The sequence below is a fragment of the Ceratotherium simum genome, chromosome 11, assembly GCF_057802395.1.
Source record: "Ceratotherium simum simum isolate JZ-2026a chromosome 11, ASM5780239v1, whole genome shotgun sequence".
Lineage (NCBI taxonomy): Eukaryota > Metazoa > Chordata > Mammalia > Perissodactyla > Rhinocerotidae > Ceratotherium > Ceratotherium simum.
This window is the reverse complement of record NC_141910.1, coordinates 68,063,125-68,133,632: the sequence shown is the minus strand read 5'-3', so window position 1 is coordinate 68,133,632 and position 70,508 is coordinate 68,063,125. Positions and strand designations below refer to the sequence as shown.

The 70,508-nt window shown below is 49.6% G+C and overlaps 2 protein-coding genes across 3 annotated transcripts; one reads left to right on the top strand and one right to left on the bottom strand.

The window, feature by feature from the left end:
• Positions 1 to 4,452: 4,452 nt before the first annotated feature.
• On the top strand, positions 4,453 to 16,180 carry KLF11 (KLF transcription factor 11). Of its 2 annotated transcripts, none has more exons than XM_087437167.1 (4): positions 4,453 to 4,622; positions 6,740 to 7,009; positions 8,256 to 9,232; positions 13,267 to 13,325. In XM_087437167.1, the coding sequence occupies exons 1-3, from the start codon at positions 4,581 to 4,583 to the stop codon at positions 9,225 to 9,227; spliced, it is 1,284 nt and encodes a 427-aa protein (XP_087293293.1). In that variant the 5' UTR covers positions 4,453 to 4,580; the 3' UTR covers positions 9,228 to 9,232; positions 13,267 to 13,325. The 2 variants fall into 2 exon arrangements, with proteins under 2 accessions (XP_087293293.1, XP_087293292.1); XM_087437166.1 differs by having other exon boundaries at positions 4,455 to 4,622; positions 8,256 to 9,216; positions 13,267 to 16,180.
• Positions 16,181 to 21,607: 5,427 nt separating this feature from the next.
• CYS1 (cystin 1) lies at positions 21,608 to 50,715 on the bottom strand. The gene is made up of 3 exons (XM_087437165.1): positions 50,198 to 50,715; positions 30,904 to 30,956; positions 21,608 to 25,403 (listed from the first exon to the last, which is right to left on the bottom strand). Exons 1-3 carry the CDS (start codon positions 50,510 to 50,512, stop codon positions 25,298 to 25,300), a joined length of 474 nt encoding a protein of 157 aa, XP_087293291.1. The 5' UTR covers positions 50,513 to 50,715; the 3' UTR covers positions 21,608 to 25,297.
• Positions 50,716 to 70,508: the final 19,793 nt, after the last annotated feature.

Below are 70,508 nucleotides of genomic sequence, written 5' to 3'. Positions count from 1 at the left end.
CCTCTCAGAACCTTCCCGGAACTCTGCCGTCTTATTTTCCTTCCTCCATTCTCCGATGAAGCAGGTCCTTCCTCCGGCCAGGGTTGGCTCCCCTGCTGCATGCACCCCATCCTTCCCCAACACACACTTCCCCAACCTCATTCCACCATCAGCCCCTCCTCCTCTCTCTTGTATCCTTCATTTTTCTCCACTGACCTCTTCCCTTCGGCATATAGACATGCTCAAGTTTCTGTACTGTCATTTAAAATTCCTTTCGAAGTTCACAAAGAAATCAAGATGGCTTTTAAATATACAAAAAACTCTCAAGTAAACTCCATCAAAGAAATACAAAATAGTACTATGAGTTCTCATTTTTTCCACTTAGCTTGGTAAAGGTCAGAAAATTCAAGAAGGCCCAGCATTAGTGAAGAAAGAGGGAACTGGCTTTGCAGTCCATTGTTGGCAGAGTACATGGGCACAAAAGCATATTTGGAGGGCAATTTGACAATCTTTCTAAATTACAAATGCACATACTCATGCATCAGAACTTTCATAGAAGCTTTATTCCTAACAGCCCCAGATTGGAAACAATCCTGATGTTCATCAACAGAAGAATGGGCCAATACATTGTTGAGTATTCTACAGCAATGGGAATAAATGAACTCCAACTACATGCAAGTACATGCCAGACCCACAAGAGAACATACTGGGTGATTCTCTTTGTGTATTCTACAGCAATGCGAATAAATGAACTCCAACTACATGCAATTACATGCCAGACCCAAAGGAGAACATACTGGGTGCTTCTCTTTGTACAAGTTTCAATACTTGCAAAAGTATCCCAAGGTGTTAGAAGTCCTGATAAGGATTATCCTGGGTGGGGGTCAGGGAGGAGGCTTCTGGGATTACGCTAATATGCTGTTTCTTGATTTGGGTGCTGGTGACACAAGTGTGCTTGCCTTGTGAAAATTCACTGAGTTGTATACATAAGTTTTTTCATTTTCCTTTATCTCAGAAGTGATCTGTAGCTATCCTTGTATGTGGACAAACGGTGCATGGACATGATGTCCTGCAAACTGGAAACAACTTAACACCCCTGGTGACTTAAGAAGGAGTGGTGAGAGAAATTATGACACTAGATCTATGTAATGGAATATTCTTTAACCATTACAAAACATGAGATTGATTTTGTGTACTGATATGTAATAGCCACCAAGACATGTGAAGTCAGCAAGCGAGGTTCAGAAGGATAGAACACTATCCTGTGTGTCACAGTACGTTTGCATAAGCACAGACTCTCTGGACAGGCACGGGAGAAAGTGGTAGCAGTCTGGCCAGTGGCATCATGCTCTACTTTATATGGGAGTTATCTGTGTCCACATCCAGTCTGCCTGCAAGTCCCAGCTCTGCACGAATGTCTGTGGGGCCTGGTTGCCAATGAGGGCGTTAGTGATGTCTCTGAGTGAATGACTTGTAACCGTCTTTAGTTTACAAACATGTCAATATTCCTCTGACTAGAGGCAGTGGGGTGTGTGTGTGTGTGTGTGTGTGTGTGTCTGTGTGTGTGTGTGTCTGTGTGTGTCTGAAGAAAGGCTTCATGGAGAAGCTGGTATCTGGGTAAGGGAGGGGAGAAGGGAGGAAGGACCAGCATGAGCCAAGACCTGTCTGTCTGTCTGGAACACGGCCTAGACGTGGGAAGAATAAAGCCTTCTGTCTGAAGAGCCCTGGGCCTGCCTGCTGCCCAAGTTTCCAGGCCTTCCTCCTGCGTAGGGAACAGAAACAGAGCCTGAGGTGACAGACACTCGCACTCTAGACTCCTGGAAAGCTGCTGCCATCTCCTATTCTACAGGAATGAGACATGGCCGGCCACATGACTTGGCCACACTGGCAGAGTTGGGATTTAGATCCAGGTCTGGTTCCAAAGCCCTGCACTTCACATTCTGCTGAGACATCCTGCTGTTCTAGAGTCGGGAAGGGCTCCACTGAGGAGTCACACTGCAGTCCTACAGAGTAAAAGTGGAGAAGGGGTGGGGTGTTCCACGTAGAAGGAACACCATGTGCAAAGGGTTCTGTATGAGGGCAGTGGGGGCAGGACAGCAGGAGGGAAAAGGATTTGGGGAACTAGTTGCAAATGATGCAGGAAGAGTGGCTGGGGCCTCGTTATGCAGAATCATGGATTCCACGCAAGCAGCAAGGTTCAGTCGCGTAGCTGTTCAGATTCCAATTGAGGGTTCGACTATGGATTTGGTACCATCTCTACTTCCGCAAGATTATTCTGGCAGTGAGATGAGGGGCAGATTGTAGGTAGTGAGGCTGGAGGTAGAGAGTCCCACTGGGAGGCTGCAGCAATAACTCAGGTGAGAGAGGATGGAGGCCTGGACCAGGGCAGGAGTGGGTGATGGAGAGAAGTTAGTAGTCTGAGAGATATTTAGGAAGAAGGGCATGAAGTAATTGGCAGAAGGAAGTAAGTGCAGGAAACGGAAGGGTCAAAGATGACTCAGATTTCTGGGTGAAGGAATAGGTTATCTGGTGGTGCCCTTCACCAAGGTGAGAAATCCAAATGTGGACAGAATATGAATTCAGTTTCAAGGACACTGAATTAGAGGTTTCTGCAGCATTTTCTACAACAGTCCCCCCACAAAAGCTGTGCTGCTAAAAATGGTCTGACGTTTGTTCTTCCAAACATTTACAATGTCCATTATTTATAAATGTGTATTTGGGGAGTTAAGAACAAACTAGCTGGGGCCGGCCTGTGGCTTAGCGGTTAAGTGCGTGCACTCCGCTGTTGGCGGCCCGGGTTCAGATCCCAGGCGCACGCTGACGTACAGCTTCTCCGGCCACGCTGAGGCCGCGTCCCACATACAGCAACTAGAAGGATGTGCAGCTATGACATACAACTATCTACTGGGGCTTTGGGGGAAAAAATAAATAAATAAAATTAAAGAAAAAAGAACAAACTTTTACCAAAAGTGGAAATAAATGCAATTATTACAAAAATTAACAACAACAAGAAAAAACACTGCACTGTCCAAGTGAGGGGTGGGCAGTAAGTGCTTGCCTTCATTCACTCATTCAACTAACAGTTACCGTGTGCCTGCGGTGAACGAGGCACTGGAGGTTCGCACTTAATTTGAAAGCTCCCTGACCCTGAGAAGGTTCCTTCTTGTGGGGAGATATTAACAAATAACTAAAGAAACAGAAAAGTTACAGGTCATGAAAGGCGCTGTGGAGGACCTGAAGAAGAAATGGAGAGAAGCTGGAAGTCGGTCAGGGTACTCAACCCTTCTGCCCAACCAGAGCAGCCCTGTGAGGAACAAGCGGTGTCCAGAGCCCTGGGCCTCAGCTGTTTCTTTCTCAGTATGAGGAGGAGGTCCTGCGTGCTTTTGTGGCCTGTTCCTTGGGCCCAGGGCTTCCCTTGCTCAGAGCGCAGTCCCCACGGTGCAGGGATCCACTACTTTCACCTGCCGTGAGCTTTCAGGGCCAGCATTCCTCACTGCAATCTCTGCACCTTGCACTGAGTCATCCAACATCAGAATGTGAGCCCTGTGGGTGGATGAAGGGTTGTCCCATGCCGCGATGCAGGCTGTGGGGGTACAAATAAACACATCCTGGTCCCTGATCTTCAAGAACTTAGAGCTGCAGAAGTGGATAAACCACACTCAGAGAAGCAGGAAAGTACAGAGGAAAAAAAAAAAGGTGCCATGGGCATCTCTCTCATTCAGGCCTGAGGATTTCTCAGAGGTGGTGACGCTTACACTGGGTCTGGGAAGAATGCGCGGGATTCACCAGGCACCTTTCAGGTGATCACCCCTCGTGGCTCCCCTGCCTGAGGAGGGATGTCAGAGGCAGACGCAGGCCTAGAAGCTCGGGCTCTGGGTAGCTGCAGGAAGGAGCGGATGCAGGAACGACCCCTGGAGCCGGCCAGCTTTTAAAACTCTTCCTGGTCAGGGATGCACTCCCAAGAGCCGATGGTAGATTAATGAAAACTAAGAACAAGCAAGAAAAACCCGGGTTGAGGCTTCCAGGTAGATCCGCTCTGCTGGCCCGCGCTCCGGCAAGCTGTGTCAGGCGGCCCCTTTAAGTGCGGTCTCCCTCTCTAGCCATCCCCGGACTTCCCTGGACACCGCTGCGACTCTCCCGCCGCCGCCGCCCCCACCGCCCCCACCGCGCCGCCGGGACCTTTCCCCTACTTTCCAGGCCGCAGGCCCCGCCCCTTCGTCCCGACCAAAACACGTGCCGCATCCCGCCCTGCCCGATCACGCCGCGGCCAGGCTCCGATCACGCGGCTCCCCGCGGCGCCCATTGGCCGGCCGCGCACGGGCCGGCCGCCGATTGGCTAGCGGGCGTCCGGCCCCGCCCCGGCGGGGCGCGGTGTATTTTGGTTTGCCTCCGCGCCCCGCCCGCGCGGCCGCACCCTCCGCGGCCGCCCCGCCCCTCCCGCGCCGCGAGGGCCGCGCCGGGGCAGAGCCGCGCGGGCGGGCGGAGGCGCGCGCCGGCCGGAGGAGCTCCGGGTCACCGCCGCCCGCCGCGCACGTGCGGCCGCTGCCGTGCGCCGGGGTCACGCCCTGCGGGTGCTTTGTTGCCTCCAGGCCGCCGGCACCATGCACACGCCGGGCTCCGCGGGCCTGGGCGACGCGCGCGCGGTGAGTGGCCGTCCATCTTAGCGTGCGGCGAGGCGGGGGCGCGCCGCCTGTGCGGGGCTGGGGCGCGGAGGAGGGTGGGGGCGCGCAGGGCTTCGCCGCGGCCGCACCGTTAGGGGCCCGGGGGGCTCCGGAGCCGGGAGGGGCGGCGGCCGCGCCGAGCGGGGCGGGGAGGGGGCGTGTGCCCCGCGCCGCCTTAGGCGCAGCTTTGTCTTGCGCTCCCGCAGCGGCCCCGCCCCGCCGGCTGAAGGCGTGGGGCTATTTCCAGCCATGACGTCACCAGGCCCTGAGAGGCGGCGGCCGTTGGGCGGGGCGCGGCTGGCGGGAACGGGGCACGCTGGCGGCGGAGGCGGGGCAAGGGCTGTGGGAACGCGGCACTGGGGGCTGTGGAAGGGGCGGGGGGCGGGGCTGTGGAAGGGCGGGGGCGGGGCAAGAACTGGCGGGAAGGCGGTGCGTCGGGGGCGGGCCAAAAGCTGGCGGGAAGGTGGCACGTGGGGATGGGCCAAAAGCTGGGGGGAAGGCGGCGCGTGGGGTGGGCCAAAAGCTGGCGGGAAGGCGGCACGTGGGGGGTGGGCCAAAAGCTGGCGGGAAGGAGGTGCGTGGGGGGCGGGCCAAAGGCTGGCGGGAAGGCGGCACGTGGGGGGTGGGCCAAAAGCTGGTGGGAAGCGGGGGGCCGAGGGCCGGCAAAAGCTGGCGGGAAGGCGGCAGGCAGGGTGGCCCTGCAAAAGCTGGTGAGAAGGTGGCGCGTGGGGGCTGTGCAAGGCGCGCTTGGCCTCAGGCCCGGGAGGCCTCCACTGGGGGCTTGAGGACCACGGGGAGTTCACTAGACTTGGGACTTAGTCGTCGTCAAAAGACAGGTCTGGGAGCGCTGCACTGCTCTGGTCTCTCCCTACCTGTAGGGGCCAGGCAGGTGGCAGCCCACACTTCTGTGACTTAACAGTTCACTCCGAGGACCAGGCTGCCGACGGAAGCGGGGCCCAAAGTGGCATATGTAAAGGCAGCCTCATCACCTGTGTGCTCTGGGGGGAACCTGGGCGGGACAGAAGGGTTTGATGCTTAGGCAAACTGAGTGGAAATGTATATCGTCATAGATTTGAAGTTCCTTTGGGAAGAGATCAGTTAATTCCAGGCGCTTCCTCCCCCCCTTAAAAAGAGGTGTGATACACTGGAAGGACATCCCTCTCCTGGGTTGTGGTAGATCTTAAAAATTCTTTCTCTAGGGGCCAGCCCGATGGTGTAGTGGTTAAGTTCTCGCTCTCTGCTTTGGCGGCCCAGGGTTTGCCAGTTTGGATCCCAGCTGTGGATGTGTGCACTACTTATCAAGCCATGGTGTGGCAGGCATTCCACATGTAAAATGGAGGAAGATGGGTACAGATGTTAGCTCAGGGCCAATCTTCCTCAGGAAAAAGAGGAGGATTAGTAATGGATGTTAGCTCACGGCTAATCTTCCTCACCAAAAAAAAAAATTCTTTCTCTTACCCTCTACTGGTGTGTGGCATTAAGGAGTGCCTTAGCGGTTCTGAGTCAGAGGAACAAGGCTAACCCAGGGTGGGCTCTGCCTTCATGGTGCCCATGGAGTTCAGCCACCAGAAAGTTCTGCTTGTGGTCATGTGCCGACTTGAGAGGACTTTGGAGAATGCTCCCGAGAGGTGCCAGAAATGCACCTGTAGGGATGCTCTTCTGGTGGCTTTGCCAACTCAGAAGAGCCGTGCTCTCATCTCAACCAACTGGGAGACTTAGACAGTTCCTCCTCCCTGTGTGACGTTGCACACTAGTGGATTTGGCTTACATCTCTGGAATTCGAGTCTTATTAATCATTTACGGAAGAAAAACATGAACTTAATAACCTTTTTTAAGAATCAGGGTTTTCTGTGGAAACTGCTTGCCAGCCAAGTCCAGTCATCTTTCTTTCCTCTTCAGAATGTTGGCTTAAAAGCAAAATTGTCGTGAATGTCCTGTTGACATCTTTTCCTAGACACCAGAGCTTATTGTGTGTGGAGTATCGTGTGTGTTTGTTACAGGCATCAGGCAAACTTCTGGTGTGCATATGCATGTGCCCATTGGGGTTACTCTCTGTGTTTTCCCTGGACTGAGAGGCCATTATGTTGTGTCACCTTTAGGTTGACATCATGGACATATGTGAGTCAATCCTGGAGAGGAAGCGGCATGACAGCGAGAGGTCTACATGCAGCATCTTGGAGCAGAACGACATTGAAGCTGTCGAGGCTCTGGTTTGCATGAGCTCCTGGGGTCAAAGATCCCAGAAAGGTGACCTATTAAAGATAAGGCCCCTCACACCTGTCTCTGACTCTGGGGATGTCACCACCACTGTGCATGTGGACGCAGCTGCATCTGAGCTACCAAAGGACTTCCATTCTTTATCAACCCTGGTAAGAGGTGGGGGAGAGGAGTGTTTTTGTGCAGCGACCCGAGTACCTTAAATAACTGTGCTTCAGAACTCGTGGGTAGATTCACTGGGATGCTGGCAAGTGAGTTCATATGCTGCCCTTGTGTGGGTCCTGAGGGTGAAAACTTCTTTTATCTCTTGAAAATATGTTCTTTCCTTTGCTATGTCATAGCTTGCAGCCACAGGGTTAAAATGTCCATAGGCTGAAACCTACAGATTGATGTGAGAAAGTAAAATGTACTCATTTCCCTGGGGAATTGCAGGGTGGGGGCTTAGGTTCCCCCAGATGACCCAGTCCAGGATCAGAATATGTGGGTGGCAGCTAGAGAAAGCCTGCGCTTTGGCACCGGACAGCCTTAGTTAGCTGGGTTGAAACACTGGCCTCTCTGCCTCTGTGTGGCAGCCAGCTGCTTCTGTGAGTTGGGTGCAGTCAAACACTGTTTTTTGTTTTTGTTTTCTTAACTTGCTACGGCTTTGAAATTGCTGGGAGAAATTCAGAGTGTTGCTAACAGAAGTGAAAATTATAATCTAATTGTCCTGGGCCGGAAGCTTGTGCTGGAAGGAGAGTGTGGAAAGCCCACTTGGAGAGGAATGAAGAGGGACTTGTTGGCAGTAGAGAGGATTGTACAAGTAGTGGGCCTGGCTGCCAGGAGCACCTCTCAGAGTTACTTGGCATTGGGCTCTTCCACAGGGCGGCTGAAAATAAGTGGGAATTGTTAGGGAGCGGTACAAAGAGAGGCTGGTTTAGGTGGCACCACTCGTTAGAACTTGGCCTTTTAGGGGTCGTTCCAATAGGTTTCACCTTGCATCCAGTAGGCACTGGATAAGTGTGTGTTAAATGATTACCACTGGGATTTTTTAAAAAATTTTGAGAATCTAAAATTATTAGGAAAAGCTCTCATTTTGAGTATAAATTTGTTTTCTTGTTTGTAGTCCTAATGCTTAAATTGCTCATTTCAGTAGCTGTGCAAGCCCAAGAGTGGCACTGACATTCTTACAACCAAGCAAATGGATGGGGTTGGGAGAGGTCAGGAAAGGAGAAGACTAGAAAGTAAAGTACCTTGTGCAGACTTGAAGTCTCCCGGGTGCTGTTGTGAGCAGGCTTACACCAGTCTTTTCTACATACTTCTTTTTAAAGGCATTGGGGGCAACATGATCAAAGTAAGTTCCTTTTAAAATTTAACCAAAACAACCTTTTCACACTGTACTTTCTTTTTTTTTTCCTCAAGTGCATGACTCCTCCTCAGAGCCCTGATCTTGTGGAGCAATCGATGGGGACACTTGTTCCTTCCCAAGTAATTGATTCCAAAGCACGCATGGTCATGGCCATCCCCCCAGCCTCTGCTGGGGCAGCCAAAGTGCTGAGCAGGAAGGCAGAGAGGGGCCTACCTGGTTTGAAGCCAGAGCTGCTGGAGCCAGCCCCCAGCCCCCCTTGCAGGGCCATGGTGATGAGTGTCATCCGCCACACTGGGGGGAGTCGTCCTGCCCGCATTCCTGCCACCCAGACTCAAGAATGCCAACTTTCAGACAACAGACAGGGAGAAGCACAATTTCTGGGACATACTGAAGCTTTGCAGGACACACACCTCAAAGACAGTTTACTCAACATTAACTCAGAGTCCTGTCAGCCTTGCTCGCATGAGTCTAGTGGCCTGATCCCCACTGACAAAGGCCAGCAGGCAGGGTGGCCCATTGCAGTTCAAACTTGCTCACCAAAGAATTATGAAAATGACTTGCCAAGGAAAGCCACCCCTCTGATTTCTGTCCCCATCCCCAGTCCCCCTGTCCTTTACCACATGATCCCTCTGACTGGACAAAGTGGCATGTTATCAGCTTTTTTGAAGCCACCTTCCCAAGCATCTGCAGAAACTGTCAAACCCATCCTACCCCATGCTGCTCCAGTGCCCCAGCCTGTGTTCATGGGACCGTCTGTGCCTCAGGGAACTGTGATGCTGGTTCTGCCCCAGGGGGCTCTTCCTCAACCTGCCACCTGTTCATCGAGTGTAATGACTGTTGGGAATACCAAGTTATTGCCCCTTGCCCCTGCTCCGCTGTTCATTGCCTCCAGTCAAAACTGTGCCCCTCAGGTAGATTTTTCCCGAAGGAGGAACTATGTTTGCAACTTCCCAGGCTGCCGGAAAACCTACTTCAAAAGTTCCCACCTCAAGGCTCATCTTCGTACTCACACAGGTGAGTACTGAGGCAGGTAGGCATGGGGAATGGCAAATCCTCTGGTTAGGAAATGCACTTGAGCTTTCGTTGAGTGGGAGGGAAGTGTGAGAACCACTGGAGAAGGTGGAAATGTGGCCATTTTTCTTTGGTTCTGAAAAGCCTTCATACTCTAGTAGGGATTAGGGTTAATGTTAGTACAACCATCAGTGGTTTTTGTAGAACATGACATCTGCTCACCCCAGTAAATAAAGTGTGGTATAGTTCTATTATTGTGATCCTTTTTTTTTTTTTTTTAATAATTTTATTTATTTATTTATTTTTCCCCCAAAGCCCCAGTACATAGTTGTATGTCATAGCTGCACATCCTTCTGGTTGCTGTATGTGGGACGTGGCCTCAGCATGGCCGGAGAAGTGGTGCGTCGGTGCATGCCCGGGATCCGAACCCCAGGCTGCCAGCAGCGGAGCGCACGCACTTAACCGCTAAGCCACGGGGCCGGCCCCCTTTTTTTTTTTTTTAAAGATTTTGTTTATTTATTTATTTTCCCCCCAAAGCCCCAGTAGATAGTTGTATGTCATAGCTGTACATCCTTCTAGTTGCTGTATGTGGGACGCGGCCTCAGCATGGCCGGAGAAGCAGTGTGTCGGTGCGCGCCCAGGATCTGAACCCGGGCCGCCAGCAGCGGAGCGCACGCACTCAACCGCCAAGCCACGGGGCCAGCCCTATTGTGATCCTTTGATAGGCTTTTAGGATGATGCCCATGTTGCCCCTTTCTCTTCACATTGCAGTAGACATTCTTTGTGTTTTAGAAAGTGCATTCACGTTCAATAAACATAAAGGTGACTTACTTAGATTTACTAGGGGGAAAGTATGGAAAAGTTTGAATTCTAGAATATTGGGACTTTAAAGGAATATAGTTTTCTTACTTTTGAGAGTATGTAGTTTTTGGGTTTTTTTTTTGCAGGGGAAGAGTCCCCCTAAGTTAACATCTGTGCCAATCTTCCTCCTTTTTTCTTCCTTTCACCCCCACAAAGCTCCAGTACATAGTTGTGTATAGTTGTAAGTCCTTCTGTGTGAGCCACCACCACAGCATGGCTACTGACAGGCGAGTGGTGTAGTTCCACGCCCGGTAACCAGACCTGGGCTGCAGAAGCAGAGCATGCCGAACTTTAACCCCTAGGCCATCAGGGCTACCTCAAGAATATATAGTTTTCAATTCAGAAGAAGTCACAGAACAAACTAACTATAATAACTTAGCGATCTCTTTACTGTCTCATCAGCTCTGTCTAATAGAATTTTCTGCAGTGATGGAAGTGTTCTCTGTTCATTAGAGTAGCCACTAGCCACATGCACTTGAAATGTGAACAGTGTGACTGAGGAACTAAATTTTACGTTTCCATTAAGTTTACGTTTACGTAGCCACATGGTGCTGGTGGCCACCATATTGTGTGCCAGAGGTCTGAGGGTTGCCTGGTAGAGCTGCTGCTTTATAGTTGATTAGGGCAGACTGTCTCAGGTGTGCTGTGGCACTCTTGTGCTTTGAGTTAGTGTTCTGTTTTATTTTGTTTTTAAGGGTCCTATGGTTAAATAGTCTGTTAAACTTGCCTTTCAGAGGTTCACACACATACATATATATAACCACGGTAACAGGTCACAGGTTCTGTAGTAAAGATGTGTTTCATAAACTCTCCTGATCATGGAACCCCTTCCACCAGAATGTCTGCTACTGGCCTGTGGGACAGCAGTGGATCGTGGAATACAGTGTAGGAAAAGCTAAATGCAAGGAGTTACTATTGTACTTTATTCCACAACGCATTTGAGGTGGAGTGGCTTCTAATTAGCACATTGAAGCTCTAATGGTGGCAAATCCTACTTGCCCGATGAAGCAGAGTCTGGAATTCAGGCATTAAAGGAGCTCTACTGTCCTCCACGCTACAGAGTGGGCTTTTTGCTGCGGGGATAAGGCCCCAAACATGGCCCGTGAAGAGCTTGTCTCTCTCTGCTTACCTTCTCTCTCCAGTTCCACGTTTCTACCCTTCACCCTCCGTCCTCTGCCTATCTCTACTTACTGAAAACCCTTTCAGGGGCTTCCCAAAGTCAGTTTTTAGAAGTGCTCCCTGATCTCTCCTTCCTTCTTTGACCCTAGTGGTTTATTGTGTTTCTCAGCACATTCTCTCTTTGATTTTTAGTTATTTATACACTTGTCTGATCTTACTGGATATAAACTCTTGGTGTCTGACACCAGAGCCTGACACCAGTAAGTGATGGCTGGTCTTCAGTGCTGCAGGGTGGCCATCATGGCCATATGAGAGCGAACAGGCGCCACCGAGAGGCTTGTTGACTTGGTGAGCTCTTCTCTTCACTGAGACTACTGAGGTGAACTTCAGATCGTATCTAAACACAGATTCCAGATTTGAGGAGGCAATGGAATGAAGTTTTACTGTTTATTCAGTTAGCTTCCCTTGGTAGCAATGCAGTCATTTGTCGCTTAATGACGGTGATACGTTCTGAGAAATGTGTCATTAGATGATTTTGTCATTGTGTGAACATCATTGAGTATCCTTACACAAACCTAGATGGTATAGCCTACAACACACCTAGGCCATATGGTACTAATCTGAAGGGGCCACCGTCGCATATGCGGTCCATCATTGACCGAAATGTTGTTTATGCAGTACATCACTGTACTGACAGGATGGCATGAAATACGGTGATCAAAACAAGCTCTTTTCAGGTTTCCCAAAGTACTTCAATTTAAATTACCATAAAGGTTCTGAAGAATCAACTTTTTATGCCATTTTGTAAACACTAAATTGGAGTTTTCATAAGAAATAGAAACTTTGGGTAAGTTTACTTTAGATAAGATAGTTTTTCATGTATTTCTACCAACCTGAAAATTTTTTTAATTAGAACAAGGTGGAATCAGCAAAGGCTACATTTTTGATATGTTGAAAACAAGTAGGGCAGTTTATAAACCCCATGCCAAAGGATTGTTCATCTCTGTGCAGCACTTGGCCGTCCTGATAGGGTGCCAACAATGGTGGTGGTTTCCTGGGAGCAAGTAGGGCAACCTTATGCTTACAATATGGGAACTTTGAAATCCAGGAAGTTCAGGCCCTTTTTCTTAGAAGAGTTCATAAGACACATTGTGTTGCTTAATTTTCCTGTTAATTCAACTTTGAAAAACATCAAATATTTTGTTGATGTCTCTTCAACACTCATACATTCAAAACCATTTATTTGCCACCTGCCATGTGAAGTGCTGGGCTGGGAGCTAAGCTGTACAAAGATGGATGAGCTAGGCAAGTCAGAAACCCTTGGGAACGTAGGTCACATGACAGTGCATAACACTGTTGAACCATTCGGTTCACGAGGTTGCACAAGCATTGTGTGATTGTCACAACCTGGTCAAGATAAGGGCTTCGGGATGCAAGAAAGGGAGCACTCTTGCTGACTGAAAGGCCTAAGATGGCTCTGTGGAGAAGGGCTACACCGTTCCCTGCGAACAAGGGCTCCCTGGCTCACCTCTGTAACTCCAGGAAGACGCAGTAAGGGGCACCTGCCCAATGCTCTGAAACTTTGAATCAATGACAAAGACACTTGAAGCTTGTAACAAGAAGGTGGCTCTTAGAATTCTGACCCATTTGTAGCTAACGTCTTTGTCAGTGTAATAACAAATACAAAGATGGAATTAATGATTCTGAGAAGTTTTGTAGGTCCCAGGAGGGATGTTTTTAGATGTGCAGCTTCCTGAGAGGGAAGGAATTATTCCTTTCACGAATCTTCTCCCTACCCCAACCTAACAGTCAAAGATTTATTTTTATTTAAAAATGTCTTTCGAAAGATTAGATTGGTTTGACATCTTTGGGCCTTGAAATACTGCATCTTAGGTGTGGCAGGAAGAAATGCATTTTGGAGGATTTCTTCACTTCTGAAACTCGATACCAGAATAATAGGATATTACTTTCTTCTTAGATTTTGATGAACATTTAAAAACGACATTAATTAACCTGTCCAGTAAGGTACTGAGCATTTGCATTTTCTTTAATCTGTGTTTTTTCACCTCTTAGGAGAGAAGCCTTTCAACTGTAGCTGGGATGGCTGTGATAAGAAGTTTGCTCGTTCAGATGAACTCTCTCGCCACCGCAGAACTCACACCGGGGAGAAGAAGTTTGTGTGCCCAGTGTGTGATCGGCGTTTCATGCGCAGCGACCACCTGACGAAGCATGCCCGGCGCCACATGACCACCAAGAAGATCCCTGGCTGGCAGGCAGAGGTCGGCAAACTGAACAGAATTGCCTCAGCAGAGAAAGCTGGGAGCCCACTGGTGAGCATGCCAGCCTCTGCCTGAAAGGTTGGCCAGGGAATTGCCGATAGGAATTTTAAAAAGCCTTTTATTACGAATGGAACTGATGGTTTTTTCTCAAAAAAAAAATGTCTTGGGGGCTAGGGGAAAGTGGGGAGCTGGTTCTGGTGAAAGTATGTTAACTTTTCTCCTTTGGTTGGGACCCTGTTCAATATCTTTTGTAGTTGCAGAAGTTTTTTTAAGGAAGTGGAAGAAAATTTGGTAATCTAAATCACCAGCATTCAAACAAACATTTTGGCAATAAATTTTGAAAAATCTGGATTTTTACAACCTTTCTATTCATGTTTTGTAGAAATGAGACAGGGTACTAATTTTTATACCGTTTTTTATAAAAATGTGTTTATTGTTGGCTCAAATCACCAATTTGTAGATAGATGATTTTCCAATCTTCTTTTCAATGTTTAACCATGTTTTTTAATAACTCTACTTTTAGTAAACTTGGCACATTATTCAGCCAAAAAAATTGCAAGTTTATAATCAGGCCTTTTAGATCTAAGAATTTTTTAGAATCAGAACTGGTTGAATAGAGGCCTCTTAAGAAATGGGGAAAAAAACTTTGCAGTCAGCTTCTTCATAACATTTTCAGGGGAAATTCCAGGCAACCATTCCTTTAAGGCTGTAGCCCAAGGAATTAAAATTTCAGTTAAGTAGAACTAGTCACCTGTGTCTGTGGTGTGACTTGTAAAAGATGTACCCCAGAGGATAACTTAAAATACTCGATAGATACCTGGTGAGCAGGGAGCTGCTGTAGGATCTGAGTGTCTGTGCTCTGCTGAGAGCAAACCATTCAGTTTCCTGTTTGTACCTCAAACACCAAAAAAAGATAATGTAAGCATTCAAATCCAGCTGCTTTGTCAATTGTCAGTTGACTTCCTTTGCTGTGGCCTTATCCATAGTATTTTGTGGGTCAAGTAACTTCTCAGAGAAAAAGGAAATGTCCTTATTGGTTGGAGGAACTTTCTACCAAAGTATAGCTTAGCTGACGTGAAGTGTACATGCAGATGGTCCAGCTCCTATGTTCTGATTCCTTATTTATTAAGTATTAAGAACTACAGGAAATGCAAGTTATGCTGAATGGCAGTAATACCACCCAGCTGCCCTTTCATTCATTTTGTTTGAAGGAAATTGTTTTGATCACACAGAAAATTACTTGCAATGGGCTGTTTTGCCATCTGCCTAGAAAATAGACGGTGGGCACCACTTTGAAGCCATGTGAGCACAGGTCCTAGCTCTCCAGAGACTGTGCCCCCCGGCATCCAGGGACTGCTGAGACAGGTTTTGTTAGGCAGCTTGGGGAATCCAGGCAACAGAACGCATGTGAGGAACATACAGATGTTGCACTGCTTTGTGAGTCTGGGAATGGTTTTTATTGTGCTGTGTGTATTTGGGTTTTGTCTTTGCCTCTTGGTTATTGGCATTTACCTTTATTAAAATGATGGTAAGGTGAAATATTGAATAAATATAATTAGGTTTTGTGTTCAGGTCTTTTTAGTCTGATAACCCTTACTTGCTCATTCATTGTATGTTACTTGATACCCATTAAGTTGCCTTTTAGTATCAACTGCTAATTGACATACAGGTCTGTAAGTGCTGGCTGTGTGTTTAGGAGGCCTTCATATTTTTGGACACTTCCACAGTTGAGTATTCCTCCTGGTCATGAGACGTAACATGAGTTACAAGAAAACCATAATTAAATGTATATAACTCGTGTTTCCCCATCACCCAATCCTCTCTCTCTCCCACTCATATCTTAGATCAGCATAAACATTTCTGACTATGTGTATGCCGTAAATGGCATTAAATTTGGATTTCTTTTTTTGTGTGAGGAAGATTAGCCCTGAGCTAACATCTGCCAATCCTCCTCTTTTTACTGAGGAAGACTGGCCCTGGGCTAACATCCGTGACCGTCTTCCTCCACTTGATGTGGGACGCCCGCCGCCACAGCACGGCTTGACAAGCGGTGCGTCGGTGCGCTCCCGGGATCCGAACCTGCGAACCCTGGGTCACGAAAGCGGCGGAACGCGCAAACTTAACTGCTACGCCACTGGGCCAGCCCCCCTGGATTTTTTTTTTAATTATACATAATAATGTTAGTCCTACTAACGTACTGGTGGATAATACAAGGTCTTTGACTATTCAGTTGCTTGTCACATTGAATGTTATTTTCTGAGCCGTGTTGTTTCTAAAGAATAGATGTGTTAAAAATGGTTTGACCTACACTTCCATTTCCTGATTAGATTTAGAAATACCTTTTGTAAACAACTTTTTTTTGCCCTGTTTGCCGATTGAAAGATTGTAAGTTGGGAAACAGTTTCGTCTGAAAAATACTGGTCCTGAGAACCAGAACCCTTGTGGTGTGTTGTTTCAGCGTGGAGTCCCTCCGCTGGCGGCTCTGGGTGTAAGAGGCAGAGCGTGTCCGCCAGGTCCCCCGTGCACTTTATTGCCTGAGCAATTTTGCTTGATTTGTTTTTGACTTTGAGCCTTTTAAGTAGTTTCAATTATAGTTTAAAATGTTTCATAAATACGTTTTATGTAAGATTTTGACTTATTTAAATGAGTATGTGTGATGTAACTTTTTTCTTTGAATCATATAAAACTTTTTTGATTTGCAAACTGGACTTGTGTCCTGTGTCATTTAACTGCACTGTGATATACCCAGTGACTTTTTTTTTCAGAAAAGAATCTACAAAATTCATTGTTTTTGCCCGGCCTAACCCTCTTCTTTGTTTTCTGGGGTTCTGTTCTGCTTTTAGGGCACCTTTTAGACTCCTTGGAGGGTTCTTTCTGAAAGAAGTGTGTGAAGGGGCTGCTTCTGTGCTGGCCACTCTGACGTTGGGTCTGGTCCTGGCAGAATAGGACCGTGGGTGCTGGGTACCCCGTGTCCCTCATCCTTGTGATCTTCTTGTGCCATGAGGTGGAATGGGGAGAAGCCTCTTCCCTCCCTCCCTCCACTCCCAGCCCAGGCTTCAAAAGTATGTCATGGAGCCACAGTCTTCACTCCTGCTCTTGGAGTCCTGAGTCTCTTGAACCCACTCTGGCTGGGGCTTCATGTCCACACCCCACTAAAGGACCTGCTGTGGATATTCCCAGAGCCTCTCGTGGGTTCAGTTCTCAGTCTTCACCGTATTTTGTCTGTCAGCAGCATTGGACAGAGTCGGTCACTCCCCTGCAGGCCGCACTCTCCTGCTTTCCTCCTCCTATTCTGTCGGCTCCTTTGCTCACCCCCCTCCTCTCCCTGACCCCTTTCCTATGCCCCTTCATGATCCTGGTAATCTTTTCCAGCCTTGTGACTTAGATAAAAATAACATCTCTACCATAAAGATCCCTGAATGTATCTCTCTCCTTTGCACCTCTTGTCTGAGCTTCAAATTCCTGTATCCAGCTGTCTACTTGACATCTGTCCAGTCAGCATCTCAAACCTAAAATGACCAAGCTCCTCATCTTCTCTCTCACACTTGCTTTTCTCACAGTTGATCCCATTGTCTTTAAAAAGAGCAGTGAGTCCATTCTTCTAGCTCTTCAGATGCAAAACCTTGGAGTCAGCCTGATCTCCTTTCTCACTCCACATCCCATGTGTCACAATCCTGTTGACTCACTGCCTTCCAAAGCCTCCTATCCTGGGATATGATGGTGGCAAAGATAGGCAGATGTGATTCCACAGGCCACACTGGTCCTGGTCATGTGTGTGCGTTTACATGCAGGCGTGTTGGGCGGAGGGGTGATAAATTATCATAATGGGCTTTGCATTTAGCAGTCCACCTAGACAAGTCTCTCCAACTCTAAACGCCTTTGCTTCTGAGTGATGGCCAGAAACCTGTTATCCTCAGCTTTGTGACTTTGTACCTGCTGTCCCCTCTCTGTGGTCACCAGGGTTCTACTTCCTGGCTATAACATCCACTGTTCCTTTGCTCTCAACCTGCCTCTTTGTTTAGGGACTTTAAAAATGAGGAACTTGAGACATTTTCCTAAGAGGTAGGCCCCATCCTGGGAGGAAACCCAGGCACCAAGGACTCCCTACCCCAAAGGGGTGAGACACACTCAGTCCCCTCTGAGTTAGGGAGGCTCGCTCCCAAAGGCCTCTCACCCTAAGAAGCCTCGTGGGCCCCAGGATTGCCCTGAGCTGGCTCTGCAAACAAGCTTCCTCTCCCCAGCATGGTCTTGCTGAGCTCAGCGGACAAACTGGCCAAAAGGCAAAGATGATCAGGAAGAAACAAGATGCCACAAACCAAGTGCTGGGGGAGGAGATGCACATGCATAATGAGATGACAATACAGAGTAATGGCTGCTGAGTGTTAAAAGCTTCTTCCTGAGCTCTCACTACCCGGCTCTGGTGGTAGCCTCTGGGGAGCCTTCTCAGGGCACCCTTCTCTGGACTCCTTCAGGACTAGAGGTTCTGACCACTAGTAAGAACTTGCCAGATTTTACTGAATAAGTCTAATCTACCTGCTAAAATGTAAGCTCCCCCATGACAGGGATCATATCACATCCACCTATCCATCCTTCCACCCACCCACCCATCCATCCACCTGGTATCCACTCATCCATCTACCCATCCAGCAGCATTTAATGAACTCCTGTTGTGTTGGGGCAGAAACCTAGAGATGAATCATTCTAGTTCCGGCACCCCCCCCCCCCCATAGAGCTTATAGTCCTATAGGTAAGATGGATGTGAAAACACACAAGGAATATTCATAGCAATAAGCAGGATAAAAGAAACAGGATAGAGGGCCAGGGAGCATCATGCAGTGAGTGGCCGCCTGTGCTACTGGAAAAGTCTCCTGGGGAACATCTGAACTGAAAGTCAAGGGAAGAGTTTTCCACGTTTGGGACCAGAACAGCAGCATGTGCAGAACTAAGATGTCGACATACAAACCAGGCTGTGGGGGGGCCAGAGAGTGGAGTGCAAGGGCACTGGTAGGAGTGGAGGAGGTGATGCCGGCGAGGCAGCCTTGAGTCCTCCCAAAGGGCCAGGCGAGCAGAGCTGAGGGTTACCGGCACAGGAATGGGGAAGCAACCCGCACCCACTGTGGACTCGTTGGATTCTGGTGGGGACACTGGGGGGATGTGGGCCTTTGCCCCTCCTCCCTCTATCCTGAATTCCCCTTCTTTCACACCAACATCCCACCAACTGTCCCGGCTGAACTGCCCAGACTTCTTCCATAGCACCTGTCACTGTAATCATGCCTCAGTGTTTACCTGTCCGTCTCCCTCCATAGCCTGGGTTCCCAGAGGACAGGAATGGCAGCCCTTCCTTGTGGCTTGTTAAGGCCTAGCACCCTGTGAGGCTCAGGAGGTGACTCCCTCAGTATTTGTTAAATGGGGGGAAACTCATGCTCTGGTCAGGCTGCTCTGGCTGGAGGAGCTGGAGGGGTGAGGCTGGGGCTGGAGGTCAGTTAGGAGACAATAGACCAGGAGAGAGAGAGAAGGAAGAATGGTAGGAAATGGATGGGCTTTGAGAGGCAAAGGCTATGAGGTCTTGATGAGAAGTGACAGAAAGCAAGGAGGTGGGCAGCCCTGTCTCTCCCAGTGTCCAGCCCAAGGGTGTGCATGTTGAGGAATGGATGGCCAAGTGCAGAGGCAGCACAGAAGAGAGCAGCCTTCTATTCTATCAAGAGGTCTTCTGATACACCCCAACACAATAGGAGTTCGTGAAATACCGTTGGATGGATGGATGGATGGATGGATGGATGGATGGATGGATAGGTGGATGTGCTATGATCTCTGTCATGGGGAAGCTTACATTTTAGCAGGTAGATTAGACTTGCAATAAAGTTCAATAAAATATGTCAAGTTCCTACTAGTGGTCAGAACCTCTAGTCTTGAAGGAGTCCTGGGAAGGGGGGCTCTGGGAAGGTCTGCTGGACTCCTGGCAGGCCTCTTTGGTAGATAGCATTGATTTGACCTGAGACAGGCCTGGATGCAGATCCGACTCCATCTAGCCATGTGTTGCTGAGAAAAGGTACCCTACCTTTCTAAGCTTTACTTTCCTTATTTATAAAATGAGGACTACGTAGAGACAACAGGTAACATGCCTTCTCGGTGGTGTCTGGCACTTTTATTTTTTATGTAGAAGAAAACCTTCATTGTTGTCCACCAAAAGAAGCCAGGGCTCCTTGAATAGTAGCTGTCTTGGGGCACAGAAATATCGGAACGGGCTTATAGTCATGCGTCACTTAACAACAGGGATATGTTCTGAGAAATGCATCGTTACGTTATTTTGTTGTTGTGCAAACATCATAGAGTGTCCTTACACAAACCCAAATGGTATAGCCTAGTACACACCTAGGCTATATGGCCCTAATATGCGGTCCTGCATTGACCGAAACGTCATTATGCAGCGCATGCCTGTATGCTTGTGTTGCCAGCTGCCTTCAAGAGTGTCTGGGACTGTGCTAAACAGCAAAGACATCATTCCAAGGGACTCCCATTGGCCAAGCTGCGGCAGTTTGAACATTAAAATAATAATAATATGACTTCCGCTTCTTCCCAAGATGGAATAACAGGAACCAAACACATCCTCACACCTGAAATAATGAGGAAAACTCACCCAGACAAAATGTATGAAACAAGCTTTCAAGGAACTGGACCTTAGGTCATGAAAGACCACAACCCCTGAGAGACAGGAAATAAGTGGGGGTAAACCCTGCGATTGCCCCAATTTACTGCCTTGAAAAAGTCTCCAGGTTTTGGTGCAGGGAGGAGAACTCAGATGGGACCCAGAGGAGTCCCCAAGGTGAGGAGATGGTGCTGAGGGTCCACGCCAAGGTGGCAAGGGGTCACAGGACAGAGGGCTGAAGAGAAGCTTTTAATGGCTTCTCAAAGGGTGACCCTACATCGTTAGATCTGGGCTCTTGAGGATAAGCCTTCTCAGAGAAAGCACAGAGGGTGCACACAGTGGGAAAGGACCTTGGCTGGGCCTGGGGCTCAGTGTGTGCAGGTCCCCAACCCCATGCCCACCTGGCTCAGTATTCGAAGCAGGGGAGATGGCTTGGTGTGTGGGAATTAAAAGCTGTGACATGAGGTGCCCAGGTGGTTTTGCTGAGGGACATTCCTACTAAAGTATCACAAAGTGAGTGTATATGTCCACACACACACCCCCGACCCCAAAAGACCCTGGGATCTTGCTTTGGCAGCTGCAGGGGCCCTTGAAGCCATTGAGTTCACTCAGAGGGCCTGGAGGCCTGAAGTTGGCCTCAAGGGGGCGCAGTTGAGCACCGGCTCCTCTGCAGGTGACACAGAATCCATAGAAACACCTCTGGGGGAACCTCAGAAACATTTATGTAGGGACGACAGAAAAATGCAGAATTCTTGCTGGCAAATGCGGTAGGGCTGGAAGCCATGGGTCTTCATTTGTAATCTCAGGGGGGTCCCTGAGGAGAGTTGTGCCTCTTGGTAGACCAAACCCCAAACCCCAGAACTAGCTGGCCTCCTGTGGAGCAGCCACAGGCACAGACCAGCTCCCCCACCTACACTGAGGGGCCCGAGAGGGTCCCCCTTCCACATGACCAGGCCCTCACCTCTTACTTATATGGACTTTGCAGTGACAGAGCACCCAGCTGGCCATTTGTCATTCAGGCCTCCCAGTAATTGTGGGCAGTCGGAAGCACAGGCCATCTGCTTACTGCAAGGATGAGGAAGCCAAGATCCCGAGATCACATGCTGGACAGTGAGGCCAAGACTGGGGTCCGGGCCACCTTCCGCCACCTGGGGCTATCCTGGCAGCTCACCCCTCCAGCTCTTGTTACAGACAGAAGCTGAATGGCCTCCTCAGGGAGCTGGCTACTTCTAACCCCATGTTTTCCAAGGACGGGTGAGCAGCGTGGCCCGCAGGAATCCAGACAATGTAGGCAGAATTATCTGCCTGGCGCCTCTGCTTCTGCCGCATTTTGCTCACTCCTATCGCATCTTAATTTTATACCTTCAGGGCCTGCCTAGCACAGAGCATGGCATGGAGCGAGCCCTCTTCAAGTAGCTATTGTATAAATTTTAAAAAAAAAAAGAATGTTTCTTTCTGTAATCTGTGCTTCACTAAAGTAAGGTGCTACTAAGGTCACAATTTTTTTTTATTTTTCACTCAATTCCTCTCCTGCCAGATTAGTAGGAAAGTTGGCCCCAATCTCTGCAGTTTCTCCCCTTCCCTACAAATTGTCCTAAACCTCACGGGGCTTAGTTAGCCCCACTTGAGGTCTTTCCAACAGCCACTCCTCAGGGATAGAGCCATGAAGCCCAAGCCTACACCGCTGCTGTGATTCTTGCTGCCACATGGTGTCACCGTTGACAACTGGTCACAGGCTCCTGACCTGGGCAGAGGCCTGATCTTGGAAGGACAGCCCTGTGCCCTCAGTGCCACATGAAGCCACGATGTCCATCAGGTGTAGTCCACCTCTTGAGGACTTAAAATGAGTATCACCTTTCCTTCCCAGGGTCCACACCCCACAGAAAAGGCAGCTTTTCTTTCCAACTCTGGAAACTAAAGAGTTTCATCACGTCAGAAAAGAGAGCCCGCCGTACTGTTAAGGTCTGATTTGTTCCAGGGGGTCCCGATGTCACCACACCAAAGGTCTGATTTTACGTTGCCTCCCTCTCAGAGGAAGGCACTGAGCTGCAGAGCCTCAAATGTGATTTATCCTCTCAATGGCAACCAGGAAGGCTTTCCTCCTAATTATTGCCAGAACAGAAAAAGAACCCAGACCCCACTCCCACGTAGGTTAGACCTTCAGTGGGCCTTTGGCTACGCTTCTTTGACAGCCTGTACCTTCTGCGAGTGAAGAGATGTTTACGGGTGTGCTTCTGCCACTAGAAACAGCACGTCCTCACTGGCGGAGACCAGATCTTGCTATGCTGAACCCCAGCATCTATCAGAGGGCCAGGCTCACAGCAGCAGGGGCCCAGGAGGTGTGTATGAACGAGTGCGGCATTGACAGACTCTTCAGGGCATCCGCCAGTGCTGGCTCAGTACAGCCTGGGGCAGGCAGCCCAGCGAGAAGTGGCTCCAAGACTCCGGAACATCAAAGGGGAACGTCTTAGAAAAGCTCATCTCACGGTGAAGAGCAGGGAGACTGAACCAGGCCAGGACCCCTTGGGCAGGAGAGGAGAGGCTCCAGAGGGCATGTGCCAGGAGGAGGGCAACGGCGCGGCTCTGCTCCTTCCCCAAGAACACGGACACGTTTCTTAGAGCTGGGAATGGAGCACATTTTCTAAAGTCCTGGTGTTCTGTAGCATCTCAAAGGAACTCGCACAGCACAGAAACCAGGAGACACAATTACGGTACTTAGACTTCACCAGACATTCACGGGTGTCATCATCACAGTCAACTGTGAGACACTTTCCTTCCTGTGAGACGTTTTAGCCACGTTCCTCCCTGTCCCTGAGCGGATCCCACACTCAGCTCCAGAGCAGAAGGCTCAGCTCAGAAACAACACTGAGCAACCAGGAGGAGGCCTGAAGCCGCGCTGCGCACACAGTAGGCACTCTGCACACGCTTAGTGCAAGAAGCACTCCGCAGGCCCACCCAGCTGCCCTCCACCTCATGGTCAGAGAACGGCATGCTTCACGGCTGGTGCACTGCTTTATTCGCCCACTGCTGTACAGAAGACACTTTCCTGAATTCAGGGAATTAAAAAAAAAAAGACCTGAGAACAAGAGCTGTGACCTCTTAGCCTTGATTAAGTGCATTCGTCTTGACATCGCCATAGACTGCAACTACACGAGGCATTTTCTTTCTTAACACTTTTATCTCATTAAGGGTTTTATGAGGTTTCCACTGGAAAATGCAGAGATATCATCTTTATCTTGGAAACCGGCTGAGTATCTTCCATTTTAACAAAATGATGTAAAATTATAAACATTTTACATCATTAAATTCAAGGCCTGATCCATCTGGTGGTGAGAAATAAACTTTTAACTTCTTTTAAAAGAAATGTTTGTATTATTAAAATAGTAATGGCTTTAATCTTTGTATCAAAAGACATGATTTGGGCTTGGATGAGAAATAGCTCTTGCTTTGGGGAGGTTCTGAGCCAACCCTCCAGGGGCATTTGTTGGAAGGCTCCATCGCTCCATCCTCTGGTTTCCCAGTAAAAATCTCCCAGCTATGGAACATCTGATCAAAGGCACTCGTCAAGTAATCAAAGTTCACGGAAACGCCCATTTGCCCGTGACAGCAACAGGCCTGTGGGTCTGGGGGAAGGGCCAAGTGGCCATTTGTCAGTTTCCAAGATGTTCTTGCATCTTTCAGGCGACGCCAGGGAGGCTGCTGTGTTGGTGGTAAATGTGGGACCAGCTGAGACCTCTTCTAGCTTGGGTAAAAGCTGCTGTCACCTCACGTGCCCCTTTGTACCAATGCCCTTGCCAGCTGCTCTGGAGGGGCCTGCCTCCTGGCCTCCCGACTGCTCGCGACCCTGAACTTGCAGAGAGCAGCCATCAGGGCCGACGGCAGAAGTCCCACCTTCCCGTCAGGCTGCGGCTCTCTCCTGGCCCTGCCTTGGATTCACAGGGTGTCCTTGGCAAGTTGGCCTTTTGTCAGCAAGGAACATTCTAGGGTTCTTCCGACTTCATTGCTGTGATTCTCTACCTTCCACCAGGTGGGAAGAGAGTGAAAAGGTCCCATCAGGCATTTTTCAGGTGAGAGCAGGTGGCCCTGAAGACCCTTTCCGGGTGGGTGGGGCCAGGCACGCACCCTAAGCAGGGGAAGCAGTTCCATGCCCCACAGGGGTGGGGAAGCAGTGGAGATCAAGGAAGCCTGGAATTGTGTCATTTCAGATTGTCAGAGCAGGGGAGCGCCTCAAAGAGCCTCCAGGACTCACTTTCTAGAGAGGAAAACTGAGGTCCAGGGGGGAAAGTGACTGCAAGTTAGTGCAAGAGGCAAGACCAGAACAGGGGTCTCCGGCCCCCATCCAGTGCTCTCCCGTGCCACCAGACCCACCGCGGAGGAACAGGCCTCTCTTCAGGGAGGCAGGCGGGCTGTGGCCCTGAGCAGCCTCCAGCACCGGGGGAGGAAGAGTCAGATGAGGGCTAACGCTTAGACTCAATCCTTGCTATTCCAAGCGTGGCTGGGATCCAGGAGCTTGGGTCTCACCACAGAACTGGCTAGAAATGCAGACTCTCAGGCCCTGCCCAAGCCACGAAATCAGAATCTGCATTTCAACTCTCCAGGCTATTCATTTGCAGAATTGAGGGTGACTCCTTCGGGCTCAGAAGGGCACACCTTGGTGCACCCTCCATGGAGGAACCTTCCTGAAGGCCGTGGGATGTGTGTTAGAGACCCCAAGGCATCTGGTCCACCATATTCAGCTAATGTGGGGAGCCCAGGTGGGGAGCGGGCCATCAGAAAGGGGAAGCATTTTGGGCTCCAGGAGAGCCTTGCAGACCGGCCCTCCCCAGAGACTGAGAGGCGGGGCAGGCATCTGGGAGATCACCTGCCTACACACCTGTGGGGCAGCACCTGTGCCCTCCTTCTGGCCTCTCTGCACGCTGACCACCTCTTGCCAGCAAGCGTGATGGCCAGCAGCCGGCCACGCTCAGGCCTGTCCGAAATGGATTTGAAAAGGCCGGTTTTGAAAGATCCGGGAGTAACTGCACGTTGGAGGTGGCTCAGCTCCAGCCAGAGCCCTGGGCAGGGCAGGGGGATGCACACCCCCAGCCCAGGTTCCCAAGAGGCCTGGTCAGGTGCAGCCGGTCTCGGAGGAGCAGAGTGCTGGCTGGCGGGCGACTGCGGGGCTGCTGCCCTGCCGGCCTCAGCGGCAGTACTCCTGCTCGATGCTCGCCATCAGCTCCTCTTCTGAGTAGTCGTAGGAGACGGCCGACTGCCTCTCAGGCCTCTTGTGGCTGCTGCCTGGAGCTCTGCAAGCCAGAAACACAGACAGGGGTATCAGGAGGCAAGACGTTGTCTTGAAACTCACCATCTCTACTGGACAATCACAATGGCCCCTTTATGGAATTCTGATCCATCCTAAAACCAAAACCGAAAACCTCTGCTCTGGGGACAACTTCTCAATCTCTTATACGAGCAGGCCTCTGCCTGTTTCTCCGGCTTCACTCCCAAGGTTCCATCTGCTGAGACCTTACCCTGCGAGGAAGCCAGTGCCTGCAGTGTTGAAGGCTGAGGGCCCTGGGGATGGAAAGACCCAGTTGGCATCCCAGCTCTGCCACTTACTAGCTCAGGGACAATTTTTTTCTCTAAAATGGAGCTGTACTCAGAAGTTCATTCTGAGGCATAAGTAAGATAACGCATGAACACCATGTGACTCTCGGCAAACGGAAGTGGTGTCGCCATGTCCACCTTCCTGACTTACTCCCTGCATCTGCACCTTTGGCAGGTCTCATAGGAGCTGCTACCATACGACAGGATGAGGCATCGGGATCCCGGCCACTCCCCCAACCCGCTGGGCAGGGTACTGAGAAGTGACCAGAGCCAGGCTTCTGTTCCTGCCGCCTGGGCTCCAGAAAGTGGCTCCCACCAGCCTGGACCCGGCTGCCCACTCCCCCTCAGACTTTCTGGGCTTTGTTGGGACTTCAGGGTGGTGCCCACTGTGCCCCCAGGACTTCCCTGTCCTTCAGGCTGCCCCATGGTGTCGACCTGTGCCTGGCCTTGCCCCCCTCAAGGTACCTTTGATGGGGGACCCCCGGGACTTCCCTGTCCTTCAGGCTGCCCCATGGTGTCGACCTGTGCCTGGCCTTGCCCCCCTCAAGGCACCTTTGATGGGGGAGGGTATGAAGCCTGAGCCAGGCTGGGTGCTGCCCGCTGGAGGGGCTGCCTTTGAGGGGGCACGAGGTTTGCAGCTCCTGAGAGGCTCGGCAGAGTTAGGCCAGAGCTACCCACTGCCAGGCGTAGGACGGTGACCTCCCACCCACCAGCCAGAGACTTGCTACTGTGCTAGGGAAGGGGCCAGCGCTGCTCTGCCAGGCAGGTCAGGTGAGACCTCCCTTCCTGGCCTCTGTTTCCCCACGTGTGAGCTTGGGGGTGCTGGACTGGACGATCTCTGAGACCCATCTGATGACTGCCGACATGCTCCTGACTGATGTTCAGAGAGCAGCCTCCAGACCCTGTCCACTCTTCCAGAATGCAAGGCCCCAGGAGTACCACTTGACTGTCACCTAGGGGTGTGTGCAGCCTAACAGGCCCCCAGCACTCAACAGGAAGGATGAGGGCCTAACAGTGGGACCCCACTGCCCCACGCCCGGAGACGACACGCACCTCCTGCACAGCTGGCTCTGGGCACCGAGCAGCCCAGCGCTCAGGAAACAGCATTGCTGTGGTTGTTATCACTTCCTGGCCCACTGCCTGTCCCTGAAGGTGCTCAGTGCCTGTTCCTTCTTCCCCTTGAGACACAGTGGAAAAAGCAAAGCTTCGGAGGTGGTCGGGTTTGAGCTGGCTCAGGAGCCATGTGCCCGTGGACGAGTCGTTTACCTGCCTTACTCTCCCTGTCTGTAACAGGTGGAGCCTTTCAACAAGCCCACCTGAGGGCTAGACGAGACTGAACGGCATGTGTCCAGCACGGAGCTTGGCACCGGGAAGCACTGGACAGAAGCAGCTCCTACGCAGTCAGCATGGTTCTAAGATCCCAGGAGGGGCCTGGCCAGTGTCACTTCCTGCTCCTCCCACCCTCCAGGGCTCAGGAAGATCACCAGGGAGAAGGAATGAGGATGAGGCTCCTCAAGCACCCTCAAGGGCAACAGGGTCTCTTGGCCAAGCCAGGGGATCGAGCAGGAAGCCAGCTGCCCTTTAGGAATCCCAGGGCATCACTTCTGGGCCTGGGGACCTCCCAGCAGGAAAAAAGCCCCTCTGGGGTCACCCAGGCCAGCCCCCTTTGTAGATGTGGAAGCTGAAGCCACGGGGGGAGAAATGACCTCCCTGTGGTCACACGGTGACCTGGCAGCAGATTCTCCTCACCCCGTCCCATGGGCTCCACAAGGCCCTTCTCCCCAGGCACCAGACACTCCCTGTAGTTGGGACACCAGGCAGAAAGGGGTAGAGGAGGCGGGGCTGGCAGGGGCGGCTGACAGCAGTGGCTCCCTGGCTGGTGTGGTGGTCACAGCGGGCAGCGCCTGGGTCTGCGAGGGCCTGGGGCTCCGCTCAGCCTCACACCCACCTCTGCCTGTCTGACTGGCAACACTCCACCAACGGCCTGGGAGCCTGGAGAACCAGACGGGGCATCTCCATTAAAAGGGAGAGACAGATCTTAAAGGGACTTTTGGGAAGTTAGCACACTCCTGAAACAAATCTTTGTTTAAATTATAATTCACTGTGTCAGTTTTTCTTCAGCAAGGATTCCTAAAGTCATGCATTAAAAAAAAATTGATTATAATTGGGCTACAGAACCCACATGCTAAATGAGACAAGAGGCCTGAGGCATTTGTATTGTTCTATTGGGTCTAGAATTTACTAGCCCACTGACCATGGGCAAATCACGTCTTGTATCTTACTTATTAGGAAAATGGGGCACTGACTACAGGAGGTACCCCAATAGCATTTGCAGAATAAATAACAAGTGAATTTCAGCAGCAGCTGTAGAGAGGAGCTTCCAGAATCCCTATCTCCCCTCCATGGGCCCTAGGCTTCTGTTACCCAATCCTCACAGACTTCAGGTCAGGCAGCCCAGCCCTGTCCTCAGAGCCAGCCCCAGTGGCCCAGCTCTGCTGTCTCCATACCCCCCGCCCCCCAGGAGAAGGATGTGGACGTCACTGAGGATGGTCAGGACACGGGGGTCAAGGCCCACATAACCAGGTTCACATCAAACATTCCCTACAACAAGCATCTATGAAGCACCTACTATGTGCCTAGTGCTGTGAGGGACCAGAGGTGAGTCGGATACCTGTCCTGGCTTCATGAGGCTGAGAAGAGTGAGGAGATAAGACAGACTGTCACATGTACCTGGTACCTTACAGGTCCCATGTGGCAGAGGCTGGGTGCCGTTGAAGGAGGGAGAGATGCCAGGTTGACGAGGAGGGAGGGAAGAGGGGAGGGTTCTTGAGGAAGAGATATCTGAACCGGGCTTTGGAGGATTTTTCTTTTCAACATTTTTTACGAAGACTTTCAAGCATACAAAAAAGTTGAAATTGTAGATTCAAAGATTAATATATATTTTTTGCAATATTTTGCTGTATTTACTTTATCACGTATCCCTCAATTTCATCTGATTTCTAGATGAATTTCCAAGTTAACTGCAGACATTAGGACATCTCTCCTTGAAACATTGCTTTGAGGGATTCTGACAGCAGAGCTGGGGGTGGGGAAGTTGTCGGGGGAAGGAACGGTGGGGCTGCAGCAACCAGAACGGAAGAGGGCCAGTGTCTGAGATCTGTGTGCCGGGAGGGAGGCGGAGCTGGGTGTGGAGGTCCTGGCTGGCAGAGGATCCCGGGTGCTGTGAGAACCCACAGCGGATGGGGGGCAGGAGGCCCGCTGCTCCCTCCCCAAAGGGGCTCTCTCTAAAGGCCAAGGAGCCCAAGTTTGGGGAACAGAGGCTGCGGCTGCTGCCAGCCCTGACCCTGGGGAAGGCCCGGGGGGCCTTGGAGCTTGCTCCCAGTCTCCCAGTGCTGATCCTGCCTGCGTGACTCTCCTCCTTCCCACCACTGCTCCAGGGCGGGCTGACAGAGCCCACCTAGCCCTGAGCCCCACTACCTCGTGTGGTACTCAGGACGCTCCCATTAAAGTGTACTGAGTGAGTAGTGAATGAGTAAATGAATGAAGGAATGAAGTGCTCCTGGCAAGGGTGGTAATAGAAGCATGAGGGATGTCCTGGAGTGTGCATGTGAGGTGAAGGGACCTATTCATTTAAAAATAAGAAGAAACAGCTAATTTGTCCAAGGTAGAATTTAATTCTCCTAAATTCCTTGGGTTGATGAAAACTAGAGAAAGTCACTGCTAATTATCTTTAAAATCAGTAGAAACATCAGCCAGGACTGAGCTGGGTTGGCACTGCGCTGGGCCCACAGGCAGGACTAGGCCAGGGCCTCAGCAGAGAGCCATGTGCACAGCGTCTGGGTCAGCTGAGCAGAGCCGGCCCTGCCCCCGGGGCAGGTCACTGCAGCTGGCACAGAGCCCCAGCCCAGCACGGGAGAGCACGGCCGGCACAAGCCCACCCTGAGGAGGAGGGGGCGTGAGGCAGGACCAGGATTCTCCACTGCACTGAACAGGTTCCTGGCCCTGGCTGCTGGGGTGAGGGCAGAGCCCACGTAACTCTGTCCCTGCTTCACCCTCAGCTCCACGGTGGTGTCCCAAAGCCCAGAGCCCGTGCCAGCCCTCTCCTACTTGACAGCAATGGCCAGGGTTTCAGCCTGGCGTTCAAGGCCCTCCTTACATTTCAAGACTTCTCTCTCTCCTTTTCCTCCCACTGACCCTGTGCTAAACGCCGCCAGCCTGCGTGCAGTGTCCCGAATGAATGATGCTGTTCAGACCTCTATGTCTGGCGTATGCGGGTCCCACCACCTGGAATGCCCCTTTCCGCTTCTCTCCTCGGTGAACTCCGATGGGTCCCTCAAACCACTTTAAACACCAGCTCCTCCACGAGCCCTCGGCTGCTCCTGTCCCTTCTCTGACCTCCCCTGAGCCCACCGCCTGCAGTTCCGAAGAGACCTCGCTCTTCAGGGAAGGACCCCCGCAAATGTTTGTTAAATAAGGGAAACCAGCAAGGTTCTGCCCAGAAACCATTTGGAATGGGTGATAAAAATAGGTGTTAAGCCAGAATTTTCACAACCATGGTCTTGAGCACCACAATCACCCGCATCCCCGAGACGAGGGGCAGATCACTGTCACCCCTTTAGAGACAAGGAAGCCAAGGGGGATGGGCCAGGAGTACAAGGTCATCCCAGCCAAGCCTCCTGGCGCCCTGGAACCCTCACGCGGCCCAGGGCCGGGCGGGATGGCCTGGAGCAGACAGAGGAGGCCTGGTCTCTGGGCCTGGGGCCCTCAGCTGATCTTTTCCAGGGATTTTAAATGTGTTTTCCTGATAACACTGTCAGCCCTCTAGGCTGTAAACTCCTGAAGGCCAAGGTCAGTGTCTCACTCACAGACGCGCCACTGTGCAGCTTCTGAGTGGATGAGTGAGGGTGGGGACAGGAACGGGGAGGTCGGGACGCCCTGTATGATCTGAGCCTTGGCCTGTTGAGGAGGGAGGTCAAAGCTGCTGTGAGACTGGAAGGCTTCCACACTTTCCCGTGGCTGGGACCCTCCCCCAGGGATAGAGCGGGACCCTCCCCCAGGGATAGAGCTCTGCACTGAAAGAGGGAGCTGCGTCTGGAAAATGAGCGGGACCCGGAGAAAATGGGGGCCAGGAGGGCTCTGGGGCACCCAGAGAAGAACCTGCAACTCCCGGCAGAGGAGATGCACCTGCCCCGTACTTACTCGGAGACACTGCTGCTCTCTGGGTGGTCTTCAGCGCTCTGTTTTGGGGACACCTTGAGAAGAACAAAAGGAAGAGGCATCAAAAGGTTGTCAAAGGTGCAGGCTGCCTAACGCTCTGGCTTTCTGCTGACAGACAATGGCCACTACGGTCAACCCAGGACTGAACAAACCAGAGCTGGGAAGGCGCCCTCCGAGGGTCTAGTTCCATCCGCCTATGTGACAGGCGGGAAGCTGAGGCTGGGGGAGGGGAGGGACTTTATGCAGTTCATACCAAGAGACTCCCTGTCTCCCAGACAGCTACCCAGCCGGCAACTCCCACCTCTCACCTCCAGGAGCTACTTCCGACCTCCATCTAAGCTCTGCCCGGCCACCTCCCCGCGGCTCTGCAGTGTCTCTGTCCTGAGTCAAGGCACACAGACGGGGCGCACGTCTGTCTGCAAGCTCTGCCAGTGGTCTACACCTGCGCCAATGCCACCCTGTCTCAATGACCACAGCTCTGGAACAAGCCTTGATGTCTGCTAAAGCAAGGCCTCCCACTTTTTTTTTTTTTTTTTAAGAGTCTCGACTATTCCTGGTTCTTTGCACGTCCATCTATGTGTATTGGAATCAGCTTGTCCCCCCTTGAGGATTTTGTTGGGGTTGTATGAATATACAGATCATTTTAGGGGGAACTGATATCTTTACCACAACAAGTCTTCTGATTTATAAACAGGGACTCTCTCTCTATTCATTCAGGGCTTCTTTAATGCCTTTTAAGAAGTCTTATCATTTTCCCTGTGAGGTCATGGATATCTCTTTTAAGAACAATTCCTAGATACTTGATATTTATAATGCTATTATCAATGTTACCTTTTTTAAATAAAATTTTATTTTCTACCTGCTTTGCTGCAGATATATGACTGAAATATATACATTTGTGTTCAGCAGTATTATTAGGACTAAACTCTCTTATTAGTCCTCATAATTTATTTGTAGATTCTTGTTGGATTTTCTTTGTTCCCATTCACATTATCTGAGATAATGACCATTTGGTTTTTCCCTTTCTGGTCCTTATACATTTTCCCCAGCCTTTCTGCACTGGCTAGGAGCTCCAGTACTACAGTGAAAAGAAATGATAACAGGCATCTTTGTCCTGTTCCTTTATTGAAAGGGAAAGTTCTCACGACTTAATATTAAGTTTGCTGTGGTTTTTCTCAAGCTATCCTTTATCAGATCCTTGTCTCCCTGTGCTATGCTCTGGGTCATTTCTTCAGCTCTATCTTCCAGCGCACCAATCTTCTCTTCATCTCTCTCTAATCTCCTGTTACCCCACACCGTCAGAATCTTTAATTTCATTTATTGTATTTTCCATTTCTACCAGTTCTCTTTGGTTCTTTTTCAAACATGCTAGCTCACTTTCTATGGGTCCTTGTTCTTTCCAGCTATTTTCCTTAAACATAATAAACATAGTTGATTATAATCTGGTAATCCAAATAACTGAAGTCTTCATTGGTCTATTTTTGTCTATTGTTTCTTTTTTTTTTTTTTAATAATTTTATTTACTTATTTTTCCCCCAAAGCCCCAGTGGATAGTTGTATGTCATAGCTGCACATCCTTCTAGTTGCTGCATGTGGGACGCGGCCTCAGCATGGCCGGAGTAGCAGTGTGTCCGTGCGCGCCCGGGATCCAAATCCGGGCTGCCAGTAGCAGAGCGCGCGCACTTAACCGCTAAGCCATGGGGCCACCCCTGTTGTCTACTGTTTCTTCTAGTTTTCACTTGGTTCCTTGGATAGTTGGTTATTTTTTATTGTTTGCTGCTCATTATCCTTCAAAATGTCTTTGGGGGTATTCTCTGAGGCCTAAGAGGAAAACGACTTCCTCCAGAGAGGACATGCATTTGCTTTTGCTAAGCACCTAGGGGGCATTCCCAGTCTGGGATCACTTGACTTTAAATCTATGCATTCAGGTCCTTTGCACCACCCAGGTGATGGGAATTTGGGCTGCAGACCTAAGAGGCAGCTAGATTGTGGTTTTAAGTTCTCAGGGCTTTTTCACCCTCCTGCACTATTCTGTGCTATGACACTTTTCCTTGCAGTCCCCTGAGGGTCCTAGATTTATGACGGAAGGGTCTACTACTAGACTCCTTACTGTCACTGGGCCCTGAATTCTGTCCTGCTGGGCACCACTGGACCCAAAGCTCAAGTTCACCTGAGGTACAAGCAGCTTCACAGCCTCATTTACTTCTCTGGATTCTGCCTTTCCTTAGATTTGGGCTGGTCGTTCCTCACTATCTTGTCACCTATTTAATGCTTCAATGACACTGTTAAAACATTAATTATATCCAGTACTTTAAGTTGTTTTCAGCAGGAGGGTTGTCTGAATAACCTTCCCCACCATATTCTCCCAACATGGCTGCCAAGAGGAGTAACAACAGTGACACTTTAGCAGATTTTTGAAAGATTAGGGGTTTACCAGGTGAAAAGGAGGGGAGGGCACTTCAGATACAGAACAACATAAGCAAATGCAGAGTCATCAAAGGGTATTTATTTATAAGTATTTATTTATCAACTCCTATGCGCCCTATTGTGTGCCATGTTCTATTACCTGTACAGGATACGATCTCTTCCCTGAGCAGCTCACATCCGGGGAGAAAAAGACTAGTGTGATGACGTAACTAGAGAAAAATCCAACGCCCAACTCCGTGGTATGGACTACACCTGCTGCAGGTCATCAGAAGGCGTGATTAAGATGGTAAACCAGACACACCGGTCTGCTTCTCCTTTCTACCCCAAATCCTTAGAAACGACAGAAAAGGTCAGAAGCAAAAAAAGAAAAATGTCTAACAAAACTGGAAGCCAAGTATACCTCTGGTGAACCAGAAAGTAGGAGGAGTTGACAGAAGACTGACTGGATTAGATTGATGCAGGAAACCACGGCCCACAACGCACACAGAGAAGACCGCTGGAAAAAAGTGGGTGCAGCTTTAGAGTACTCCAAGTTCAGAGGTGACAGACACCAAGAGAAGGAGAGGGCCTTGGGGCAAGGGTCACCGAGGAGGGGCCTCCGACCCCCTACCCCTGCTTGTGCAAATGGCAGAGCACAGAGGCGAGTCCCCCAGGTAGGGCAGGAAAGAGAGGGTAGGATGGGTGACTGCTGACACCAGGAAGCACAGGAAACTCTGTTCTCAGACCACTAATGACTGCCACATTCACCAGGAGCTCATCCTGACAACTGGAGGCAGGAACCAACTCATCAACTGAAAGAATTAAACCTGAGGAAAGAGTTAATAGAGAAGACTGAAAGGGATTTTAGAAAGAGAATGAGTCATAATCTCAACCAAACAAGAATAAACTGTTATGAAAAATAACCAGCTAGAGATTCTGGAACTCAAACATATGATGGTAGAAAGTAAAATCTCAATAGACGGTCTGAATAGTAAAATAGACACAGCTGAAAAGAAAATTAATTACCTAGACGATCAAAAAATGAGAAATTCTCTCTGAAAGGAACACAAAAAGATAGAATTGGGAGAGAGAGAGAATATTAATCCTAAATAAACTATTAACCAAGTATTAGGACAAACTAAAGATATTTTCAGACATACAAAGACTGCACCCTCAAGTCCTGTATTTCTGTTCTTGGATAGCCACAGACATCCAGCAGTACGAAAGGGATCCAAGGGCTGTAAGGGATGATGCTCACAGCTCCTTTCACACCCACCTCTCCCACTCACCTTTCAAGTCTTGGTTTACATGCCAACTCCTAGGAACTTCCTCTGATTTTCCTCCCTCTCCCAGCAGGGTCAGGTGTCCCTCTGATGCATTTCGCTTGACCCTGACTTCTACCATTGTGCTCATCGTGCTTGAGGCAGGAAGGACGCCCCCTTCATCCTTGTGCCCAAGCACCGAGTGCAGACATGTAGTTGACTGCTACTGTCTTCTCAAAGGGCAGCTGGACCCATATGGGGCAGGGGTGTATAGGACCTTGCTTATTCTGCAGACACTGGGAGTTTTAATTAATTAATTAATTTATTTATTTTTCCCCCAAAGCCCCAGTAGATAGTTGTATGTCATAGCTGCACGTCCTTCTGTCCTTCTAGTTGCTGTATGTGGAACGCGGCCTCAGCATGGCCGGAGAGGCGGTGCGTCGGGTGCACGCCTGGGATCCGAACCCAGGCCGCCAGCAGCGGAGTGCATGCACTTAACCTCTAAGCCATGGGGCCAGCCCCAGACACTGGGAGTTTTAAAGGTGTTGTCTTTTCCTTTCAGTAGTAGAGCAGGATAAGCTCCCCCATTGTGCTCCCTCAGCACATAATCCTATGTTGCCAAAAGACAGAATTGGGCTTTTGCCCTCGCAGGAAGCAGCTTACATTCTCTCCAGATTCTCTTTTAAAGCCCTCCTCCATCCTGCAATTCTCAGGATTAATCACACAGATTAATCATTCATCAGGAATTTACTCAGCACCCCTGTGTGCCCAGGGCTACATCAGCTGCCGTGGAGACACGACTCTATACTCTGAGGGGCTGGCAGTGTCACTAGAGAAATGAGTTTAAATGCTTTAAACAATTAGCAAAATGTATAAGACAGAGTGGGAGGCTATAAAATGTTTGTGCAGTCGGAGAGGGTGGGGCAGTATGGTAGTCAAGAGCATGAATTTTAAAAAAGAGACAGACCCGACTCTACCCTTCCAGCTGTGTGATTCTGGGCAGTTTTCTTAACCTTGCTAAGCAGCACTTTTCTCATCTGCAAAACAAGTTTATTGTGAGATTTTAAAGTGATCATCAAAGTGCTCGCACTTAATAAATATGAGCTATTATCATTTCTGATATCATCAGACTGATGCTCTGTACTGTGCTGTTCTCTAATTATTAACCTGTTAACATCAGTTAATCCTCCCCAACAACAGTACTGCTTCTCCTGAGTTTACAGATCTCCAAACCGGGCACACAACCACCACTAAATATTTCCTGAATTAGGTTGGATGTCCAGTTGCTGGTTAGTTAGCAGTTGACAAAGTAGAGTGAAAACAGCATCATACAGAAAAGGGTTCAAATCCCAGTCTTGCCATCTAATAACGATGTGCCCTTGGGTGAACTGTGGGGCTCTGACCCTCAGTTTACTCATCTGCATACTGGGGACTTAATGCTTCCAGGCTGTGGTGAGATGAGAGACCATCTACCTACCTATCATCTACCTCATCCTTGTATAACGCCTGTCACATAGCTGACCAGTGAACACCATTATGAATATCTGAACCAACGTCTAGTCTAGAGTCACCTCTGACACAGCCCTGCTAGAAGCTCAGCGGATGCAGGATGTGGCTAGCACAGGGAACATCTTGGTGCTCAAGGCATGGGGAGAGGCTCCAGGACAACATATCCCTCCTGAGCAATTAGTTTTGATGTGTTTCTGGAGAAACGTTAGTTAGTGGTGGTAAATAGGAGCAAGCTGACACTGGGTGTGTCCTGCCCACGTGGGGACGGGCAGTGGAAGGCCAGTCACCACTTCAGGCACTTCAATGCATGGGCTGGAAAAGGTGTTCCTGCCTGCCCAGCACTACATCCAAGTGGAGGCTGGCAGCACAGCAAAGGTGCACAGCCCCGTTCCAGGGGTACCCCAAGGAGCCAACAGGGGCTGCCGGTGGCTGGTGACCTTGCCACAGAGGAGTCAGTGTTCACTGCACATTTCTCTGAACACTCATTGCGCCTGTGGGGGAGTACAAAGACGAAGAGGACTCCAAAGTCAGCAAGGAATTCACAACAGGAGATAGGACAGAGAGTGGGCATGAGGCAATGAAGGAGAGAGAGAGGAGGGGAAGACACACACACACACACACTCACCTCCACTGCCTCTTGAAGCAGCCCATTCCATCTTGGGGCAACTCAGACTATCCGAAAGTTCTTTTTAATTTATTTATTTTTTATCTTATTTTATTTTTTGGTGAGGAAGATTAGCCCTGAGCTAACATCTGTTGCCAATCCTCCTCCTTTTGCTGAGGAAGATTGGCCCTGGGCTAACATCTGTGCCCATCTTCCTCTACTTTATATGTGGGACACCACCACAGCATGGCTTGATAAGTTCCAAACTCCCAAACCCCAGGCCACCAAAGCAGAGCGCACAAACTCAACCACTAAGCCACTGGGCCGGCCCCTATTTTTTTCATTTTTAATTGTGGTAATACACATAACCTAAAATTTACCAGCTTAAACATTTGTGTGTGTGTGTGTGTGTGTGTGAGAGGAAGATCGGCCCTGAGCTAACATCTGCCAATGCTCCTCTTTTTGCTGAGGAAGACTGGCCCTGGGCTAACATCCATGCCCATCTTCCTCTACTTTATATGGGATGCCGCCACAGCATGGCTTGACAAGCAGTGCATCAGTGCGCACCCCGGACCTGAACCAGCAAACCCCGGGCAGCCACAGCAGTGCACGCGCACTTAACCACTTGCACCACCAGGCCGGCCCCAACAACTTAAACATTTTTTAAGTGTACAGTTCAGTATTGCTAAGTACATTTGCGTTGTTGTGCAGCAAATCTCAAGAACTCTTTACATCTTGCAAAACTGAAACTCTGTCCCCATTAAACAATTCTGCATCCCTGCAAGCCCCTGGCAATTGCCCGTCTGCTTTCTGTCTGTATGAATCTGACTACTCAAGACACCTCATCTAAATGCAATCATACAGTATTTGTCCTTTTCTGACTGGCTTATTTCACTTAGTATAATGTCCTCAAGGTTCATTCATGTTGTAGCCTGTGTCAGAATTTCCTCCTCTTTAAGTCTGAATAATATTCCATTGTATGGACAGACCACATTTTGTTTACCCAATCATCTGTTGACGGACACTTGGGTTGTTTCCACCTTTTGGCGACTGTGAATAACGCTCCCGTGAACATGGATGTACAGATATCTCTCCGAGATCCTGTGTTCAATTCTCCTGGGGATATGTGAAAGTTCTTTCATATGTTGACACCAATCTGCATCCCCACAGCTTTCAGTCACTGGGCCTGGTTATATTGTTGGGGCAACACAGAAGAAAAGTAATACTTTACCCGACCATCCTTCTGCCACTGTTTATGAAGTCATCCTGTATGACCCTATTCCCTCTTATCAGTTTCTGCTGGAACCAACTTTTTCTGTCACCTGGCTGGCTTTTCCTTTCATCACCAGATTTTGTAAAGGTTATTACAGATATAGTTTCTCCCATCAGGAGGGCAACTGAGTGAAAGAGGATGAGACTGGAATCAAATATTGGTATAACCAGCCCGGTCTCCACTTCTCTGCTGCTCTACTTACTACCAAAGGGGACAAACTCGCAGGGTAGTGATGACGTGGCCCCATCATGGACGTGAACCATCCATCCTAGAGCTGCGTTCAAAAGGTCATATTCTCTCTTTCGTAATTTCCCTGACGGCTCAGCCTTGTTCCATCTGTTCAATTTTCACCTGTGTGTCTCTCTGCGCCTGTGGCTGGAATATGTGGTCCTTTCTCTAGTCACTTGTGCAAGCCTTTAACTGGACATCCTCAGATGGGAAACGCGTTAGACGCCCTCCCAGAAACACAGGTTGCTCAAGCATCAAGGGGAGCTTGGAGGAAAAGCAAAGACGCAGCAGCCCCTGGTGGCAGCTCCAGGCCTAGTGCAGACATGAGTTGCTGCCACCAGCCAGCTGGCAGCCTGCCACCTCACAGTCAGACAGACATCTGGACCCTGAGGAGGCCCTGGCGCCTGGGCTGAGGCCGTGGGAATGGGGCTGAGCTCAGGGAGGGTGTGAGTGTGTGGGCGGCGTGCCAACATGTCATCACCAGAGAGCCCAGGGAGGCTTTGAAAAACCACATCACAGCTGAACAAGAAGCAGAAAACTTCTGAGGAGGAACTAAGACGACCTCTTAGCATCTTCTCTGACTTTTACAACTAGGGCTTTTCAACATTTAATCTTTATAAAATCTACCACATATCTTATTTGCCAAAATGTATTATATCCTGCTTCTTCTGTTTAAAGAGTTCTCCCCTTAACTCAATTTTTAACAGCTTTACATGTATATATATGTGTACACATATCAATGATATGTATAATTGACACAGAACAAGCTGCAGATGTTAAGAGAACACAATCTGATAGGTTTGGACATACATATACACCTGTTAAGCCACCACAATCCAGACACTAAACACATTCATCCCCACTCTGTTGTGCCTCCCTCCTGCCCTCCCCTCTCCGGCAACCACTGATCTGCTTTCTGTCACTGCAGATTCGTGTGCACTCTCTCTAAGTCTAGATACGTGGAATGGTACAGCACGCACTCTTTTTTGTCTGGCTTCTTTCACTCAGCATAACGATTCTGAGATCCCTCTACATTGTTGCGTGCATCAACAGTTCACTCCCCTTTACTGCTGAGTAATAGTCCACCACATGGGTAGATATCCCCCTTCCTCTTTATCTAAGAATTGTCCCTCTGTGAGCCCAGGTTTGTTTGGTTGGTTGGTTGGGTTTTTATGTCTCATTATGGAAATTTTAACACATACAGTAGAGAGAATAGTGTAATGGATCTCCTGGTACCTCATCTCTCAGCCTCAGCGATTTTCAGTATTTTGCCAACATGTTCAGCCCTCTCACCACCAGAGGGCGCTGTTGCGCCCACACAGTTCCACTTAATGGCTTCCCAGGCAGCAGAAGCTGTGGGAGCAGGTGGTCTGCTGTGAGAGCTGTTTTGCACTGCTAAAATGACAAAGGACTTTTTCAAAAGGAGGCTCTGGCTCTGAGACCACCAGTCCTAGGGCCCCCACCTCCCTTCACGAGGCCTTGTCTTCAGGAAGGTGTTTCCAAAGCCACAAAAGAAGCCAGGGAGACCTGGAGAAGCTAAAGGGGTGGGATTGGAGGAAAATAACAACAAATTACACTTATATAGAGTCTTATCATCTCATAAACCACATTCACATACATTTCCAGGTAATTCTTCCAAACCTCCAGTCAATAAACATTTACTGAGGGCTGAACTAGACCCGCAGACAGGCTGCGGTCGGCCAATTTTCCGCCTGGGCTGTCGTCCCGACCCAGCCGGTGTGTGTGAGGTGATGGACCGCAGATCCTTGCCCCCAGAGGCAGATGACCTGGGACTTGGGCAATCGCCTTGCGGGCCCCGAACGTACATGAGAAGATAGGCCTAGGTTGTCCTCAGGTCCCTTCAGCTCTAGCAATCTATGCCTCTAAAACTGTAAAGACACTAAAGAGGTCCTGGACATCGGCCACCAGAAGGCAGCGTCCAGTGGGAATCTGAATTGGTGGCCTTGGGCTGCGGGCTGCTTCCTTGCTGGTGACGGGCTTCTGGAACGTAGGTGCGTAACAACTTCTGTTCTGCCTAAACCACTGCTGACGCTCCTCACCAGAGTCCAGTTAGGGCTCGTCCAGTTGTCCCAGCCCCTGTGGGCACTCAAAGCTCCTGTACCAAGAAAGTCCTTGTTGGCATCTCTCAAGGTAGTGCACGCTGCAGCGACTACACCTTCCCATGCCCAGCACTCAGTGAAAACTGCTGAGGCCCGGCATCAGGCAAGGCGCTGGGCAACTCTGCTTCCTGCCCTTACACAGCCAGGCTTCTGACCGTAGACAGAAGCCAACATCCTGGAACCACGGAGGGAGGGAGCCCTCTGAGGTCCTACCCCCGTCTCCAGGCACTGTGCGTCGAACAGTTTTAAATCGCACTATTTTTGTAGATCTCCTGAGAGGAAGACTCGTCCTTCAGTTTTTGATGTTCTCCAAGGTTCCAGGCTCAGCACTCTTCCACCCATCCGCATGCTCTCCCTCGTCAGCCCCCAGCTAATGCAGATGTTCACAAAGTTACAGAGCCAGCCCCAACCACTTTCTACAGCGACGTGAGTTTCTGAGAGCCCACGGAACTTGTCTGCCTCATACCCCGAACCCAACTTGTACAGCACTGAGCACCATTATCGACTCAACTACACAAGCAAGAAACCTTGCGGCCTTTCTAGAAACGCCTTCCCTTGCTGTCACCTCGCCTTCTCCCATCATCTCTTACCTGGATTACTGCAGTCCTCTCCCACCTGGGCGCCCCGCTGCCTGCAGTCTCCTCTCAGACCCCTCCCTCCTGCCACCACTTACCTTTCTAAAACACAGGCTGGGGAGGAGACACAGAAATTGATAAGGTGGGTGTCTCTGGGGAAGGGAACTGGGGAGAAGGTGGCGATAGGGTGGAAGGGAAACTTTCCCTTCAGTGTATTTTTAAAAGTTTTCTCAGGTGCATGTATATCACCTATTCTGATTTTTAAAATAAACACTTAAAAATAATGAACACATCAAACTTCCACTAGCTCCCCACTGAAGCCCTCAGTCTAGAAGGTTGTAAAATCACAACGCAAACCCATCTCATTGCCTCTTGCGCTCCATCCGTCATCACCTTGCTGTCCAGCCACACCGGACTACACGCTGTTCTCCAGCACTTTCATCCCTCTGGGTTTTCTACATGCTGATCCCTCTTTCTGGAATGCTCCATCCTTTTTCAACTGCTGGAAAACTCTATTGATCCTTTAGAACCAACTCAGACGTTAGGTCCACTGGGAAGACTTCTGCCTCGGACGGGATTACTCCACTCCTCCTGTGTATAATCATTCCAACACACTTCTACCACAGGGCTCCCATGATGGACGACAAATGCTCCTTTACACCACCCTCCCCAACACAGTTATGAGCTTTTTGGGGTCAGCACTATGTTTTACTCTTCTATGTATCCTAGATTGATCAAATACCACTTACTGCCACTTAAGTTTGTGTTCCTTGCTATAGATCTGAATGCAGATAGATGGTAACCGTCTTCAAAATAGTGGCTTTTTTGCCAAAAGTCCATTATATTATCCATCACTTTTAAGTCCATCTGGTGGATCTGCTTTCCAGTCATGCAATAATTTTGATCACTTGTTTCACCTTCACATCCCACAGCACTGTGAGCCAGGATTACTGTCAAGTCCTGGCTGATGGTAACAGATAAGCAAGAATTATCCTGGTCCTCCTTTATTAGAACAAAATGGACCCTTTGCAAAAATGGTGGGTGATGGATTCATTCAGCTTAAGGAGAAGACATTATTGCCCTAGACCTTCTTGCAAAGAATGTGCTATATTTGCAACAGAAGAATTCCCAGAAACAGAACTTCCCTAGATCTTGAGTGACCCAGATTTATTAGGCAGAGGGGGAAAAGAGTCTGAATTACTACTTGGTAGTAAAAGTACTGAATTTATGTTTATTGAATTGAATCAAAATTTCCTCTTTAAGGGAGCCCCTGAATTTCACCAGCACATTTAATCTCAAAAACTTTTAACCTATTCCGGGACTGAGATTTTATGGTTAATTCAGTATCCTAACAGAGCCACCCTTACGGCTATCCACTACCACTGCACTGTAAAAAGAACCATCCTGAAAGCATTGACTACACTCCAGTTTCCTGTCTCCCATTCCCCATGAACTCCAGCCCATCAGGCGCCCCCACTTCACCGACGCAGCTATCATCAAGGGCACCAGGAACCTCCAAGTTGCTAAATTCAACGGTCAGTTCTCAGGCATCATCTTACTTGTCCCATCAGACAGCACTTACAGCTGGTCACCTCCTCCTTCTTGGAACACTTTCCTCCCTTGGCTTCCAGACACGGCATACTCTTGGTTTTATAGCTTGTTCCCTTTAGGATGTCCCCTCATCTTCTCCACCTCTGAACACAGCACTCACTCTTCGGCCTCTTCTCATACTAGTTCATACACACAAACACCAAGAACAGCGCCTGGCACACAGTCAGTGGCACACAGTCAGGTGTCAGCTGGCATCATTATTACTGGTGATCCAATCTAATCTCAACCCTCCTGTGTTCTAATGGCTCCCAAATTTATAATTCCAAACCCAATCCCCCCCAAATGCCAAACTCTTACAAAGATCTCTTCACTGACATCTCTACTTGGATGTCTAATAGGCATCTCAAACGTAACATTCAAAACCAAATTCCTGATTGACAACACCCAAAACCTACCCCTTCCACATTTCCCATGTCAGCTGGCGGCAACTACATCCTTCTAGCTGCTCAAGCCAACAACTCTGGCATCATCTTTGACTCTTTCCTTTCTTATACATCCCACAGCCAATCCATTAGTAAACTGGTTGTCTCGATCTTTAATCCCTGTCCATAGGCCAACCACTCCTCACCACCTCCCTCACTACCGCCCTGGTCCCAACACCCTCTCCTCTCACTTGAATTACTGCAAAAGCCTCCCAACTCCACTGCCAACTCTGGCCCCGCCACCGCATCCCAGTGTGTCTTCAACATGGTGGCCAGGGTGAGCCTTAAAACAAATCAGATCATATCATCCCTGTTCAAAACCCTCCAGCATTTTCCACCTCATTCAAAGTAAAAGCCACAGCCTGAGGCCTGTCATGCTCTGCCCAGACTCCAGGCCACCACCCTGTCTCCCACTAGGCTGACCTTGCTCCCTCCACTCCAGCCACACTGCCCAATTCACTGCTCTTTGAACACACCCTCCAGGCTCTACCCCAGGGCCTTGGACCTGCTGACCCCTGCCCCAGAACACTGGTTCCCACAGAGCACGGCTGGCCCTCGCCTCTCTCACGTCTTTGCCCAGATGCCACCTCCTCACTTCTACCTTCCCTGCCCCCCTATTTAAGATGACAACCCAGGCCTGCTCCTGCTCTCCCCGGCCTGCGGCTTTACTGTTCTCTATCCCTGGTTTGTCCACCACTGGACTCACACGAGCAGGACGGCAGCAGAGGTCTCAGCTGTGTGGCTCACTGATGGGGGACCAGTACCTACAGCAGCACCTGGCACAGGCAGGTGCTCAGAAAACATATGTTGAACAGATGGGTCAATATTAGATGGTACATTTTCCTAATTAATAGACTACTGATTGGCAGAGATACTGCTGCATTTTTTTAAAAACCACAATTTGATTAAATAACTTAAAAAAACACAAATCTAAATCCTTAGCTTTTCTCACATAACTTTCCCACCCTAAACAGTTCTCAGTTTGAATATCCCACTAAAATACCATTGATTTTAAGGTTCCATGACTTTGAGAAAGGAGTTCTGCCTTGGGCATCTAAGACTGTATAGGCACAAAGTTGAAAATTAATCCGGATGGTAATAGAAGTTAGTTCAGTGAGGGGGCCGGCCCCGTGGCTTAGCGGTTAAGTGCCTGCGCTCTGCTGCTGGCGTCCTGGGATTCGGATCCCGGGCGCGCACCCACGCACTGCTTGTCATGCCATGCTGTGGCGGCGTCCCATATAAAGTGGAGGAAACAGATGTTAGCCCAGGGCCAGTCTTCCTCAGCAAAAAGAGGAGAATTGGCATGGATGTTAGCTCAGGGCTGATCTTCCTCACACACACACACAAAAAGAGTTAGTTTAGTGAATTAAAGTACATGAATTTGATAGAATAGTGTGCATTCAAATAATAATTAAGACTATTATGAAGCAGGGGCCGGCCCCGTGGCCAGGGGCCGGCCCCGTGGCTTAGCGGTTAAGTATGTGCACTCCACTACTGGCGGCCGGGGTTCGGATCCCGGGCGCGCACCGACGCACTGCTTCTCTGGCCACGCTGAGGCCATGTCCCAAATACAGCAACTAGAAGGATGTGCAACTATGACATACAACTATCTACTGGGGCTTTGGGGGAAAAAAAAAATGGAGGAGGATTGGCAATAGATGTTAGCTCATAGCCAGTCTTCCTCAGCAAAAAAATGAGGAGGATTAGCATGGACGTTAGCTCAGGGCTGACCTTCCTCACAAAAAAAAAAAAAAGAATATTATGAAGCAACATGAAAAGCTGCTTATGAGATCGTTTAAGTAGAAAAAATTCAAAATAGAATGTTGTCATTTCCTTCGCAGATATTGCATTTTGCACGAGACCCTCCACCAGCAAAGATTATGACTCACTGAAAGCTCAGATGATGGTTAGCATTTTTTAGCAAAAAAGCACTTTTTAATTAAGGTATGTACATTTTTTTAGACACAATGCTATTGCACATTTAACAGACCAGAGTATACTGTAAACATAATTTTTATACGCATTGGGAAACCAATGCAAAAAAGGCACTTCTGCCTTTGCTCCAGTGCAAGCAGGCACACGCTTACATGCGCAGTCTCATGAAAATGCTCTAGTTAAAGGGTACTGTTTACAGATATAACATATTAGGTAAGTAATTGTGAGTTTCACAACTTTTAGTAAAAATTGTATGACACCTAAGCACATAAACATCTGAATGAGTGAGCAGGCTGCCGAAAATAACATTTAAGGGGTGTTATGGGGGCAAGAAGGGTGGTACTTTCATCAGACAAAAGTCCTCGATAAGTTTGCTTGGGGTGAAGGGGGCAGAAGTAGTGAGCATGAGGGGTTACTGAATCTTTATGAAATCATACGGTGAAGAAAAATGGGCAAGTCATTAGCAGCCTTGTTGTGAGCAAATCATTCAAAGTGTTGGCTTTGCCTTGTGACTCGAACACCTGGAAAATGGAAAAGGCATGGAACATTCTGGGTCGTCTAAGTAGGGGCTGGAGCCTGGCAGACCTATGTACAAACTCTGCCTCCCCCACTTATTGGCTGTGCGACTTTGGGTAAGTTATCAATCTCTCGGTGCTGGAATGGCCTCGTTTCTAAAACAAAGACGGCAATGTTTGCCTCCACAGGCTGTTTGAGGAGGGAGACGTGGGACAAGTACTATGAAGTTCCTAATCCAGCCCTGAACACAGACAGGCACCCAACAAATGCAGCCCTCCCTCCCCTTTCTTACTGTGCAGATCACCTGCAACAGAGCCAAATTATTCCACACGCTTCTCTGCAGTGAACATGGACGACAACTGAAAACCGCACAGAGGGAAAGACTTCTTTCTAGCTGATTTACAACAAAAAGTGTATGGAACTGGATTAGAAAATAGGAGTGTCACCGATGTTCTCTTTATTTGGTGAACTGCCTCAACAGTCATATGTCGTGAGTGTAAATACACACACAGACACACAGACTGTCACAGGTTCACCAGTGGCCTTGGCCTCACTCACCCCATTTTCCCCATGAGATCCTGTTTCCTGGAGGCGGGGGTTTATAACATAACCCCAGTGCAAAGGGACTACTGTATCCCTTACATTTGTGTCTTACATGAAATTTGCTCATATTTTTTCCTAAGCTTACCATCAAGAGTGAAAGTCCTCTTATCTAGTGTTTCATTACAAAGTACTGTGGTTCGCATACAAAAAAGAGTTTAATGGACAGTTGCTTCTGCAAAATGTAAGGGAAAAATTAATCTCGATTCAGAGCATATATACAAAGAAAGCTGAAAAACTCCATGCCCGGAGAGTTTTTTCAAGTGATTGCTGTAAACACTTCTTAAAAATTAATTTTAGGGGCTGGCACAATGGCATAGCGGTTAAGTTTGCGCTCTCTGCTTCAGTGGCCCCGGGTTCATGGGTTCAGGTCCTGGGTGTGGACCTGCACACTGCTCATCAAGCCATGCTGTGGCGGCATCCCACACACAAAGTAGAGGAAGACTGGCACAGATGTTAGCTCAGGGACAATCTTCCTCAAGCAAAAAGAGGAGGATTGGCAACAGGTGTTAGCTCAGGGCCAATCATCCTCACCCCCCCCAAAATAATTAATTTTAAAAATTCCAGTTTCAGATGGACTATGGCAACACTTTATTCTTATCCAGCAACCTTAACTGTATCAAGAAAACAACCAAGGATAAGACATCAGACAAAAAAAAAAAAACACTTGATCAACTAAAATAATTACCACAAAGCCTATTCACTGAAGAGATGATTCTTCTGGCCAGGGAAGAACCTCTCCCAGGCCTGACCTTGGAGGGTTCTGCTCTTCCCTTAAACACAGCGCTAGCAAGCGTGTTCTGTGACTCCAGCACCAGGGCAGCTCAGAGAGCTGTCTATTCAGGTGGGGGATACAGAGAAGGTTGGTGGTTGCCTATAGACTGACAATGATAAAAAGTGACAACTGCAAGACTGAGCGTGGACCAAGGTCAGAAAGACAATAACAAGCAAACATCACAGCTGTCAGGGCCATTTTTTTTGTGTGTGTGAGGAAGATCAGCCCTGAGCTAACATCCATGCTAATCCTCCTCTTTTTGCTGAGGAAGACCAGCTCTGAGCTAACATCTATTGCCAATCCTCCTCCTTTTTTCCCCTAAAGCTCCAGTAGATAGTTGTATGTCATAATTGCACATCCTTCTAGTTGCTGTATGTGGGACGCCGCCTCAGCATGGCCGGAGAAGCGGTGGGTCGGTGTGCGCCCGGGATCTGAACCCGGGCTGCCAGTAGCGGAGCGCGTGCACCCAACCGCTAAGCCACGGGGCCGGCCCCAGGGCCATTTTGATACAAAGGGTGCAGGAGTCTGACTGTCGAGGGTCTGATCTCTGCTCTACGATAACTGTGTGGCTTTAGGCAAGTTACTTAACCTCTCTGTGCCTATTTCCTCCTTCCCATCTGTAAAAATGGACAATAATAACTGTAAAGATTAAAAGAGTTGATATGTGTTCGAAACCCAAGTGCTCATTAAAATATTAGCTGCAATTATTCTTGAATGTAGTCAAGTGTAATACATAATATTCAGAAGGAAGGTTCAGAGACAGACAAAATCAATCTCTAAGAAATTCTAATCAACAGTGGTTAAAATTTTTCAGTGTGGGTGCTTAAAAGGATAATTTCGCTTGAGTTTGATATTCTCTTATGAAGAATACCTCTTGCCCCCAAAATACTACATAAACCTAAGGAAGGTTTTCTTCCTTCCTTCCTAAAGAAATTTAAAATAGTGTTATTTACATGCTCAATCAAGCAATTTCTCCATCCCTGGGAACATCATTTCTAACATTTTGAAGAAGAGCCAGCTTCTACCTATGAGTTTCAATATTGATTCACCAAAATCCTGATTTTTTCCTAGCCCAATAGTGTCTTATTAACTCAAAGTCTTGTAAAATGTGCAATTGCTGAGAGAAACAATGAAAGGATGTAATCTATAAAGCAAAAAGCATGAACTCCGCACTTGAGCTTACAGGCAGTTAACCTTCTATCTGTGACCCTTAGAGCCAGGAGATTAGGAGGCTTCAGCCTTTTCACTTGGTCTCCCAAGACCTGAAAATAATGAATTGGACTCAGGAGCTTCCTTACAGCTCTAAGAATCTGTGATTCTAGGGTTCATTCAAGAAGCATTTATGGTACAGAGGACACATACAATCCACACCCCAAAGAGCAACCACAGCTCCCTGATTTTACCTCCTAAACATCTCGAGCCATCTCCCCTTCAGCCCTCCCACTGCACTGCCTCCGTCAGGACCTGCTCACCTGCACCACTGAAGTAGTCCCAACTTGGTCACCTTGCCCCTAGTCTAACTCTGCCCAGGTCACCCTCCCCAGAGCTGCTGGTGTCATCTTCCTAAAACACAAAATGTCACTCCCCCTAGCCCTTCAAAGATACCCACAGCTTTTATGATAAAGTCCAAACTTCTTAACATGGAACACTCCTAGCATGACATATCCATATCATGGCATTCACCCTTCCCGCCCTCTTCAACCCATATATTCCCCACCCATGCCCCGTGCACCCTACGCCCTGGCCACCACCGCTTTTGCATACTGGGCTCTCTCTGCCCAAGTGCTCTCCTCCCCTTGTTTGCTTAGCTAATGCCCCAGACCCTTCCAGATGCAGGTCAAGTGCTGTCCTTCTGGAATGCCCACTGGACTTCTCCAGGGGATCAATTGCTACACAGAGCTCTCACCATCCTACTTTTGTTTGTGGATCTTCCCCCCCATCAGACTATGGACTTCTTTAGGGCAAGGACTTTGTGCCGTCTCTGTTCATCTCTAGCACCTAGAGCAGTGCCCAGCCCACAGCAGGTGCTCAAACAATACCTGAGAAACGACAGAACGAGTTAGGCAGCCCCTGACCCTAAGAGTCACTGTGATACTCAGGGAACGGGGAGGGAAGGGATCCATTCTTTCTGTTGTCTTCTCATTTTCACTTCTGAAGTTTCCAGAGCACTTGAAAATTGAACACTAAAAGATGCTTTCCATACTATGTCAGAATTTTCCCTAAATTTCCCAACTGTTGATCCATTTCTAGTGTTATATAACTGAACGCTGATGTAGTCGTAAAGGAATCTTGTTATATAATTCAGTCCTACTTAACTGCAGCTCACTTTGGGAGGGCAGCAGAGGACAGTCGGGAGGACGGGAGGAAGGCTATCTGCACTGTGCGAGTGGGGCCGGTCCTTCCCTCCCCTCTCCCACCTCACTGCAGTGTCTTCAGGCTTCTACTGCTTGCTGGCTGCCCAGGAACACACTCCCCTCAGGTCCCCAGCAGTTGTTAAGCAAATCCTGGGGACTAGGGAAGGGGGTGCTGCCTTTGGCATCCTCCTCAAGCCCAGAAGCAGATATTAAAGATCTTGTTCATTCAGCTCCGCTGGAGTAAAGACTGTTGCCAAACAGCGTGCTCGTTTTTATTGTTTTTTCTAGAACAGCAGGGCTGTTATTACAAGTGTTCTTGAGAGCAGAGGGAAGCCAAAAAGAGATTCCACAGCATCTTAAAAATAGCCAGTAGTATGTGAACTGCATGACCAGCGAGGCAAAGATCCTCAAGTGTCTGACACGCGGGGCACTGTGAACCACTGTTCGGCTACCGGTCCCACCGCTTAGCACCCTCCTCCAACAGTGTCCCCAGGGAACGGCCAAGGGAAGGCACTTGAGAGGAAACAGCACCCCTGACCAGCTCCCCCCTAGGCTGGAAGGGGCCGGGTGCTGCACTTTGAGGGCGGACACAGTTCCAAAAGGAAAGGGCCGGCGGGCTATGGCCAGAGGAGAGTCCCGGAGATGCATTTGTGCCAAGGGGTGTCTGTCCCCCTGCCCTTCAAGGCTGCTCCCAGCAGTGTCACCCCAAAACTGGAGGCAGTTAGACCAGCACCCAGAGGAGGCAGAGAGGGAGAAAATCAGAGGGGAGTTAGTGAAGGAGAGACCGTGGATCAGCAAGAGACCTCGGAGGGATTCGGAGACAGCGAGACGGGGGATGACACACGGGGAAGTGGGGAACGGGGAGCCCGGCAGGGACTGGAGGCGGGCGGGGGGGGACACGCAGCGGGGGTGGGAGCGAGAGGGGAGAGAGCGGCGGCACGGCTAGGGGCTGGGGACAGGACGGGCGACGGGGCTGGGGACAGGACGAGGGAGCCACTCGGGGGGGGGGGGGCTGCAGGGGCGCGGGCCGCGGGAGGGGCTCCGGGGCAGACACCCGCGCGGCGAGCGCAGGGCTCCGACACTCACCGCGCTCCCGGCGCCCGCGCAGGGTCGGGGCCGCGCCGGGCCCCGCGGGGCCAGCTCTCCCGGGCCCCAGGCCGCCGACTCGGCCAGCAGCTGGTCCAGCAGGCGCAGGGTCTCGTCCCTGCCGTCGGGGGGCGCCGCGGGGTCGGGGCCGGGCGCCTCCGCCTCCGCCGCCTCCCCGGCCTCCTCCCGGGCGGCCGCCGGCGCCAGCGTCCCCGTCACGCCCTCCGAGGCCGCCCCGCCGGGCCCCGCAGGCCGGCTGTCGGGGCCGCGCAGCCGCCTCAGAGCCCGGCCGCTCCGGCTGCTGCCGCTGCCCATGGCGCCCGCCGCCCGCCCGGCCCGGAGCAGGCCCGTCACGCCGCGCGGGCGCCGGAGGGCGGGGACGCGGGCGGGGCGCGGCGGGGCGGGGGGACCCGGCCTTGGGTTGCGGGGGCGGCCGGGGACGCGGGGGCGGCCCGGGGCCCGGCCGGCGGGCAGGGGCGAGCCCCAGCCTGTGGGAGGTCCTGGGGAGTGCCTGCCCGGTGCGGGCGCGCTGGCGGGAGGGGGCGCGGGCCCTGGGGGGCGGTGTCCCTCCGCCTCCGTCGGCCGCCCCCTTCCCGCTCCCGCCTCCCGCCCGCCCCTCCCGGTCCGCCGGGCCCCGCCGCCTGGAAGAACTGAAAACACCGGGGCCCCGACAGGCCTGGGGGAACTCGGCGGGGCTCTCTGTCCGTTTCTGGAAAGCACTTCTGAGGCAGACATGACGGGCCGGCGTGAGGGGCGAGGAGAGTAGGGAGGTGACTTCGCAGCCTTGCCTGCCGGGGCTTAGGGGGCGGTGGGCGACTTCACCTCTCCGAGCCGCGGGTTCCTCAGATGTCACGTGGGGGAAGGGACGGGGCGGTACAAGTACCTCCGAGGGTTGGCTAGATAATGAATGTGCAGCGCCTCAGAGGCCTCCCCACCCTCAATTTCTGCTCCTCTCCCTCCCGCGCACGGACAGACCTAAGACGGGACAGGAGGGCAGGGGCGACCGTCCCGGGGTGGACGCCCCCTCCAGCCTCTCCGCGGAGGAGCGCGGCAGCGGGCGGCCCTGGGCCCTCGGGTCCCCTTCCTGCCCCATCGGAGATCTGGCTCCTGAATGCTGAGCCTCATCAGAAACCCTCATCAAAAAAAGTAATCAGTTTTGGGAAAGAAAGTTTTTAAAAAGAGGGAGACAGAAAGCATCCTCTCACCCCAAGAAAAACGCAAAGGAATTACCAATAGGTACCGATAACTAATTGGAACTTTTGGTCATTGGTTGGTAAAAAAGAAACAAAGAAAAACTGTTATTATTTTTAAGTGACTAACCCCAAAATAAGAGCAAGAAGCGCTCCAAAGCTGTCTAATTGAAACCCGGTGGTATTGTTGGTCGTGCTCGCATTTTACTTAGACTTGGTTTCCTCCAATCCCTTCCCCACTTACTTAAAAACCCAACCTTTTCAAAGCTGGACAACTCACACGTCCTGGGTTTAACTCACATATCTTGACTTGACATTAACTCAAATCCAGACTGGATTGCAGAATAATTGTTAAAATGAAATTTTTGCTAAACTTTCCCAACCATAGACTTGAAATTTTACTATTTTATCACTTCAGGAGTAGGCATTAAAAACTTTATGCCTGAGGCCGGCCCGGTGGCACAAGCGGTTAAGTGCGCACTCCGCTGCGGCGGCCGGGGTTTCGCCGGTTCGGATCCCGGGCGCTCACTGATGCACGGCTTGGAAAGCCATGCTGTGGCGGCGTCCCATATAAAGTGGAGGAAGATGGGCACGGATGTTAGCCCAGGGCCAGTCTTCCTCAGCAAAAAGAGGAGGATTGGCAGATGTTAGCTCAGGGCCGATCCTCCTCACAAAAAAAAAAAAAAAAAACACTTTATGCCCAAGAAAATAGAATAAACATGAAATTCAAGTCCATATCCATTTGTTTTATTATCAAGAGACCAAGGAAGTATTCATAACTCCCCTTCCCTTTTTTCTTTTTATTTTTTTGATGTGGTGTCTTATCCAGATGTAGGAGATGGGCCAAATACATTATTTGATGTCGTTGGGTGTTCTAAGTCCACAGATGTGTCTAGTTTGGGAGCTATTGGTGTAAGTTCTCTTTAAGAAAACAAATCTCATCTTGAAACTCTTTAAGCCTGGAAAAAACAAAACCATTCAGAGGGAAAAGAAATTTTTCTGAGCTAAGTTCAGCTAAGTTTAATCATTTAAAGGAAAACATGTTTTACTTCTCCCTAAGTAGAGTCTAGTCATGTGACTCATAGTTTAAATATATCCACAGCTCCCTGTGTTCACCTCCCAGGGCAGTTGATTTTTCTGACCCCTCTCGGTTCCAATCCTGTTTCCTCAGACTTGTCTAGCTTGCTGTGCTTCGCTGAGAGTAATGCCAAAGGCTGTGTTCTTTCCACTTGGGGAGTGCATTTAAAATCAGCTACACATGGAGACCTGGCTTCCATCAAATATGCTAAAAAACACAGACTGATTTTATTAGAAGCTTCCCATAATAAGCAAACAATCTAAGCTCTCCCACATGACTAAGGCCACCTCACATCACCTGTAGAAATAAATAAGATCTCTTTGTCCCAAAGGGTTGGCAAAGTCCCAGGAATATTGGGACATTGAATATGGGGTCTAGGGGCCGGCCCCATGGCCTAGCAGTTAAGTGTGCGCGCTCCGCTACTGGCGGCCCGGGTTCGGATCCCCGGTGCGCACCGACGCACCCCTTGTCCGGCCATGCTGAAGCGGCGTCCCGCATACAGCAACTAGAAGGATGTGCAACTATGACATACAACTATCTACTGGGGCTTTGGGGAGAAAAAGAGAAAGGAGGAGGATTGGCAATAGATGTTAGCTCAGGGCCGGTCTTCCTCAGCAAAAAAAACAAGAGGAGGATTAGCATGGATGTTAGCTCACGGCTGATCTTCCTCACAAAAAAAAAGAAAGAAAGAAAGAAAATGGGGTCTAATTCCTCTTAAGGAAGCATCCTGGCAGCCACACCTTTCCAGCTCAAGGACTTCTTTATGCAGTGACTGTGGTGGTGGCTGGTGAGCGGGGTGGAAGATGAGGCCCAGCTTGGGAGCTATCTGCTCAACTCCTGGAAAATAAGAACTTCCTTGCAATGCACAAATTAAACTTTGGGAGAGAACTGTAGGTGTTGATACTTTCAGCAGGAGATGTGTCCTGAACGATGTTTTCCTTGGCAATAGGACTAGCCCGGCGTCTGGAGGTGATGCAGGTCCTCTCCTTACCATAGCCCAAGGACCACCCCCCATTGCAGTGGGCTGACAACTCCTCCCTTTCAAAGCCCCACTCAAGTGCCCTTCTTCAGGGACCCTCCAGATCTATTCTCCCCGCTCAGAACCTCAATAATTTTCCACCATTCCTGCCTGACACATCACTAGCTGTTAATGGGAGAGACATGTTGTGTAGATGCTGGTTATCATGAAGATGCAGAAAGATAGGATTTATACTCAGATGAGAAATGAAACAGCATTTGAAATACAGGCAAGCCCTGTTTCTATTTTTAATGCTTAATCAGTAACTTGAGAGAGCCATCAATTATTGCTGACACATTTAGAGAACAGTATCTCATACAATTGCTATTGCCTTCTCGCAGAGTGCCCAAGCTTTTGCTTTTGGTTTCCTGGCTTCACCACTGAGAGGGCTGGGGGGAAGTGTATGGAAGACTCAACACCATTCATTCAGGACAATTAATGAGCTACAGAACTCCTTTGCAACATTTACTCCAAAATAAGATATCTTAAGTCCTCAGCGTTGGCATCCCCACATCACGATTGATTTGGCCCATTCTATAACGTTGTAAAAAATTCTGACTTAAGCAGTAAAACATGTTTAAACAAAAGGTGGAAGGTGGGGTTTATGATGCAGACTTTCCATGAGTTGACCAGTTCTCATTGCTCAACGAGACATCTATAGGCTTCCAGTTCAAAATGGCAAATCAGGCACAGAGCTCGCTCCTCTTGTGACTTAAGACTCCACTGGAATTAAGATATCGAAGTTAAAAAAAAAAGGAAGTTCAGGAAAGAAAAAGGGATGGGGAAGGAGTTGTAAAAGGGAAAGAAAGTCACCAATGAGAGATTTCAACCCCTTTCTGGAAGATGGAAAGATGATAGGAGAGAGTTGCCAGATGAAGCAGGAAGAGAAATTACAGCCTACCGTATGACGTCAGGGGCTGGAGAGGAAACGGAGTCAGTCTGCTGACGGATGAGGCTCTGGGGCTTGGTCAGCAGGTGTGAAGGTGGGAGTGAGAAGTAGGGATGCAAACCAGAGGACTGATTGGAGGTCTTCATATGGACCGTGCCTCATCGCCCACCCCACCCCGTTCATGTGAATAGAGAGGAGCAGGTCGCTGGTGTGGCTGACTCCGCGGCTCTGTGAATAAGACTCTCTTCCCGCTGAGTTTTTACCTGGAGTGGGGAGCTCCGGGTGGGGTGGGGTGTGGACTAGGGGCCAGGAAGCTGGCCACTCTAGAGTTGGGCTACCCCGGTTCGGGCACCCACACCTGGTGCAGTTCGTGTGGAAGGACTGTCCCTTCCCCAGGGGCTTGGACAGGGAGCATCGTGACTGTCCAGCACGGTATCCACACTTGCTGGCCTCAACAATCCTGTTCCCTTCTCCTTGTAGATCCGCTGCACAGACAGCCCTGGGCTGACTCCCCTTTCCACAAACCCACAGTTTTGGGTTGGCGATTTGGAGGCCACTCAAAGCATACCCAGACTCTAGGCTTCCTCAGGGTTATTTGTCATCCTGAGGAAATTGTGTAGCGGGAGGGGAGGGAGGACAGTCGCAGGGAGGGGGCAATGAGTCCGGTGCAAATGTGGCCATTAATACGTCCTGTTTATCACAGAAGTTAACCTCTGCAACATCCCTGGCTGAAAAGAGTGTTCAATGAACATGAAATGTCCAACTCTAAGCTCAGACACCCTCACCGTGCATGGCAAATCTGCAACATGGAAACTGCCCTGTTTGGGCAGTCCCCTCTGCACAGAACCAGCCATGGTCCCAGAGAGCTGGGAAGATGCTCACATTCCTCCTTGTTGGAGACCTGAGAGTTAACCAGTGAATTAATCAGCTAAAGGAACAGAGGACTCCAGTTAAAGCTCAGGTTAAATATTAAGTCTCCTGACTCATTCATTCGTAGCTCTTTAACTTGTCAAGTGGAGTCGAAGCCCCAGCCTGCTCACAGGGGTTACTGATGAATGCCCGCGCACTGTTTGTACAAGTCCTGCAGCCGGGAAGGAGCATCTGTCCTCTGGAACGCAACCTCCCTTCCCTATGCAATCCACTACCGCCAAACAGGGGCAGCTGGCACTTCCTGAGAGGCGGCCAGGCTCTGCTCTGGTCCCTTTACAGACCTTGGCTCTATAAGGAGCCCCTCAGCAACCTTATAAGGTAGATATTACCTTCCTCCATTTTATGGATGGCAAAGCTGAGGCTCAGAAGAGCAGGGAACTTGCCTAAGGTCTCAAAGCTAGTAAGCAGAGCTAGGACTCGAACTCAAGTCTGTCTAGTCTCCACGGTCTTGCATTATGCTATACCCAAATACACGAGAAACCTAGCAAAACAGACAAGGTGAGCTGTGAGTATAAGGTGCCCAGGGCTACCAGGTAGGTAGGGTCACCAACTCTTCCTGTTTGCCTGGGACTGAGGGTATTCCCGGGTTGTGGGACTTTCAGCTGGATGACTTGGTCACCCTACATGTAGGGTTGTACAGGTTGTTCACTGAACAAAAGTGGTCGGTGACTTGTGAGCAAAAGTGAGTGTGTCACTTCTGGGCTAGAGAAATCAATTCTGCTGAAAGATCCTCTCACATTCTCTTTCTCTCTGCACAGTGACAGGTAATGTTAAGATGGTGGCAGCTCTATCAGCCAGGATCTAGAGGGGGAAGTCACAGGGCAGATCCTCTGGCTAACACGTGATGGACATGTAGCCTAGGCAAGAACTAAATCTTTGCTGTTTTAAGCTAGTTCTACTGGGGGTTGTTTCTTAGGAGGCATCAGATAGGCTTTCCTCAGTGATACTCTGTGGTAGAGAAGTTGATACTCGATTCTGTGAACCATGTAGGGCCCTGGAGAGTAATACAGCAGGGTTTGCAGTTTTCAAGGACCACTCCAGTCTATCTCATTGGGGCTTTTAAACATCAATAAGTTTAGTAATAGGTTTAGTCTTAAATATATTCTTAGAAACTAAGATTTTTTTAACTCTGACTATAATTTTTTGGTAAAAGTTACTTTAATAGTAGTTGTGATGGTTAATTGTATGTGTCAACTTGACCGGGCTAAGGGATGCCCAGATAGCTGGTAAAACATTATTTCTGGGTGTGTCTGTGAGGGTGTCTCCAGAAGAGACTAGCATTTGAATCAGTAGACTGAGTGAAGAAGATGCCCTCACCAACGTGGCTGAGGGCCTGACTAGAACAAAAAGGCAGAGGAAAGGTGAACTCACTGTCTCTGCTGGAGCTGGGACATCTACCTTCTGCCCTCCAACACCGGCGCTGCTCATTCTAAGGCCCTTGGACTCCGACTGAATTACACCACCGGCTTTCCTGGGTCTCCAGCTTGCAGATGGCAGATGGTGGGACTTCTCAGCCTCTGAAACCACATGAGCCCAATTCCTATAATTAGTCCCGCTCTCTCTCTCTCTCTCTCTCTCTATATATATATATATATATATATACACACACATATATATACACACACACATATATATACACACACATATATATACACACACATATATATACACACACGTATATATACACACATGTATATATATCTATAGATATATATATACACACACACACATATATCTATATATACACACATATATATATCCTATTGCTCCTGTTTCTCTGGAGAACCCTGACTAATACAGTAAGTCACGTAAAATCTCTGAGTAATAGAAGAAGCAAGTTTATTTTCCTACATTTCTTTTTTTTTTTTTTAATTTTATTTATTTATTTATCTTTCCCCCAAAGCCCCAGTAGATAGTTGTATGTCATAGCTGTACATCCTTCTAGTTGCTGTATGTGGGACACGACCTCGGCATGGCCAGAGAAGCAGTGTGTCGGTGCACGCCCGGGATCCGAACCCAGGCCGCCAGCGGCGGAGGGCATGCACTTAACCGCTAAGCCACGGGGCCAGCCCCAGTTTTTCCTACATCTCTTAAAAAGTTAACACTTATAGTTGGGGCAGCTTTGGGCTCTCTCTACCATGCTGCTGGCCCAAGGTTCTGGATAGTTTTGTGCTCCCTAACTCTGAAGTAAATCAACACAGCCAGCAGACTCCTTTCTGGGCACCACAGACTCAGAAGCCAGCGGGTGACCGGGTGGGGAAGGGAGCTGTGACAGCAGAAGGGGGGCTCTGCCGAGGCAGGAGGCCAGTCGTCCTTCTCAATCTGAAACGGCCATCCAGACACACCAATCTGGCCTCCCAGCCTGAGAGGTTTGATTTTTTTCACTCATGTTTTGATCATCTGTGTTAAAATTACAAATAATCACAACGCCATAACCGCCTCACGACTTGGTGTGCGGTGTGTGTAAGAGAATGGATACTTAGACCAGAGAAGGGAGTGTTTAGTTCAGGGGTCCGCAACCTACTGCAGCAAGCAAGCCAAATCCAGCTCCCCTCTGCTTTTGTAAACAAAGTTTTATTGGAACACAGCCACACCCCTGTTTGTTTGCGTACTGTCTCTGGCTGATTTTACATCCCTCTGAAGGGCTGAGAAATTGCTTCAGAGACTGTTTGTCCTGCAAAGCCTAAAACATTTACCATCTGGCTCTTGATGGAAAGTCTGCTGATCACTGGTGTAGTTGAAAGCCCTCTGAGTCTCACCCATCGGTCCCGGGTGATATGGTTTATTCATGAAAGACAAGGGAGTTAATATTAACCACCTACAGTTTTTAGTAACTTACTTCTGCCTTCATACCTAACTGCATTCTCACCCAGGGCCCCAGGCGAGACTGCTGAGTTACGAAACCCAATGTAAAAAAACTCTCATAAGGGGCTGGCCAGGTGGCGGAGCGGTTAAGTACGCGTGTTCCACTTCAGCGGCCAGGGGTTTGCCAGTTCGGATCCTGGGCGAGGACTTACAGCTCATCAAGCCATGCTGAGGCAGCATCCCATATAGAAGAGCTACAACTCTACAGCTATGATACACAACTATGTACTGGGGCTTTGGGGAGGAAAAAAAGAAAAAAGAGGAAGATTGGCAACAGATGTTAGTGCAAGGCCAATCTTCCTCAAAAAAATAAAAGAAATGATTAAAAAAATTCTTGTAGGCAATCAGCCTTCCCAATTTTTAAATTCCTTCTTTTGTATGAACCAGAAACTGGTTCTGAAGGTCATTTTGGTTTTCTACTTCTATAGTCTCGTTTTTCCTTACAGATAAAATAGTAAAAGCATTTCCCTCCCCTTGTTCTTTCTCTTATTCAGACCCAAATAAAAGTGAAAAATCTTTTCAATTTCCAGTTTTGCAAGCATCAACACTAAGAATATATTAAGTTATTTTTAATCCACTCAAGAATACTTATCCAAATATGTTTTGACTACTTAAACTGAAAGCAAATTTACACCAAATGAAATCATCAGAAAACAAACTGTCTGTTTGAACAGGTATCCACCGCACATATATTCAATTTGATTCAACTCTGCGAATGTCTCTAAGGCACCTACCATGTGATAAATTTGGGGAACATGCAAGTAAATGATCCATAATCCCTGCCCTCATGGAGCCTGGGGGCCAGTGGGAGAGACAGCTGTGTTAAATAATTAAAAGAGAGAAATGTGAAATAACAGGTACAAAATACAGAGGAAGGAGAATTGACATGAGTTAATAACTCTGGGGGAGATCAATAAAGCGTCATGGAGAAAACCCTAGAGCTGGGTTTGAAAGAGGAGCGGAAGGAGAGTCTCCAGAAGCAGAGGGGGAGGTACTGAGATGCGGACGGCATGGGCATTCGGGTGCTCAGTATGTCCTTGGTGACGGCAGAGAAATGAGAGCTGGAGCCGACTTCCCAGTGCCTCACAGGTACTTGGCTTACTGCTATAGGGGGCAAACAGCACTCTGAGTTTCAAAAAATTCTGCCCTTGGAATGAAATGAAATCCTAAAGAAAGGCTTCTCCCAGCCCCAGCCTGTCTCCTGTTCCCAGCGCCAACGTCATTCTGTCACTTGGAGCCCGGACCGTGTGCACGACAGCCACAGTGAGGATGGGCACTCGGCAAACACCCAGGCCTGGAGCCACTGGAAGGAGCCCTGGATAGTGCATGCTCAGAACAGAGTCCCGAAGAAGGAAAATTGACACGTCCGCTGTCCCCCCTGCAAGGATTTCAAGGCTATCACTTATTGAGAGCTACAGTGTCCTGGGCAGTTCTGACCATTTAACCCTTGACAGCATTATGGGGTAGATTCTGTGGTCCCGCATTTGACATGGCACTGAGGCTCAGAAAGCCCAAGACACTTGCCCACAGCCACACAGCTAATCGGTGCTGGAGCCTGGGATGGTCTCGCTGCAGAGCCCACGCTCGCCTAACACCTGTCCTGATGCTAAGGCCAAGTATCCTGGTCCCTGGCCGTGCCCTCCATCACCAACGAGGCCCCCCAACTAGCCGACAGCAGACAGTTGCACAAACGGCTTTGGTGGTACTTATACGGCATGTGCCCCTGTCCTCTGAGGAGCCTCTCTCCCAGACCAGGGCTGTATCAGCATCTTCCCTTCGCTAAAAAGACCGCGGTCCGTCTTTCAGTGTGCGTAACTCGGCACCCGTGCGCTCCCTCTAGTGGCCAACTGCAGGAGAGCGTTATTCTAATGCGTGTGGGGAGCCTGCACCATCAGGACATCATGCGTCTCTAAGCCTCTCTACTGCATCTCTAAGTCGGAATAAGATCTGAACACCAGCCGCCCTGAAAGCAAACTTTGGTTCTGGGTAACTGGGCCATCAGGCTCTTCCTGACTGGAACAATCCCAGCAACACCATTGTGGTCTTAGCTCCAAAAGGCGCCCGCAGCAGGTCCCGCACGTGCCTCTGGCGGCAGCTGCGGAACTCTGGGTGGGGGCCAAGGTGAGGTGGGGCGAGGAGGGGCAGAGGGGGCTCTCCTTACTGGATGCAGCGTTCTTCAGCCTCAGGAGCACATTTCAGAGTCAGGACTTTGATCCTAACGGAGTTCAGGAGGGCCCAACCCTTTCCTTAGTTTCGTTGGGAAAACAACCACGCCAGCGGTTTGTTTTCCTGCCTCCCAGACCCAGCTCTGTAGATCGGAGGTGGCCGTGGTGACCAGGGATGGGCAGTCCCCGAGGCTAAGAGCTGCAGTGAGCTGGGGACCAGGGCACTGGCCCAGGCCAGGCTGCTCCTCTCTTGGCGCTGGCTCCCTGGGCAAGTGGCCAGGTCTCCACCCCTGCTCCAGACTCTTGCCCAGATGTGAGGCTCAAGGAAAAAGGAGAGAGGTGCCAGGCAGTTGCCAAGGAGACCAAGAAACCGTCTGAGATTGGAGGAGACTAAGGAGACACTACAACAAAACACAGGGAGGGATTCTGCTTCACAAACATGACGGGAAGGGGAGAACTCGGAAATCTGGGTGAAGTCGGCAGGTTAGTTAATAGTATTGCACCAAAGTGAATGTCTTATTTTGGTGACTGTACTGTGGTTACACCATATGTGAACAGCAGGAGACGCTGGGTGTGCTATGGAAACTCTGTACCATCTTGGCAACTCTTCCACAAATCTCAAAGTATTTCAAAATAAAAAGTTGCAAAAATCGTGGATTTTTCTTCGTGAAAATAAAAGGAGGTACTGGTGGTCATGTCTTGGTGCATTGTAAAATAGTTTTGTCATACCGCTTTTTTCTTTGCCCCTCCCACTGTCCCTCTCTGGCACAGGCACGTCACCCAGACCCCTGGGCAAAGGTCCACAGAGGCCATGGGGAAACAGAGAAAAGAGCTGCTGGCCTCTTACTACTACAGCATTGTTCTAAATTCTTTTTTTTTAATTTTTTTTTTCCTGTGAGGAAGGTCAGCCCTGAGCTAATATCCATGCTAATCCTCTTCTTTTTGCTGAGGAAGACCAGCTCTGAGCTAACATCTATTGCCAATCCTCCTCCTTTATTTTTCCCCAAAGCCCCAGTAGATAGTTGTATGTCATAGTTGCACATCCTTCTAGTTGCTGTATGTGGGACGCGGCCTCAGCATGGCCGGAGAAGCGGTGTGTCGGTGCGCGCCCAGGATCCGAACCCGGGCCGCCAGCAGCAGAGCGCGCGCACTTAACCGCTAAGCCACAGGGCCGGCCCGTTCTAAATTCTTTATTATCCCAGTTACTCAGGCCAACAACCTTGGGTCATCCTTGACTTCTCCTCCCTCTCACATCCCATCTTCTATCCATCAGCAGTCCCCTTAGTTCTGCCTTTGGATTACGTATCTAGAATCTGGCCCCTTCTGACCACCTCCATGGGCCTCTCTCATTCCTCTTCAGCCTTCCTGGTCTCCTTGCCCATCTTCAACGATGCCAGGCACATATGTACCTCAGGGCCTTTGCACTGACTGGGTCTGTGTCATTCTTCCAGAAAGCTGCACAGCTCACATCCATCCACATCTCTCACCCACTCCATCTCCATTCCCGTTTCATCGTTGTGGGGAGGCCTATTTTATTTATTTATTTATTTTGTGAGGAAGATCAGCCCTGAGCTAACATCCATGCCAATCTTCCTCTTTTTGCTGAGGAAGACCAGCCCTGAGCTAACATTTACTGCCAATCCTCCTTTTTTTCCCTTTTTCTCCCCAAAACCCCGGTAGATAGTTGTATGTCATAGGTGCACATCCTTCTAGTTGCTGTATGTGGGACGCGGCCTCAGCATGGCCAGAGAAGCAGTGCGTCGGTGCGCGCCCGGAATTCGCACCCGGGCCGCCAGTAGCAGAGCGCATGTACTGAACTGCTAAGCCACGGGGCCGGCCCCCATAGGGAGGCCTATTTTAAATTAAATCCCCCTTCCCACATTTCAGATCCTCTTTATTTTGCTCTGTTAGCCCTTTCTCCTTCTAACATACAATTTAATATACTTATTGATTATGTTTATTGCTTGCTTCTGTTTTCCTCTGGCTAGAATATAAGCTCCCGGGGGCAGGGATTGTTGCTGTATTGCTCCCTGCTGGACCCCCAGCACCTAGACGAGGACCTGGCCCTCGGGTGCTGTTTGTTGAGTCAATGGTTAGTGTGCGAGAAGGTCTAGGAGAGCCAGCGTGGGCAAACCGTCCACAGAGCTGATCTTTGGTAGGTTTTCTTTTTCTAGAGCAGAAATACGTCTGCCACACGCACGCTGTCCTGCCAATACCAACACAGGAATGGGGTCTGTGATCAAGCGCTAGCTGTGTGGAGCAGGGGCACTTGGGAAACGGAGACACTCAGACGTGAGTCCAGGCTCCACTATGTGTGTAGCTTCGGATAGATTATTCAGTCTCACTGTGCCTCAGTTTCCTCATCCATCAAATGGGGATTGATAATACCTGCCTTGTCGTGTTGTTGTGAGAAGTTAGTAAAATTGAATGTGGTAACACACGTCAAGCCATCAGCACATAACACACATAACCAGCACTCAAAGGATGTGAGCTGAAAATGCATTTGTAAAAGGCGACTGTTTAAAATTCAAAATACATTTTTCAGGGGCCGGCCCGGTGGCTCAAGCGGTTAAGTGCACGCACTCTGCTGCAGCGGCCCGGGGTTCGCCAGTTCAGATCCCGGGCGGGCACCGATGCACTGCTTGGCAAGCCATGCTGTGGCGGCGTCCCATATAAAGTAGAGGAAGATGGGCACAGATGTTAGCTCAGGGCCAGTCTTCCTCAGCAAAAAGAGGAGGGTTGGCAGATGTTGTATCTTCCTCAGAAAAAAAACAAAACAAAAAAAAACCCAAAAATACATTTTTCAGAGAATTAAGGGAAAAAACTAATTATTCCCTGGAGCTTATGAGAAGAGTTTGGTAATTGAACTGAGAACGTTTAAGCAGCTGAAGGCTGCTGTCAGTTCAGTGAACGTTTAATGAGAACCCACCATGTGCCGGCCCGGGACCTGTGACAGGTGGGACTGACTTCTTAAGCACTCGAAGCTTCATTTTACCTTCTGGCTCTGGACTCATCAACAGGATTAGAAACCAGATTCGGACAGAGCTCAGAGGACACTTAGAGACGAGGCAGTCTAAACGCCCTCCTCTCAGAGGAGCAAGCTGAGGCCTGGAGAGGCTGTCAGTAACTTGCCCAGGTCACACAGCTGGTGTGCCGCGCACCACGTGCCCTCCTCCAAGCGCTGCTGTAAGGACTGAACGAGGTGACAGGCGCAGCACCTTAGCCAAGCGGCTATTAGATGAGTGCGCAGCTTCCCAGGGTCACACCAGCCAGTGAAGAGAGGAACCCAACACAGGTCTGCCTGCTTCCAAGATCGGTGCTCTGTTTGATGCTCAACATGACTGTAGCAATACCGCACTAGGATATGAAAGAAAAGTGTCTCCTTCGTAATAAAAATGTGGCCTGATGTCTTCTATACAATGAACACCCGTGTCACTGCCCTCGGCTTCCAAGTGTGAAGCCTGAGCTCCCTTCTCCAGTGTCTCTTTCTTCCCGTCGCGGGTCACATTGCAGTTTCTCTCACAGTTCCTAGAGAGCAGTGGGGGAGGTTTCCTTCCGTTGTGCTTCTGGCCTTGAGGAAAAGCGCTTGTTAATGACATAAAGGCCGAGGGCGCCCCCTGGTGACTGTCAGTGGTATACATTCTCCAGGATGACAATCCCAAGTCAAGCTGGGTGGGGGGCTCCCAGAACCTCTGTATGGGAGGGGCTGAGTGCAGACATCTGCCCTGAAGTTGAGGGCGGGAGGGTGGTTATGGGACTTGACCAATGCCCTTTAGAAAGCTCACTATTTGATTTGAGTTTTATGTTTATTTGAGGGGGGCTTAGGAGACATGCCCCTCCCCTCACCCCCCAACGCTCCACACCATCACTGGCTCAGTTCTTCAGCGTCACTTAACTAAATTCAATATTTATCAGGTCCTACCGTGTGCAAGGCACTGTGTTCAGGGCTGTAGGAAATAGAGGGAGATCAATAGGATCTTTATGTCTACCCACAAGAGTGAAAATGCAGCATGTTTTTCCATTCACCCTGTGGAACACATCAGTGCCCAGTGTGCTCTGCGATCGTTTAAAGGCAGTAACAGTTAGCAGCCCTGACTGTGAGGCAGTGCACAAACACTCCACATAGTGCTCAATAATTGTCAGTGATCATCATCTTTACCACTGCTCATGGATAAATGGACTCACTGAAGGTCCCAGAGCGGAAGATGGGCTTTTAGTAGAATAAAGGGTGTGTATGTATATATCTGCTTCTTCTCTCTTAATGCATCGTGGCGCTGGAAAAAAGAAGTTGGGCTTGAACGGTTTCTCCCTCTTGCTGGAAAGGCCATCGAGAGTGGAGTGGGGCCTTCTTTCCCGCACCTCCTCCGACAGCTGAGAAAGATCCAGAGGGTGAAGGCCAGGTGGTGGCCCAGGAGCCCAGGCTACAGGCCACCTGTTCCACCTCTAGTCTCAGTCAATGAGGTTAACAGGGTTCTTTCTCGCAGGATTCTCAGGCCTGCAACGTGCTAACGTGACCTGCAGGAGGGAGACAAGGGGGTAACATTACCCAGAACACTTTATCAAGGAACATCTCTCAGGCACGAGTGTTCAGAGGGCAAGCAGAGTCGCCATGGCCTTGCGGGGCCAGGTGCAGCCTACCAGGCTGGCAGCTGTCCTTGGTGCTTCCGAAAATCAGCCCTGGCCAAATGCAAGCCTCCCCGAAGAGCCATTGTCTCTGAGGCTCCGGAGCAGCGTCTCAGACAAAATCCATTCACGGGTCTTGGTCCTTCGTTTAGGCAGCTAGAGGTGACCAAAGGGGTCTTCCTGCAAGCTGGACAGATGGTCCTGGTTCACTGTTAGTGGGCCCTCTTCTTCCTTTGTCACGCAGCTCTGTCAGCTGAAATCTCAGGGCTTCGGGGTCACCAAACAGCGAAGCAACCAGGGGCAGATGGGTCCATGCGCTTCTTTTGACAAAAAGCTCAAAACAAGCCACTGGAAATAGACGCATTGAAGCGACCTGCGCAAGGGGCCCCGAAGACAAACACATACATTGTGTTTCTAAGTGGTTTTGCTTCCTAAGATCTGAGGAGTAGCCCGAGGACTGAAGCCAAAGCTATTATTATTCTTGCTCATGGCCAAGAGACTAATCTGGGGCATCCAAACAGTGACACTGCATTTGGAGTTCCTTGAAGAAGGTCTGAAGGAAGAAAGGGAACTGCTCTAATGGGTGAAGTCAGTGGCACTGGCTGAGCTCCCAGCACTAGTGAAACCCAGTCCGAGAAAGCGGCAGCAGATAGGACACCTGCTCGCCATGGCTGTGGCCAGAGATGGCAAAGACTGTAGAATGGATTAATTCAGTCTCCAAACACTGAGCACTGGGGCTAGGCCCTGAGGATGCAGAAGCCAGTAAGGCCCGAGGCTCTCACGGACTAGAGGGGGCGGCAGACCCATAAGCAGAGGACTGAAATGCCATCAATGGGTCTCCCGGGAGCATCGCGGGGAAGGGGTGGCCCGCTCCCGTGGTTGTCAGTCAGGGCTGAGTTGCCAGCAACCACAACTTACTTAAGCAGAAAAATAATTCATGGGAAAGAGACTGGAATTGATAGGAAAATTGGAGAGGCTGGCTCCAAAAATGAGCAGGAACTAAGGTGTCCACTATGGGGTAAGAGGAAGAGTAGAGGTGGCTCCCTAGAAATGATGCCTGAGCTGTGTGCTCAAGAACAGGTAGGAGAATTGAGGAGGAAAGGAGAAGGCATGAGCAAGAGCTTCCAGGCCAGAACTGCACGGTGAGCACAGGACAAACGGACCTGCGATGCTGGAACTGAGAGGGCAGAGCACGGGGGTGCTGGAGCTTCAGCCTCAGGGCAGGCTGGGCAGACTGTGAAGGACTCAGGGGAGGTGGGGGACAAAGTAAACTGCAGGACTTCAGCCTGGAGCCAGGGACGTGTGGCAGGATTTGAAGCAGAGGGTGGGGGTTTCAATGAGATGGATCACTCTGGTCCTGCATGGCAAATGGAAAGCAGGAGGCCAGAGTGGACCCCAGGAAGCATTTGGGAAGCTCCTGCCACAGTCCAGGGCCTGACCAGGGCAGGGGGCCAGGGATGGAAAGATAGGAAGAGGTTCAAATATCGAAGAAGTGACATTAGCAAGACTTCATGATGGATTTGAGGTTGACCTCTGGATGACCCTTTAAACGAGTTATAAAAAGCCCAGGGCCTGGAACACATGGACAGAGAAAACTGTACTGTGGTTACCAGGGGCAGTGGGGGTGGGGGGTGGGCACAAGGGGTGAAGTGAGTCATATATATGGTGATGGACAAACAAAAATGCACAACCCAAAATTTCACAATGTTAAAAACCATTAAAACATCAATAAAAAAAAAAAAAAAAAAAGCCCAGGGCCTGGCAAACTGAAGACAGTGCCAGGCCTCAAGGCACTGTAATCCCAAAGCGAAAATGCTCTGTACTGACCCAACAAAACAATCCTTGAGGCCCAGCAGCATTTGTGGCAGCCTCGAGTGAGGCCTCCCTGATCCCTTAGTGTCCTCGTTGTGACTGTAGTAGGAAGTCTTAGCTGTCCATGCAATCTTCACACACACACACACACACACACACACACACACAGTAGGACAAAACCCTCAATATGCAAAATTGGAAAACATACTGGGAACTTACCATCTTAGGAAAACATCTCATTTCGAGTTTCTGCCTCTGCTAAAAATGGCTCAATAATAGCAGCACTCTTGCCCACCACCTTCTCCCAGGAACACAGTAATGTCCGGGTCACGCCCGTCAACGCTGTTTTCCACCACAAGGAACTGAGCTTTGGGAGGGCAGCTGATTCCATGTCTTGGGACAGGAAATAAGTCAGGAAGAGCCTGGAACATCCTGCTGCCACCAGAAATCAGGAAGACCATCAAACACATCCAGGGCAGTGCCAAAGGAACCAAGGAATCATAGACACCCCCGCTGACCTAGCTGTGCGCCAATTATTGATGTATAATTGACATATGTTTCAGATGTACGACATAATGATTCAATCGATGTATATATTGCAAAACGATCACCACGGTAAATCTCGTTAACATCCATCGCCTTACATAGCTACGATTTTTTCCTGTGAGGAGGACTTTTAAGATCTGCTCTCTTAGCAACTTTCAAATATACAATACCGTATTATTAACTATAGTCGTCATGCTGTATATTACATCCCCAGGACTTATTTTTCCTGTAAATGGACCTTTTGATCACCTTCACCCACTTCGCCCACCCCCGACTCCCTACCTTTGGCAACCAACAATCTGTTCTCTGTGAGTTCTTTTTTTTTTAAGATTCCACATATAAGTGAGATTGTACAGTATTTGTCTTTCTCTGTCTGACTTATTTCACTTAGCATAATGCCCTCGAGGTCCATCCACGTTGTTGCAAACGGCAGGATTTCCTTCTTTTTTTGTGGTTAATATTCCACTGTGTATGTGTGTATATATATATACATACACATACCACATTTTCTTTATCCATTAATCCATTGATGGACATTTAGGTTCTTTTTATGTCTCATAGGCTGTTGTAAATAATGCTGCAATGAACATGGGGGTAGAGATCTCTTTTTGATTCAGTATTTTCATTTCCTTCAGATAAACACCTAGAAGTGGAGTTGCTGGATCGTGTAGTAGTTCTATTTTTTTTTTTTTGAGGAAGATTGGCCCTGCGCTAATGTCTGTTGCCAATCTTTTTCTTTTTTCTCCCCAAAGCCCCAGTATATAGTTGTGTATCATAGTTGTAGACTTGTGGCTCTTCTATGTGGGACGCCGCCTCAGCATGGCTTGATGAGCCGTGAGCAGGTCCACACCCAGGATCTGAACCAGTGAACCCTGGGCTGCCGAAGCGGAAGGCACAAACTTAACCACTACGCCATGGGCCGGCCCCTGTGGTAGTTCTCTTTTAATACCAATAATTATAATTTGCTAAAACAGGTCTGTGCAAGACCATGAGTTCACTATAGTACTTAAAGGCGAAAGGCTTTGTAAAGTATGAAAAGACAGTAGTGTCATAGAAGATGAAATTATTTAATTTTATTGATTTTTAAGATAATAAGTGGGGGAGTATAAAATATGAGTGATTTGTTGTTTCTATTAAATATAGTTTCTAAAGCTCAGAAGTGCGCTTGTTTCCTTACGTGGAAGTCAAGAAATGACCACGGGGAGCTGTGAGCCAGCCAAGCTGTCCCTAAAAGGTGTGAGCTGAACCCAGGGCAGGAAGGACTGAGCTGCTCCGTGAATAACCCAGGGGAGCGGAGCCCATCGTCAGCACCTAAGCAGGAAGAGTCCCCGAGGCTTGGTGCACGTGGTGGGTCAGCCAAACATCTTACAGGAGAAACCTCTAGTTGATCCCACAGCTGAAATAGGATAAAGCTGTGTCTCACCCTGAGAGGACGATGGGGCGTTAATGGGCCCAGTGACACTGGAAGAAGGCAGCCCTCTTCAAAGAGCAGGTGGGAAAGCCGAGTCTGCTGTAAAGGTGGGGGGCGGAATGTCCGCCAGTGGCTCAGCTGGGTCTGGATCACCTGAGAGAAGAAACCGGCTCCCACACCCTGGCCATGGTTCAACAGGTGTTAATTCACAATCTGTACCTGGCCTCCTCTGAGGAAATAGTTTTTCTAATGTCAGTCTTGTAAGATTATTGTAACTCCGAGAAGGTATCTAAAGAGGTATAGAAGTTAGTGAAGAAATGAGTTACAACCCTGGGGTTATCAGTCAGGGCCCTGGCGGAAAACAGCTGGTGCACTCAAGTGGGTAAATCTGAGAAGGGTTTAATAAAGGAACTCTTTGCAGGTGGAGGGAAAACATAAGGGTGGGGCGTAGCCCAGGGCTAGGAACAGTGGGGTGCCATTCCACCTACATGTGAAGAGGAAGGAGAGAGCGATTACCAGACCCAGAGAGTCCGGGCCTACGGAGAAGACTGGCGGACGGGAGTTCAGACCGTAGTCAAGGGGTGCCTATGGGCTGTGGGGACCCTTCAGAGAGACAGCCAAGGAAATAACTACCCCACAGCCCCTCTCTCCCTCCAATCTCCCATAATGGCCCATGGCGGGATCCATGGAAGCCAGACAGGAGGAAGCCGTTTGATGCCATCCACCCAAGGCATCCTCCCGGCACAGGGCCGGGGAAGAAGGGTCAAGGGGAATCTGCAGAGGCCAACGGCACAGTGCCCATCAGAGGCAGTTATGATACACTCGTAAAGATGGCTTAAACTCCTTAGGGGAATTTAAACACAGGTGCAATAAAAATGTCAACTCAAATGTTTAAGAACATTTGATTTTTAAGGTTTTGTTTTATGTATAATATAGATGTATGTATTTCACATATATATGTGTATGTGTCTATATATGTATATGGGTTTTTTTAAGGGAATATTGTCTAAATACTAGGAAGATGTCTTTTGTCATCAGGGCCTAAATTAATTACTAGGCTCTTTTTATGAGGAAGTAAGTAAAAAGTTCAGATTGTAAAGAACTAAATATCAGTTGGAATTTTTTTTCTATTCAAGCTAACATTAAGTAATGTAGAGATCTTCCCTGCACTGTTTTTTAGCTCTCCTTAAATTGTTTTCTATGTCAAAGCAGAACTGGAGGGTCTCACCCACACCCTCTCGTCCTAGGAGGGCAGGAAGGCGAGAAAGGTGGGGCTGCCACGTGGAAGAAGACGCTTAGGAATGCGGCTGACGTGAGGGTGAGCATATGAGCACAGCCAGATGACGGCGCCAGAGATGGGGTAGAGGTAGGAGGTGCCCGCAAACTGCCGGCACTGTGGGGTGCTGGGAGCAGGCATGTGGGAGACCTACTCTGGGCTTTTCAGGCACATAAACCAATAAACACCCTTTTTGCTTAAATATCTGTCACTTGCAACCAAAAGGATCCCAACAGTCTCTCTCTGCATCTCTCGGTTCTGCTTTCTTCTACACTGAGCCCACTTTCCAGTCTGTGCTCCCAAGACTTGCAGGCTTCATTCTCCAAGCTCCAAATGCAGCAGAAGGTCGGAGACTCTCTCTCCCGCCATGGCCAGCAAATGGCCTGAAATTGGGCTTCCTTAGGCAGGCTTGAGTTGGGTGCCCACTCCTAATGGGTCAAGGGACTAGAAATGGCCAGGTCATTTCCCTCTCCTACACCTTCGGGGACAAGGACAGGTGGCGAGTTGA

What these genes read in the sequence shown, in the direction of transcription:
- KLF11 (XM_087437166.1), top strand. Translation starts at nt 4,581, where the DNA reads ATGCACACGCCGGGCTCCGCGGGCCTGGGCGACGCGCGCGCG. An exon ending in TCCATTCTTTATCAACCCTG is followed by an intron (nt 7,010 to 8,255) that starts GTAAGAGGTGGG and finishes TTTTTCCTCAAG; the next exon opens with TGCATGACTCCTCCTCAGAG. An exon ending in TCATCTTCGTACTCACACAG is followed by an intron (nt 9,217 to 13,266) that starts GTGAGTACTGAG and finishes TTCACCTCTTAG; the next exon opens with GAGAGAAGCCTTTCAACTGT.
- CYS1 (XM_087437165.1), bottom strand. Translation starts at nt 50,512, where the DNA reads ATGGGCAGCGGCAGCAGCCGGAGCGGCCGGGCTCTGAGGCGGCTGCGC. An exon ending in GCGCGGGCGCCGGGAGCGCG is followed by an intron (nt 30,957 to 50,197) that starts GTGAGTGTCGGA and finishes GTTCTTCTCAAG; the next exon opens with GTGTCCCCAAAACAGAGCGC. An exon ending in GAGAGCAGCAGTGTCTCCGA is followed by an intron (nt 25,404 to 30,903) that starts GTAAGTACGGGG and finishes TCTGGCTTGCAG; the next exon opens with AGCTCCAGGCAGCAGCCACA.